At 34.7% G+C, this 71,134-nt stretch overlaps 8 protein-coding genes across 12 annotated transcripts in view; 3 read left to right on the top strand and 5 right to left on the bottom strand.

Moving 5' to 3' along the window:
- LOC145572273 (COP9 signalosome complex subunit 3-like) overlaps window positions 1-3,769 on the top strand; it is an 11,023-nt gene extending 7,254 nt beyond the window's left edge. The window contains exons 8-12 of the mRNA XM_081631271.1: window positions 2,232-2,321; window positions 2,424-2,582; window positions 2,793-2,914; window positions 3,283-3,355; window positions 3,442-3,769. Coding sequence (XP_081487397.1) covers window positions 2,232-2,321; window positions 2,424-2,582; window positions 2,793-2,914; window positions 3,283-3,355; window positions 3,442-3,510 — 513 coding nt within the window. The 3' untranslated portion in view covers window positions 3,511-3,769. The remainder of the gene's footprint in view (window positions 1-2,231; window positions 2,322-2,423; window positions 2,583-2,792; window positions 2,915-3,282; window positions 3,356-3,441) is intronic.
- A 5,187-nt stretch (window positions 3,770-8,956) lies between these two features.
- On the top strand, window positions 8,957-10,353 carry LOC145571092 (protein FAR-RED ELONGATED HYPOCOTYL 3-like). The gene is made up of 3 exons (XM_081630180.1): window positions 8,957-9,091; window positions 9,503-9,644; window positions 9,935-10,353. The coding sequence occupies exons 1-3, from the start codon at window positions 8,957-8,959 to the stop codon at window positions 10,351-10,353; spliced, it is 696 nt and encodes a 231-aa protein (XP_081486306.1).
- Window positions 10,354-37,243: 26,890 nt separating this feature from the next.
- Window positions 37,244-46,410, top strand: LOC145570469 (uncharacterized). 2 transcript variants are annotated; one of them, XM_081629565.1, is made up of 9 exons: window positions 37,244-37,641; window positions 38,057-38,189; window positions 38,483-39,180; window positions 39,247-39,381; window positions 41,640-41,813; window positions 41,942-42,058; window positions 43,369-43,548; window positions 45,116-45,162; window positions 45,908-46,410. In XM_081629565.1, exons 1-9 carry the CDS (start codon window positions 37,594-37,596, stop codon window positions 46,221-46,223), a joined length of 1,848 nt encoding a protein of 615 aa, XP_081485691.1. In that variant the 5' UTR covers window positions 37,244-37,593; the 3' UTR covers window positions 46,224-46,410. The 2 variants fall into 2 exon arrangements, with proteins under 2 accessions (XP_081485691.1, XP_081485690.1); XM_081629564.1 differs by having other exon boundaries at window positions 37,246-37,641; window positions 38,483-39,381.
- Window positions 46,411-46,961: 551 nt separating this feature from the next.
- LOC145572272 (uncharacterized) lies at window positions 46,962-48,310 on the bottom strand. Its single transcript, XM_081631269.1, has one exon. It carries the CDS (start codon window positions 48,021-48,023, stop codon window positions 47,097-47,099), a length of 927 nt encoding a protein of 308 aa, XP_081487395.1. The 5' UTR covers window positions 48,024-48,310; the 3' UTR covers window positions 46,962-47,096.
- Window positions 48,311-50,280: 1,970 nt separating this feature from the next.
- LOC145572270 (uncharacterized) lies at window positions 50,281-54,225 on the bottom strand. Of its 4 annotated transcripts, none has more exons than XM_081631267.1 (13): window positions 53,867-54,225; window positions 53,194-53,272; window positions 53,060-53,107; window positions 52,905-52,982; window positions 52,081-52,767; window positions 51,864-52,004; window positions 51,716-51,790; window positions 51,421-51,638; window positions 51,275-51,323; window positions 51,140-51,193; window positions 50,945-51,055; window positions 50,733-50,873; window positions 50,501-50,640 (listed from the first exon to the last, which is right to left on the bottom strand). In XM_081631267.1, exons 5-12 carry the CDS (start codon window positions 52,612-52,614, stop codon window positions 50,781-50,783), a joined length of 1,275 nt encoding a protein of 424 aa, XP_081487393.1. In that variant the 5' UTR covers window positions 52,615-52,767; window positions 52,905-52,982; window positions 53,060-53,107; window positions 53,194-53,272; window positions 53,867-54,225; the 3' UTR covers window positions 50,501-50,640; window positions 50,733-50,780. The 4 variants fall into 4 exon arrangements, with proteins under 4 accessions (XP_081487391.1, XP_081487392.1, XP_081487393.1 ...); XM_081631268.1 differs by having other exon boundaries at window positions 50,530-50,636; XM_081631265.1 differs by lacking the exon at window positions 50,733-50,873 and having other exon boundaries at window positions 50,281-50,640.
- Window positions 54,226-55,391: 1,166 nt separating this feature from the next.
- Window positions 55,392-59,362, bottom strand: LOC145572269 (protein FAR-RED ELONGATED HYPOCOTYL 3-like). The gene is made up of 3 exons (XM_081631264.1): window positions 59,138-59,362; window positions 57,201-58,635; window positions 55,392-56,610 (listed from the first exon to the last, which is right to left on the bottom strand). The coding sequence occupies exon 3, from the start codon at window positions 56,523-56,525 to the stop codon at window positions 55,476-55,478; it is 1,050 nt and encodes a 349-aa protein (XP_081487390.1). The 5' UTR covers window positions 56,526-56,610; window positions 57,201-58,635; window positions 59,138-59,362; the 3' UTR covers window positions 55,392-55,475.
- LOC145571091 (protein FAR-RED IMPAIRED RESPONSE 1-like) lies at window positions 56,945-58,093 on the bottom strand. Its single transcript, XM_081630179.1, has 3 exons — window positions 57,586-58,093; window positions 57,255-57,525; window positions 56,945-56,999 (listed from the first exon to the last, which is right to left on the bottom strand). The coding sequence occupies exons 1-3, from the start codon at window positions 58,091-58,093 to the stop codon at window positions 56,945-56,947; spliced, it is 834 nt and encodes a 277-aa protein (XP_081486305.1).
- A 5,311-nt stretch (window positions 59,363-64,673) lies between the features above and the next one.
- Window positions 64,674-69,947, bottom strand: LOC145570468 (DUF21 domain-containing protein At4g14240-like). The gene is made up of 13 exons (XM_081629563.1): window positions 69,562-69,947; window positions 68,421-68,497; window positions 68,257-68,340; window positions 68,042-68,155; window positions 67,602-67,685; window positions 67,418-67,489; window positions 67,242-67,309; window positions 66,900-66,987; window positions 66,717-66,790; window positions 66,267-66,636; window positions 65,945-65,991; window positions 65,795-65,873; window positions 64,674-65,225 (listed from the first exon to the last, which is right to left on the bottom strand). Exons 1-13 carry the CDS (start codon window positions 69,797-69,799, stop codon window positions 65,163-65,165), a joined length of 1,458 nt encoding a protein of 485 aa, XP_081485689.1. The 5' UTR covers window positions 69,800-69,947; the 3' UTR covers window positions 64,674-65,162.
- Window positions 69,948-71,134: the final 1,187 nt, after the last annotated feature.

The following is a 71,134-nucleotide window of genomic DNA, read 5'->3' as shown; positions in this document are numbered from 1 at the left end:
GGCGAGTAATTTGAAATATAATCTTTAACCAATCTTTTATTATTATTATTATTATTATTATTATTATTATTATTATTATTATTATTATTATTATTATTATTATTATTATTATTATTATTATTATTATTATTATTATTATTATTATTATTATTATTATTATTATTATTATTATTATTATTATTATTATTATTATTATTATTATTATTATTATTATTATTATTATTATTATTATTATTATTATTATTATTATTATTATTATTATTATTATTATTATTATTATTATTATTATTATTATTATTATTATTATTATTATTATTATTATTATTATTATTATTATTATTATTATTATTATTATTATTATTATTATTATTATTATTATTATTATTATTATTATTATTATTATTATTATTATTATTATTATTATTATTATTATTATTATTATTATTATTATTATTATTATTATTATTATTATTATTATTATTATTATTATTATTATTATTATTATTATTATTATTATTATTATTATTATTATTATTATTATTATTATTATTATTATTATTATTATTATTATTATTATTATTATTATTATTATTATTATTATTATTATTATTATTATTATTATTATTATTATTATTATTATTATTATTATTATTATTATTATTATTATTATTATTATTATTATTATTATTATTATTATTATTATTATTATTATTATTATTATTATTATTATTATTATTATTATTATTATTATTATTATTATTATTATTATTATTATTATTATTATTATTATTATTATTATTATTATTATTATTATTATTATTATTATTATTATTATTATTATTATTATTATTATTATTATTATTATTATTATTATTATTATTATTATTATTATTATTATTATTATTATTATTATTATTATTATTATTATTATTATTATTATTATTATTATTATTATTATTATTATTATTATTATTATTATTATTATTATTATTATTATTATTATTATTATTATTATTATTATTATTATTATTATTATTATTATTATTATTATTATTATTATTATTATTATTATTATTATTATTATTATTATTATTATTATTATTATTATTATTATTATTATTATTATTATTATTATTATTATTATTATTTTTTTTTTTTTTTTTTTTATAAATCTTCAATATTTGTTTCCAAGTCATATCCCCTCTCTCTCACATATGAACAAAAGACAGCCTAGGTGCTTTGCCTTGGGAAAGGAAGCTTAGAAGCACGAGCTGTCTAGCTTTTTGCATGATACCCCTGACCATGCCTTGGTTTGCCTGGTGCCTGGACATGTTTTTTAAACCTAACAGCGAGAGGGTGATAATGAATTTGTTCTCCACCTGAAATAACTAGTGTTCAGATTTGATTTTATTGAAGTCTGGTATTTCATAGTCTGAGCTGATGTAATTATCTGACTAAGCTTTGACCGTATTTTTATACTAATGTATTAGAAGAATTATTAAGTGAGATCTTGTTACATTCTTCACTCTGCATACTTTCCAAATATGCAATTATCATAATTATTATGAGTGTGCAGATAAGATGTTTAGTATTAAGTACTAGAAGTTTTTATCGAACTCTGAGAAGAATAAAGTAAAAAGTTTTAAAATAAGTTGAAGTGAAGAAGCGCAACATTTTAGTATTTAAGTATGATTGATGAACTAGAACATGGAATTTAAGAGTTCATTCGGTATCACTGTAGTATGATTGATGTGCCATATGATATGATTTTGTGAAAAAATGAAAATTAGTCAAATTTATATCACAATTTTGAAAACTGACAACAAATACAAACTACTTTTTCTTGTTTCTTATTTTTAGTTTTCAGAAAAACAGAATAAAAAAAGAATACGAATGAGCCCTGAATTTAACTTGTTATAATACATTTTTGAGCTGATTTATTATGTTGTATCAAATTTTGCTATCATTGATTTGATAGCCTACATATTCTGTCACAAAGCTCCTGATTGGAGTGTCATGAGTCAGTTATCTTTTGTCTATAACACTAGTCCTTGTGTGCATCATTGGCCCTTTTTTGTTTAAAGTTTGCTTTCATATACAGTATTGCTTTTGTACTCTTTGGCTTAGGAAGCGTGCTCCTTTTTTCTAATGTTAAATGCATTTGATAATCTTGAAATATAGTGTTGCACAATATTACATCAGTGAAATTCGTCGCGTTTACCTGAATGCAGGTGTACCTTGAACTAGTAAATAGTTACAGCAATGGGAATACCGCTGAGCTAGAGACATTTGTTCAGGTGAACAAGGACAGGTTTGAAGGGGTGAGTTATTAATATTGTGACTTGTGGGCTAGTCTTCATTATATACTTGATCAGTGGGAAGCGGGCTAAACTTTACAAACCTTTTCTCTATCTGTTTTCCAGGATAACAACCTTGGATTGGTGAAGCAGGTTGTTTCATCCATATATAAGAGAAATATCCAGAGATTGACTCAAACATACTTGACTTTATCTCTTCAAGATATAGCCAATACAGTGCAATTGAACAGTCCCAAGGAAGCAGAGATTCATGTACTTCAAATGGTAAATTAGACTATTTATCCAATTCTGGAGCCTTAATGGCTGTGGACATTATAGACATTGCTACTCTATTATGCTGTTATCATTTGTGATGCTTGGCTTGTCAGTTATCACCAACATCTTTAGTTTTTGTAGGTCATCAAAAATAAATTATCTATTGTAAGCTTTCTTATGTATTTATTCATTCAAACACTAGTAATCTCTTTTTATCAGATTCAAGACGGTCATATTTATGCTACAATCAACCAGAAAGATGGAATGGTTCGATTCCTCGAGGACCCAGAACAGTATAAAACATGTGAGATGATTGAACACATAGATAGCTCCATTCAGAGGTATTTTCTTCAAATTATGTATATTTTTGTGATTTTGTCCAATGTCACAGTTGTTTGAGTTGGTATCAGTAGATCATTGCTGGTCGTTACATGTTATTGCCTCTATAGTTTTGTTTTTGGTATTATGCCTCTATAGTTTTGGTTGGCTGAAATTTTACACTATGAAATGATGAAGGGGAGTAGCTGAACTGCTGAAATTTGTAGTTGCTATCGTGCTGGCACTGCACAGTTCTGGTGTCTATTAGTTTATGCTAAGATATTATTTGTTTTTCAGGCTTATCTCCCTAGGTTACTGTTGTAATGTAGGGATTTGAACTGTCATTTAGTTCATAAAATGCTTGTCAATAACTCCTGAAATTCTTTTGAAGGATAATGGCTCTATCAAAGAAACTAGCTTCTGTAGATGAACAGATTTCGTGTGATCCACTGTACTTGGCAAAGGTAAATTTGATGTCTTAGTCTGTGTGAATATGCTGGTCTAACCTTAGTCCATCACTGCAACTAAATGATATGGATGACTGGCCTAGGTTGGGAAAGAACGGCAACGCTTTGACTTCGACGATTTTGACAGTGTGCCTCAAAGATTTAACATTTGAGTCGAAGAATCTACTATACATGGTGGAAGCTACATCCTGCTAAAGTCTGTGCATTTCTTGTAGGACAAAGAACAGATCAACTATTTAGATAGGACCTTTATGATGCCAACTGAGTAAATAATATCCTTGTTTCAAATTCTGATGAACATTTTTGTTGAATAGTCTCTTGCGTTTGCTTCCGTACAGTCAGTTACTACTGTGAAAATTCTATGTTGTTGATGTGCCGTTTAATGTTTTGCAATTAGGGGCCATTGATGTACTTTTGAGTTTTCAAGATTATGTAACGAAAATTGGTGGCGTCTGAGTAGTAAGTCAACATGACTGTACCGGTTAGATAATTAGAATTGTCTAACAAAATTCAATTTTTGTTGGAAATTTTGTAAATAATCACCCCTCAAAATGCCCTGATTAGAAGCAATTGCCCTTTTTTGAATACTTTACATAATAACCATTTCTTTAAAAAAAAATAATAAAAAAAAAAAATAGATGTCATCACCCATTGTTCAAGTCCAGCTATTTTGCCGACCTAGGGGTTCACATAACAATTGGTCTAAGCAGCTATTCTAGCTCCCATTAAGAAGCCTAATTTCCCTGCCCAATTACAAATGCGTTCCAAACAAAAATGCAGCTCACACACACAAAGTTTACGAAAAACCGTCACTTTCCAACCACCATATTTTTTTAAATATAATTTTTCAAAAAAATCGTTTAGTCATTTTAAAATCTAATTTCTAAATTCAATTTATCCTTACTGTAATTTTCTCTCTTTGACAATCAAATAAAGTTCATTCTCTCTCCTCTATGATTTTATCTCACTTAAAATCTAAGAAAACACTATGGATATTCGAGAAGAGATGAAAAATCAAACGGAATCTCCCAATAAAAGGTTGTGAATATCACTATTTTTTTTTTTGAATTTATGTGAATATCACTTATTTTTGTTTGAATATTGTTCGATACTTTGTTGTTCGAAATTTTATTGAAATTGTTAAAAAATTTAGTGAAATCAAACGGATATCTTATTTTATAAAATGTTTTGAAATGTTCATAATATTACTATTTGTTGTTCATATGATAAATACTCTTAGAGAAAGTATTGCGTGCGTACGGATTCACGAACAGTTTGGTGCGAGAGGTTTGGCTGATATATTTTACTCGTTGGCTGATATGTTTTATGTGTTGGCTGATATGGTTTTTGTGTTGGCTAATATTTTGCTTTTGTTGACTAATATTTTTTTTTCCTTTTGTTGGCTAATATCAGACATAATTTAGCTTATATGTTTTTTAGTTGGGTGATATATTTATTTTGTTAGCTGATATGTATATTTTAATTGTTGGCTTATATGTTTATTTTGTTTGCTTAACTGTTGCTTTTGTTTGCTAATTTCATCCTTTTGTTGGCTGATATGCATCCTTTGTTGGTTGATATATATTCCTTTTGTTAGCTGATAAGTACCTTTTGTTGGCTGATATACTCCTCTTGTTAGCAAATAAATATCTTTTGTTGGCTCATAGATTTCTTTTGTTAGGTGATACGTTTATTAATATCTGATATTATTAGATATCAATCGGCTTATATGTTATTTTTATTGGCTAATATGGGTCATTTGTTGTCTTATATAGGAGTAATTAACAACATAATATAACAGTGTTGGCTGATATAATGTTGTCTTCTTCACAAAATGGCCATTTCTCTCTTCCCCATGCATTCTTTCTCTTTCTGCTAATCCTACGCAGCCCCTACCCACCACCAACACAACCACAACCACATTCTCACTCCTTTCTCCGCCCCTGCCGCCACCCCTTACCACCATCTCAACAAAGTTCACTCTTACTCCTTCCTCCGCACTTGCTGCCACCACAATCCACCACCACTAAGCGAACTCCCCTATTCCCCCAATTCACCAACACCAAATCGCACCACCAATAGCAACCGCAAATCCCACCGGGCCACCTCATACACTCCCTCATAGCCCGCAATTGAGCCACCACCAAACTCCAACAACAGCAGCACACAACCACCATCAAACCATCACCTGCACCGAATCGCCACCAGAAGCAAATTCCACAATCAGTCACAACATCTTCACTGCATCAATTCCCACAACCACCAGCAGCAGCTTCACACATCATGAATTTCAAATTGCAAATCGTGAATTTCAAATAGCAATTTGCATGCGAAATTAGTAGTGCAAAATTGCAAGCCCATAATTGCTTCCAAGTAAATTGCAAATTGGTAGAAGAAAGAGGAGAGAGAAAGGTTCAATTTTCCGATTTTCAAGGAGAAGAAAAGTGAAAAGGCGAAAAATGAAGATTGGCCGCACCAAACATTGGGTGTGGGTGGACGCACCCAATAGTTTGTGATATTCTTAATGTTCATAAAATGTTCTCATTCTGTCTGTTTATGCTTATGTTCATATTTTGAATGTTTATGTTCACTTTTTTGAAATGTATATGTTCATATTTTTTTACGTATATGTTCGCTTTCTTAAATGCATATGTTCACTTTTTTGAAATCCATAAGTTCATATTTTTTAAGTATATGTTCACCTTCTAAAATGCTTATGTTCATACGCATTCAAAAATTGAACTAATGCATATGTTTATATTTTGAATACGTATGCTCATTTTCTGAAATGCATATATTCATAATTTTTTTTTTTAAAAAGGGCTATTTATATTTCAACTTTCAACCTAATAAAATGAACATTTAAAAAAAATGAACATTTAGTATAAAAAATTGAACATTTCAAAAAAAAGTTATGAACATTTATGATATTAAAAATGAACATGATTTTTATATAGGTTCAAATTCATTGAATATAATTATTAACGAAAAATAAATATATAACAAATTGTTGAAATATGTTCATTTTTACTAAATATTCATATTTGGTGTACTAAATGTTCATTTTGTACTAGATGTTCATTTTTATATCACTACGTGTTCATTTTCTTTTTTTTTTTACAGAAATTGTACTCAATTTCAATTGTAATTATTCAAACTCTAAAAAATTGAATATAATCTAATTAATCTTGATTCATCATAGAAAAAATAATTATTGATTTATTATAGAGAAAATAATTATTGATTTGTAACACGATTGACAATCTAGAGAGAGAGAGAGAGAGGGGGGGGGGGAGACAAAATGATTACAAATTAAACAATTCAATTAATATTTGCATCAAAATCAGAATACAAATGAATCAAAATTATAAAATCAGAAAACCAATTTATCAAGAGAAAATCGAAACTCATCAAATAATTCATCAAATTATAAATTCAGAAACAATTACAAGCTCAACCAAAATCTAACTTAATTAAAACTAGTTATAAACAACGCAAAAAATAACCTTCATTGATGATCTCATAGGATTAATAATGCAAAGAATAGAGGAGATAGAAAATGTCAAATGAAGAGAAGAAAGAGGAGAGAGAACATACTAATGAAATAGGAGAGAGAAAATTGAGAGCAAAATTATTATTATTATGAAGGAGATGAAAGAGAATCATAAAAAAGGATGGAAAAAACAAAGAAAAAGCAAAGTGAAAAACTGCAAGAAGATCATTAAGAAATTTCAAGGAAGAAAGCTGCTACTGCGTTTCATTAAGTAATAACTGCGTTTGAGGGGTGATGCAACTAGCTTAGCTGCATAAGCATGTACCTAAGAATTTACATTCGTGTAATGGCTAATTTCTTCTTTTTAATAAACCCGTTTCGTCGATTTTTTTACTCACTTCAATTTTAACGACCAACAGTCCTAAAAAAATTCTCTAAACATTCTCCAAATTCTCTTACTTTTGCAGCAAATAAATGAAATAGTGGCAAAGGGAAATATTAAAAGAAGAAACTAACCATTATGTGGGCCCCCAAGTCGAAAAAGTGGCTTCACTCAGACAGGAAATATAAATCCAGGGTTGTGAGACAAATGGGAAGTGTCTCTCAATGGCAATTTTGCAAATAAGTGGAAAAAAAGTAAAACGGTGGTGGTTTCTGGAGGAAAAAGAAAACGGTATAATAAAAATTAGAATGGTGTGGTCCCAAAAGAAGGAAAGTGACATCTGATTAAAATACTTTAAGAATTTTTGGAATAGCAAAAAACTCAGCCTTCTCCCATCTTCCCCTAAAAGGCGAAATTTGATAACACCATGGGAGAGGCTGGGAAAAACTCGTGAGCTCAAAAAAAAAAAATCTGTTAATTGTGTCGAATTTAGGCGAATCCAATGGATGGTGTTACTAACGACGTAGCTGTCGTTAGTAACACCGACGATGATGATGTTCTGGTGCTGGATCTGGTGAAGGGTGGAGGAGAAGGAGTAGGCGCCGGAGGAGGAGGTCAGGCCGAAGAGGCGTGTGACAGTGCTGCTTTAAGGGAGTTGTTGAAAGGGGTAATCAACACTATCTGGAAGTAGATAAATTGCTGAAATTTTAGGGTTTAATGAGTGGAGTCGAAAAATTGAAATTGAGCTAAGAATGTGTGATAACAATGTGAGTTATTGTTAAGACTGTGTTAATCTGTAAATTAGGCAATAAGTGGAGTCGAAAATTGAAATTGAAATTGAAATTAAATATAGGGTTCAATTGGAGTCGAAAATTAAAATTGAAATTGAAATCATTGGAATTGAAAATTGAAATGGAAAATTGAAATTGGTAGTGGTAGCATTTCATTTTGTATTAGCATTTTGTATGTAGTTAATGTTATTATGTTGTGGTGAAGATTGGTATGTTGTGGGTAATGAATTGGTAAAGAAGATTGAATAGTTGTTGGTTTTGGTGTTTGTTTATGTTTTTATTTGTTATAGTTCCCTGGAATATGTTTATGGTTATCAATTATTTTTGTTTAAATAAAGGTTGTGGTTGGTGAAGAGTCTTATAAGACTCCAAAGAAAGGATTTAGTAGTGTTGCAATATCACTTGAGATAGAAGAGTATATTGAAGTGGATGTTGGTCTTCCTCCTCCTGCAATTGGGATGGTTTTCCAGTCATGGCAGGAACTTGATGAATATTTTAGGGAATATGGGAAGCAAAATGGATTTGGGGTAGTTCGTACCAGTGCGTGTAAAGTAGGCAAAGGGCCTAATGCAAAATTGAGAAGGAATTGTTTGTGGACGTGTGAATGCTTTGGGTTTCCTGATAGGAAGCGGAAGAAGGTGGAGGTTAGTTTAGTGGCTGATGCTCAGTCAGTTGAGGATGAAGATGTGGGTGTGAAGAGGAGGAGTAAGAATGTTCAATGTCCCGTGAATGTGTATGCAAATGTTAATGAACGTGGGGAATGGGTTATTCAGAGGGCAGAACTTAAGCATGGTGGACACACCCCCACTCCAGGGAAGGCTAAGAATATCAGTAGGTTGAGGAAAAAGTTTCTGGTGTAGAATCCACATGTTGTGAGGCAGCTGTTCAATGAACGGAGATCTGGGGTTCCCGTGGCAAAAATCTATAACAAAATGGCGAGGGAGCGCAATGGGGTGGAGAACATGCCCTTTGCCCAGCAAGATCTTCATGAAGAAGTGGCTAAGCAGAAGAAAAAAATATTCGATGAAGGTGACGCTAAAGCAATGTTTACTTATTTCGAGACTATGGTTTAAGACAACTCAAATTTTTTCTACACATATCGAGTAGATGAAGAGGGTAGGTCGAAGGATGTACTTTGGGTATATGCAAGGTGTCTCATGGCATATGAGGAGTTTGGCGATGTAGTTTGTTTTGACTCAACCTACTTGACCAATGAATACAAGTTACCGTTTTGCAACTTTGTGGGAGTCAACCATCATGGTCAAACTATTCTATTTGGGTGCGCGCTTGTTAGTAGAGAGACTGTTGAAACCTTTAAGTGGGTATATAGCAATTGGTTGCAGTGTATGCAGAACAAAACCCCGGTTGCAATACTTATAGATCAGGACCCTGCAATGAGGAAAGCTCTGAAGAGTACAATGAAAGGGGCTACACACAAATGGTGTATTTGACATATTTTGCAAAAATTTTCTGCAAAGCTTGGAAAGCATCCTAATTATCCTGATTTGAAGGAAGAGTTAGAGGGTGTTGTTTATGATAGTTTGGACTGTGAAGAGTTCGAAAGACGGTGGACAGAAGTGATCAAGAAATACAACTGTGAAATGGACGAGGGGCTGGAAGGTGTGATGGTTTTAAATATAATTTTTTTTGTTTTGTTAGTATGTGACATAATAAGAACCTGTGTTTTATTGTATTTATGGCCTTAAAAATCTGATATAAAATCTGATACAAGTGTGAACTTGTTTGTTGTTTGAAAGGTTATGTATTTATTTTGTAATTTTGGCCTTGAAATTCTAATATAAATTGTCAATAAATATGGACATGATTTTTATACATTGTATACCTTTGTTCATAGTGTTTACCTTTGTTGTTAGCCGTTACCTTTGTTAAATGTCTGGGTTTGTTCACAGGGTTGTATGTTGAACGTGATATGTGGGTACATGCGTTCGTGAAGCATCTTTTTTGGGCCGGCATGAAGACAACCCAGAGGGTTGAGAGTATACATAGTTTTTTAGATGGTTATTTGAGCAAGTATACATTGCTTTGTGAATTTGTGGAGAGATATTGTGAAGCTCTAGAAGTTAGAGCTGTTTGTGAGAAAAGAGCTGATGACAACAATTCCAGATATGTTAGGCAACCCATGACAGCCTTCCCAACTGAGTCTGCGTTTCGAAAAATCTATACCGATGCCAAATTTAAAGAAGTCCAAAGGCAGTGCACTAGGCTGCTATATGTGACAGGTCTTGAGAAGAGGCAGAAATTTGATACAGTCATAGAACACGTTCTTGAGGATATTGTTTGGTGGAAACCAAAGAATTCAAGGAAGTAAGTACCCTCACAGAGGAAACGGGTGTACAAGGTTACATACAATAGCAACACCAAAGAAGCAGAATGCGAATGCAGGTACTTTCACTGCCATGGTATGATCTGTCGCCATATGATTATGGTCTATCAAATGAACGACTGTAGAGAAATTCCTGAGAAGTACATCCTACGTCGTTGGAGGAAAGATGTTATTAGGAAGCACACTAGAGTGAAAGTGAAGTACCATGATTCGAGTAAGACGGAGGCGGTGTGTAGATTTGATAAGATGATGGTGAAGTTCTCTCCCATTTGTTCTAAGGCATCAATTTGCAAGAGTGCGTCGGATGTTGTCTTGAACGGTCTGCAGTTGCTTGATATCCAAGTAGAAGAGAAATTGTCCATGCTGACCCAGAATAGATCTGACCTTTTAGGGTGTAATGGGACACCTTCCTCTATGTGTTTGGAAAAGGAGGCTACACCACCTACTACTGAAAAGCAAGGCAGTTGTGCGAAGGACCTATCACTACAACTTGCTACCATAAAGGACCCACCAATTCCGAAGAAACCTCCTCACTGTACAACCGATTCGCGGTACAAGTCATGTGTTGAAAAATCGAACAAACCGGGTAAGAGGAGTGGGAAAAAGGACACAGGTGCTGCTACTGGGGGGAGTCAAAACAACCCATAATCCTTTTATTCTCAGGTAGGAAGTTCATAGTTCTTGCTATGAAGTGATTTATTTATTTATTTATTTATTTTTTTTTTTATGTTTGAATTTGAAGGTCTTTGGTTATTAATTGATGTTTTTCTTTATTCACATAGGAACAACATCTACCATTTCCTATGATGGGTTATAGTCCCCATTGTGTAGGAGGCATACAAATGACAGATGGTGATGGTTCTTTGGGTTATTTCACCTCTTTGTCTGGAGTGCAGCATCCTCCTTCTTTTGGGGCGACAAATTCTCTATCACAGAGGCCCTTTTATCCCCCATATTTTGTAACGTACCAACAGTATTGTCAAATGCAAGGAATGGCGATGCAAATGGGTGGATACATGTCTCCTAATACGGTTGTATCTCAGTCCCCGTTCCTGGTGAGGCCTGCAACGCCGGGAAGTATGACTCAAACTCCGAACTGTGCTCAGTTTAACAAAAGAATACAATAGCTTAGCAATGCCCCACCCTTTTTGTGTAGTTATTCTAGGATGTAGGTTGTGATAGTGTGCTTAACACTTAACAGGCACCTAAAGAAGTGAAGAGAGTGGGGCTTTAAAGTTGTAGAGAAAAGTGGGTCTTCAGGTCAATTTTTTGTAAAGAAATTCTAACTTTACTCTTTTGGGAACATGTAATTATGATGGTGGGTATATGGTATATCACATGGTGGGTTTATGTGGTGAATTTTTTGTAAAGAAATAACTTAAATCTTTTAGAAAATCATGGATGTGCTATGTAGGTAGACTGCTTGAACTTAAATGAGATATGCATGTGCTATTGTCAAATGCAAGGAATGTTAGTTTTTCCATGTTTTGTTTAATATGATGTAGGTAGACTGCTTGAACTTAAATGAAACAAACCCTTGTTCCACTGAACTAGTTAATGGTTCAAGTGTGGATAAGTAACATATTTCAGTGGTACCCAAGGGTTACACAGACTTAGTCATGAGTAAAGGTAGTACCCTGTGGTGAGATTGAAAATTTTCCCTTTTAGGAGGGTGCTACTGTATTCATGGAAGATACCACTGTACTAGTGACTTGTGTATTTAATTTAGGGTAGCACTGTATTTTAATAGGGTACCACTGTAATTTACTAGGGTACCACTTGGTACTACATATTACTGAAGTAGGTAACTGTAGACACCCAAATGTGTCTCCCCAAAACCAAACCCAGTGATGAATGCCTTTCGCGTCGAATCATAATCGAATAAGGTGAAAGTGTGGAAAGTCTAATGTTATGGTTAGTTTTTATTAAAAAATCTTTCTTTCTGTTTTCAAAAACCTGCTCTATTTTATGAAAATAGCCAATCCAGTTTAATTTGGTCCATGAAAAGGGTCCAATAATGGTGTAGTTGGATTGGGCTCAAAAAGACCTTTCCAACGATATATTATAAGCCCAATTCCAATGAGTAATGAGGAAGTTATGGCCAAAATACTAATCTAGGCCCGGTTTGGTTCTTATATGCGGCCCAATGATCTGAAGAGGGTCTATTATGAATTATCATTCCTAATGCAATTAGGATTGATTATAGTCTTCTAGAATCTTCTAGGAGGTTCTTTTTAATCCTAAAGGGATTAGGATTGATAATTATGTTTTATGAGTTTTATTTGGAATAAAAGAAGTGTTTTAAACGAAATTACGATTTTACTCTTCGTACGGATTTTACGACTTGATTTTATCGAAAGATAGATTCCGAGTTGAAAACGCGTGGAAAACCTTATGCATCGCCAAACGACAGTTTCGTCGCCTGGCAACGAAGCCTGTCGCCTGGCGACGATTTTGTCGCCTGGCGACAAGTCCTGTCATTGGCGACAGAAGCGTGTAATCGTCGCCCGGCGACAAGTCCTGTCATTGGCGACAGAAGCGTGTTTTATTCCTTTTCGAACTCTGGTTCGTTTCTATCAATTCCGGACTTTTTTCTTATAAATAGGGTCCCTGGACCTTCGTTTTCAATCATCTACTCTCAACAACAATCATCATCTCTCTCTTTCTCTCTCTAAAAGCTAGAAGCTTTTCTTCTCTCTCTTCTTTTTCTAAACCTTCCCTCTTACACAATTCCTCATACATTAGCACTAGACACACCTAGCCAAGTTCGAAGCCCTAGATGTGAAAGGTTATAATTTCTGAGAGTTTGGTCCCTAATCTCTATTTCAATTATTTAATTTAATTGTTTTTTTTATATTTTCCTTGAAGTTACTAACGTGTATATTTTGTTATTCGAAAGAGATACGAGGCATCCAAGTAAGTACTTTAATTGTTTTATTGATATTTTGATATAGAAATCATGTTTAGGTTGTTATTTTGATTCCTAGTATCATGTTAGGATGCTTTTCCTAAGCTAGTATCATGTTTAGGGTAATTTCTAATATCAATTATGATTTCTATGATTCTTCCTATTTTCTTTCCTAATATCATGTTAGTATCATATAAGGAATAAAGCTTTGATTTTTATTGTTTAGTGACATGGTAGGGTTTGTTATTAATCTTGTTAGTATCATGCCTAGAATCTTGCTATTAATATTATGCTTTATTTTTAACATGATTATTTAATTATTATTATTATGATTGTCATGATTATTTTAATTATGATTATTATTATGTTGCTTGATTTTGTATATTAGTGTTATTGCTTGATCACGCCTTTTATGCATGTTTAAAGGGAATTGGTACTTGTAATCACGCTTAATAAGACAACTAATAATCTTGTTTAGGCCAATATGATTATAATTCAAGTGATCGCCAATAATAGTTTTGCTTGTGCATTAAATTCAACCAAAATAGATAAACAGGTTCAGGGTTAACCTAATAGTTGCATTTAGTTAGAAAGCGCACACGAATACGAGAAGAATAAAGTAGAGGCCTATTATTAGGGAAGGTTCAATCTCTTTTAGATTGGATTCGTACCTTCATCCCTGAACTTCCAGTCTTGGTTCCAGACCTATTGGAGTTAACGATCTCCTGGATCGTTAAGGGGTGTAACCTTCACCCTGTGAACGGTTTACAAGTTCCTAAAACTTGTTGGCGACTCTTTTACTCTAGCTTCATTCCCTTTGGACGCCACCATGCTTAAGTGTATGGTCACAGTGGGGTTCAAGTTTGGGATAATGCTTGAAATATTCCCTACAGTTTTTTGGCAACTCCGCTGGGGAGGATTTCTATTTGAATTCCTAAAATTTATTTTGGCAATGATTTAGAATGAGTGGATGAGACTCGAAAAGTTCTAAGTATTTCATGTGCGTAATTTTGATTAACATTATTGTCATATGCATAAAAAAGGTTCTCATTGGAAAGACCATCCGTAATGAGTCAAAAAACATAGGATTTTTACACGTAGGAAATTTGAGAAATATCTTTCACAACTAGAATCAAAATAATACTGCGAAAACTGGAAAATTCTAAGAACACGGAAAGCTGCTGAGGCATGTAGGAACTAGCGTCTAGAAAACAGAGTGCATCGCCTGAAAAATGGCCTCGTCGCCTGGTGACAATTTTTTCGTCTGGTGACGGAGTTATTTTCTGGCGACAGACTCTGTTGTTTGGCGCCAAGTTCTTCCAATACCGAGCCAGTATTCTGCCTTCTTGTTTTAACTGGTTCTAGCACTGTTGGCTCGATTCTACTTCCTGATTGAGTTTTTCTCTCTTTTCTGAAACCCATATGTGTTCTACATATGGACATAACTCTCTGGGAATTCATGCTCCATCTACCCAATCGAACGCTCTGAGCAACGAAGGGTACATCCGAGAATGTTGAATTCACCAAACCGTGGAAGCGAGTTTAACTCGCGGGCGTCCACACGCGCCAACCCTTCCAAAGGTAAGGCTTTCGTGCGGTGCATCCGGACTCATAACCATGGACCCTCTTTGACTAACCCATATCTTGAACTTTAGAGAACTAGAGCCATGGTTAGGTTGCAAACTCATTGCATCATATCGTGCCTACTTGACTACTTGTGCATTATTTGCTGTGCATACATACATGTGATTAAACTAACCATTTGGTTTGACTTGTAATCATGAATATGCTTAAATAAACTAACCAAGGACTAAAAGACTTTGCTTAATTAATTGATTAACTAATTTGGCTAATAAATATGTCTAAAATCGAGTCATAGTTCCTTTGAGTCAACCCGGGTTTTTATTCCGATATACTGCACAAACGTCAACTTGTTTTGGTCATAGCCGGAGTTCTAGGAAGAGTTACGAGTCGTACAATCTATGGATCTGTAGCCCAGAGTTTTATCTTTCATTTTCCGTTGGTTTTGTCCAATTCGAATTCACAGATCAAAAGTTATTACTAAAATACCACAGCCTATCCAGTTTAATGCATATACGTGAAGTCTTAGCTTAGTCTTTGCTTGAGTCTAGTCACATAGTCTAGCCACATGGTCATGACACAAGTCTTAACATGTCACCTAAACTCACTAGTCTTAGCACACACTTTGTACATACTCTTTGTACACCATGACCATGTCTTAGGTTCATGCATGAGTCGGTTTTTTCCGTCATTTGAGTTGGGGGTACATTCTATTCCTAATTTTTTCATATCTCTCCATCTACATCATCTTTCCATTCTCTACATGCTTTCTCCATATCACAACCTTCATTCTTCCTACCTTCTTCCATCCATGCATGTTGAATCGAGTTTGAGTCATGTTATTGACAAACAAAAAAATGAGGGTAATGATGAAACAAATGCACAAGGCAAGCTTCTCACAAAGATTTCATGCTTTCTTCTTCTTCCTTTTTTTAAACCCTTCCCCAATAAGTCTAGCATAGGCACCCTTCATACTCCTTGAATTTATTTCTTAGAGTTTGATTTTTACCCTTCACTTTTTAAATAAAATGAGCATTTATTTCCTTGCATATGATCAGTGCATTTCCAAACCAAAAAAAAAAAAAAAAAAAAAAAAAAAAAAAAAAAAAAAAAACATCGAGCTAAGCACAAGGTATACCCATGATTAGAGGCACCTCTTGTAGCCATATCATACCTCTCATCTTTCAAGTAATTCCTTTCTTGGTAAACCACTTTGAGCCTCGTCTAACGATAGACCTTTCTTTCTTCAACCCACATCTACCTAACCTTGGGATGGGACAGTGTGCAATTTATGAAATTTTAAAAAGCTTGAGTGATTTCAAAAGATAAAAAACAATTAAAGTGTACAAAAGGGCAAGTGTTCCAATGTCTTTGATATGAAAATGTCTTTGATATGAACACGTCTCAGATTGCGTTTCTTATCGAGTGCTCGGTACCGTGCCTGAGAAACATGAATGCCAAGTGAGTGATAGACCGCATGATCGGAATTTCCCACACTTATCAAAAAGGTTCAAAATAAAAAATGCAAAAGCGAAGAAAAAAAAAGAGCAAAAATATAAAAGAGAATTCAAAAATGAGAAAACTCAAGCATAAAAATAAGGATCCAAATGCAAGGTTGCACACCTTGGGGGCTTATCTAGGGTCTTGAGCCTATATCCCTTTCTTCTATAACCTTTAGCCTAACCACGTTACAACCCTCAAAAGACCTCTTTGAGGAATACACATACTTGTGCGAGGATCAGCTAGAGCTACGTTCGGCCTGATTCCTAACGGATACATAGGCAACCTCACAACGGGGTGCGGCCGTAATAAACATGCATTCATATTCACATTCACACACTCACACCATAATCATATCAAGGAATTTCCAATGCTCATCCCTATTCATTTAGAGCTAGACCTGGGGGCTTGATCCTTACATTATTAGCCTACCCAGCCTAAGAGTCACCACCATTTGACTCTTTTCAATATATTTTTCCACACACTTAGCCCTTGCAGCCTAACTTTAGTGTCACTGTCACACACATCACAGATACATGACCAAATATACTTCCCTTAGGAATCCTTTGTCATGAAATCTTAACACAACGCTGAAGCATGCCTTGTCTCATCAATCATCATTGCATCACAAAGTATGAAGTACTTAGCCTCCGCGTCTAAGTTACCTAAATACTTTCATTATCAAGTCAACTAAGATAGTCTAAGATGTTACAATCCTTGTACTAAGAGAGACAACGTTAACAGATTAAGCTCATTCAACATGCACCATCAAACACTTCTTCTTTTTGCGTCTTTCTTTTTCAGGAGAAAGTCGGTACCCTCCACAAAAATGACGGAAAATTTTTGCTTTTTTTTTTTTGCATTTTCGAGTCGCACGATCACATTATAATGCACACACGTGTCATGTACCTTGAGTCATGTCAAGTCACATGTGTCAAACACTTTGAGTCAAGTCATGGCAAGTCATACATGTTTGAAACACATTAAGTCTTAATGAGTTAAGCAACACTAAGCCTTAGGTCAACCACTAAGATAATTAAAAGATGAGCAAAGTCCTATAGTCCAAAATATAAATGCAGGTACATTCCAGCGAACAAGAACATTCTCGGATTTTTTTTGGAAAAACCGCGAATATAAAACCTGACTCCAGCGTCAGACGACAAAACTATCGCCTGGCGACAAAATATGTCGCCTGGCGACAGAGAGAGAACGCGGCGACAATATGTTCTGGCGAACGTCGGTGCAGTGACGAGATGCGTGATCCCATATTGGATTATGCGGACCTCATACAGCAATTTCGGGTTCCTTGGTACGCTAGTTAGCCCCTATAAGCAAATTGACATGATTAGTAGTTGGCTCGATTACAATCACAGTAAGTGATTGACCTGACGACGATCGTCTCACTTAGCTTAAGCACCTAAGCATTGGCTCATTACAAGCACCAAGGCATCGGTTCAAAAGCAAGCACTTATACGACAATTTTTCCAAGATTGGATTGTCATCCCCAACTGACAATATTTCCAAAAGTGGATTGTCGCGCATTATTCTTAAATGACAATTTTTCCAAGATTGGATTGTCATCTCTGGCAAAGTTTCCAAGCGTGGATTGTCGTGCTCCTGCTCTGTTTGGCAATTTTTCCAAGATTGGATTGTCATACACATAGTTTTCTACGGCAAAATTTCCCAAAGAATTGTCGTAGGTCTCTACTCATCATGAATTTCGGCAAAGGTTCCTCAACATGTATTGTCATTCATTTCAGTAAGTGGCAAATTTTCCCGAAGTGGATTGTCGGCGACTCTTTTTTGCAAATGTTCCAAGACGCGGATTGTCAATAGTGGCAATATTTTCCTAAAAAGATTGTCGCATAGTGTTGGCAAATTTCCAAGGTGGATTGCTTTCAAGAGTTATATTCCAAGATGTGGATTGTCGATCGTAGCAAAGTTCTTATGACAGATTGTTACGAAGCATTGGCAACTTTTCCCAAAATTGGATTTTGGCAAATTTTCCGAGATACGGATTGTCGCTTCATCGTAGCAACATTTCCAAGGATGGATTGTTACGTGGCATTGATAACTTTCCCTAAATCGGATTGTCATACATCATACAAGAGTCGTGTTAACAACTATTCCTGAAGAAAAGAGGATTGTCATCACCCAAAGCATCAATAGCAAAATTTAAGCAGCATTAAGGATCGACAGGCGTTGATCTTCGGTAATTTTCTTCGGAATATTATCGTAACAACTGAGGATGGCTTCAGGCGGAGCAATCTTCGATCATATTCCTTGGCTTGCGGAAGATGGTCACAAGGCGGTGGAAGGTCGTTTCAGGCGAAGTAATCTTCGATAGTATTCTCTGGCTTGCAGAAGACTATCACAGCGAAAATTGGAGGCGGTTACAAGCGTAGCATTCTTTAGGCGGTATCCCCTAGCTTGAGGAAGATCGTCAAACAAAAAAGAAGCTCATTGTTCAGAGGCGAGTGAACATCAAAACAGCAAGATGGCGTTCCCTAGCTTATGGAAGATCGTCACAACAAAAATCGGTTACTCCAGAGACGTGTGCTCGACGGTGCAAGATACGCGTTTCTTAACTCTTTTATTTGTTTTAACTAACGCTAGTTTGCAGGTATCGACGTTACAAGAATGATTTAGGATCGCAGAACGTCCTGAAACTTGCGTTTCTCATAACTCAGTCAAAGTGGGGGTTTCTGTAGACACCCAAATGTGTCTCCCCAAAACCAAACCCAGTTATGAATGCCTTTCGCGTCGAATCATAATCGAATGAAGTGAAAGTGTGGAAAGTCTAATGTTGTGGTTAGTTTTTATTAAAAAGTCTTTCTTTCTGTTTTCAAAAACCTGCTCTATTTTATGAAAATAGCCAATTCAGTTTAATTTGGTCCATGAAAAGGGTCCAATAATGGTGTAGTTGGATTAGGCTCAAAAAGACCTTTCCAACGATATATTATAAACCCAATTCCGATGAGTAATGAGGAAGTTATGGCCAAAATACTAAACTGGGCCCGGTTTGGTTCTTATATGCGGCCCAATGATCTAGAGGAGGGTCTATTATGAATTATCATTCCTAATACAACTAGGATTGATTATAGTCTTCTAGAATCTTCTAGGAGGTTCTTTTTAATCCTAAAGGGATTAGGATTGATAATTATGTTTTATGAGTTTTATTTGGAATAAAAGAAGTGTTTTAAATGAAATTACGATTTTACTCTTCGTACGGATTTTACGACTTGATTTTATCGAAAGATAGATTCCGCGTTGAAAACGCGTGGAAAACCTTCTGCATCGCCAAACGACAGTTTTGTCGCCTGGTGTAGACACCCATTTGTGTCTCCCCAAAACCAAACCCAGTGATGTATACCTTTCATGTCATTTGATTATCGAATAAGGTGAAAGTGTGAAAGGTCAGGTGTTGCGGTTAGTTTTTATTAAAAATTCTTTCTTTCTAATTTCGAAAAACAACTCTATTTTATGAAAATAGCCAATCCAGTTTAGTTTGGTTCACGACAAGGGTCCAATAATGGTTTAGTTGGATGGGTCTTGCAAAGAGCTTTCCAACGATATATTATAAGCTCAATTTCGATGAATAATAAGGAAGTTATGGCCAAAATACTAAATTGGGCCCGGTTAATCTTTACATGCGGCCCGATGATCCAGGGGAGGGCCCAATGTTAATTATTACTCCTAAAGTTATTAGAATTAATTATAGTCTTCTAGAATTCTCTAGAAGGTTTTTTTAAGTCCTAATAACATTAGAATTAATAATTAGATTTTGATAAGTTTTACTTGGAATAAAATATTCTTTTATGAAAATACGATTTCAGTTTTCATACGGACTTTACAAGTCAATTTTGATTGATAAGTGGACTCCGTGTTTGAAAGCGCGTAGGAATCTAGGCTGTCGCCAAACGACAGGCCTGTCGCTACGCGACAAGGTTGGTTTTGCGGCGACAGCGTGGAGTTTTATTCCTTATCAAATTCTACCTATTTCCGAACTGTTTTCTTATAAATAGGGTCCTGAACCTTCGTTTTTATCAATCAACAATCAATAATCAACGATCGTCAATTCTCATCATCAATTATTCTCATCTACAAATTCTTTCTAAATTCTCTCTCTAGCTTTTCACAAACACAATTCCGCATACACGAGATCTAGAAACACCAAGCCAAGTTCAAAGTTGCCTTCGCCCTAGACGTGAAAGGTTATAATTTCTGAGGGTTTGGTCCCAAATCTCTATTTCCATTATTTAATTTAATTGTTTGATTTTATTATTTTCCTTGAAGTTACTAACACGTGTATTTTGTTATTAGAAAGAGGCACGAGGCATCAAAGTATGTAGTCTTATTGCTTTATTCTTGTAGAAAGCATGTTTACTATTTATTAATTCTTAGCATCATGTTAGGATGTTATTATTGCTTTCTAGTATCATGTTTAGGATGCCTTTTACTCTTTTCTAATATCTTGTTAGTATCATGTTAGGGCTAAAGCTTTGATCTTTATTGCTTAGTGACATGCTAGGGTTTGTTATTAATATCTTGTTAGTATCATGCCTGGGATCTTGCTATTATTATGCTTTATTTTTAACAGATTATTTTAATCATGATTATTATTGTTATTGTGATTATGATGATTATTATTATGATTATTATCGTTGCTTGATATATTATTATTGTTGTTGCTTGATCACGCCTTTTATGCATGTTTAAAGGGAATTTGTACTTGTAATCACGCTTAATAAGATAATTAATAATCTTGTTTAGGCTAATTTGATTATAATTCAAGTGATCGCCAATAATAGTTTTATTTGTGCATTAATATTCTACCAACATAGATAAACAGGTTTAGGGTTAATCTAATGTTTGCATGTTAGTTAGAAAGCGCACATGAATACGAGTAGAATGAAGTAGAGGCCTATTTAGGGAAGGTTCAATCTCTTTTAGGTTGGATTTGTACCTTCATCCCCGAACCCTATTTGGTTCAAGACCTTTTGGAGTTGACGATCTCCTGGATCGTTAAGGGGTGTAATCTTCACCTTGTGAACGGTTTACCAGTTCCTAAAACTTGTTGGCGACTCTTTTGCTCTAGCTTCCTTCCCTTAGGACGCCACCATGCTTAAGTGTATGATCACAGTGGGGTTCAAGTTTGGGGTGATGCTTGAAATATTCCCTACACCTGGCGACGAAGCTTGTCGCCTGGCGACAAGTCATGTCGTTGGCGATAGAAGCGTGTTTTATTCCTTTTCGAACTCTGATTCGTTTCTATCAATTCCGGACTTTTTTCTTATAAATAGGGTCCCTGGACCTTCGTTTTCAATCATCTACTCTCAACAACAATCATCATCTCTCTCTTTCTCTCTCTAAAAGCTAGAAGCTTTTCTTCTTTCTCTTCTTTTTCTAAACCTTCCCTCTTACACAATTCCTCATAAATTAGCACTAGACACACCTAGCCAAGTTCGAAGTTGCCTTCGCCCTAGACTTGAAAGGTTATAATTTCTGAGAGTTTGGTCCCTAATCTCTATTTCAATTATTTAATTTAATTTTTTGTTTTATATTTTCCTTGAAGTTACTAACGTGTATATTTTGTTATTAGAAAGAGATACGAGGCATCCAAGTAAGTACTTTAATTGTTTTATTGATATTTTGATATAGAAATCATGTTTAGGTTGTTATTTTGATTCCTAGTATCATGTTAGGATGATTTTCCTAAGCTAGTATCATGTTTAGGGTAATTTCTAATATCAATTATGATTTCTATGATTCTTCCTATTTTCTTTCCTAATATCATGTTAGTATCATACTAGGAATAAAGCTTTGATTTTTATTGTTTAGTGACATGCTAGGGTTTTGTTATTAATCTTGTTAGTATCATGCCTAGGATCTTGCTATTAATATTATGCTTTATTTTTAACATGATTATTTTAATTATAATTATTATGATTGTCATGATTATTTTAATTATGATTATTATTATGTTGCTTGATTTTGTATATTATTGTTATTGCTTGATCACGCCTTTTATGCATGTTTAAAGGGAATTGGTACTTGTAATCACGCTTAATAAGATAATTAATAATCTTGTTTAGGCTAATATGATTATAATTCAAGTGATCGCCAATAATAGTTTTGCTTATGCATTAAATTCAACCAACATAGATAAACAGGTTCAGGGTTAACCTAATGGTTGCATGTTAGTCAGAAAGCGCACATGAATACGAGAAGAATAAAGTAGAGGTCTATTATTAGGGCAGGTTCAATCTCTTTTAGATTGGATTCATACATTCATCCCCGAACTTCCAGTCTTGGTTCCAGACCTATTCGAGTTAACGATCTCCTGGATCGTTAAGGGGTGTAACTTTCACCCTGTGAACGGTTTACAAGTTCCTAAAACTTGTTGGTGACTCTTTTACTCTAGCTTCCTCCCCTTTGGACGCCACCATGCTTAAGTGTATGATCACAATGGGGTTCAAGTTTAGGATAATGCTTGAAATATTCCCTACAGTAACCCATGTGCTGGAATCAGCACATGGTCAACTGATGTTACCTACTATTGAGGAAGGGTTACCTTTAAGTCAAACTAGTCTACCTTTAAGATAAGTTAGGGTATCTCTAAGTCAACCTAGGGTACCATCAATTATATAAGAGGAAATCAACATATGAAACATGCATTTTTGCAATTTAATAAGTGTTTATTGACGGTGAAAGTGTATTGTTGAGCTAACCAAAGGTCCTTTAACACTACAATGAGATATGCATGTGCTATGTATGTTGGACCTGAATTGAATGAAGAGTACACGAACTTGTTATTTGGATAAACCTTTTTCTTTCTACATAACTACATTGATGTCTTCAGTATTATCATGAGTAGACGAGTAATGATAGCACTTTTGTTTTGTTCATAGTTGAGTGTTTGCTTTGATATATTTTAATAAAACTTCTTAGGAGGGGTTTCACTCACTTACAACTTGTGCCATTGTGTGGTAATTGTCCTAAATGAAATTTGATTTTGATTTTAGTTGCTATTTACAAACGTCCATTTACGTTTCCTTTTTATACCATTGAAATTAAACCATTTACAGGTGAAATTAGATGTTGCACCACTGACCGTAGTCAGTTGCACATTTCTAATAAACAGTTGTCACTTTGTAATATCTAGATGTCCCTTTAGGAATTTGATTTGTACCACTGAAACTGAACAATTCACAGGTAAACTAAGTTGTTGTACTAGTACATTCTTAATCAAGAATGATCTTATATTGAAAAATCTCCCTTACTAGGATTCCACTGTACTATATTAGGGTACCATTGTAATTTATTAGGGTACCATTTGGTACTGACTATTACTGAAGTAGGTAACCGTTTTTCTGAAATCACCACATGGTCAACTGATGTTACCTACTATTAAGGAAGGGTTACCTTTAAGTCAAAAAGTTGTACCTTCAAGATGACTTAGGGTACCAACAGTTACATAAGAGGAAACCAATATAAGTAACTTGCATTTTTGCAACCATAATAAGTGTTTATTGATGGTGTAAGTGTATTGTTGAGCTAATAATGATAGGTATGTAACACTACAATGAGATATGCATCTATGTATGTTGGACTTGAAAGAAGAGTACACGAACTTGTTATTTGTTGTTTATACACAACTACATTGATGTAATCAGTACAACCATGTTTACCATGATTAATTCACAATTACAAGTGTCAGATTTGATATATTTTTTGCAAAACTTCTTTGGGGGGATAGTCACTTACAAATTGTGTGATTGTTTGGTAATTCCTTGTAGGGGATATATGATTACCATGATTAATTCACAATTTCTATATGGAATATGATTCAACTTGCTTTTTTGCAGTCGTCCATGTACGTTTCCATTTTATACCATTGAAATTAGACTTTTACCAAATGAAACTAGATGTTGTACCACTGAGTTTTGTACCATTGTACCATTGAAATTAGACGAATTCCACATGAAACAAGATGTTGTACCACTGATTTTATACATGTCCTTTTATGAAATAGAATTGTACCACTGAGTTAGTACATGTCCCTTTATGAAAGTGAATTATACCACTGAGTTTGTACATGTCCCTTTGTGAAACTGAAAAGTACTGTTGAAGTAAGTTGTTGAACCAACTGCATAACTTTTTGTTGTTTATAAGCCTATATAAGCCCAGACCCATTCATAACAACAGAATTTAAAATAGTCTAATATTAATAATTAAGGACTTCTAAAACATAACATATAGTCATTAGCATCAAGGACTTCTAAAACATAACACTTAACTACGGCTCACTGTTGTTCCTTCTACATGGACAAGTGATCAATTTCTGAATTGGCAGATCCATCTTCATTCCCCCTTCTATCTTCGTACCAAGTTCAAGCCGGATAAAGTCGCTCGGGACTTGATTGGAATTTCGCTCCTGGCTGGGACATTTAGATTAAAAAACAAGTGTTATGTACATAAAAATTGGACATTTATTCCCCAAGTCACATAATGTAATAATTAGACATGGACATAAGATGAACAAGAAATGAACAAGAAATGTACATAAAAATTAATTAACAATACAATTACACTACCTGAACATCGACCCTCATTTGTTGGCCATAGGCATGGTCACCCCTGTAAGTCACCCAAGGGTAAACATCGGACTTCTACCAAATAAGCAGGACACCGTAGTACCCATTCACCATCCCGAAACCATCAACCCAGTACACCCCCTGAAGGACTTCTCTCACGTAACCAAGCAGAACAGCGTCACCTCTGGCCTCTGTCACCACCAGAACTTTTGGGGAGAAAGCATTGTAAAGCTTGTTAAACGTTTCCTTGAAAGATGGACGGTTCACGTTCCTTGCATTCCACACAATAAAATTAGCACCTTTTGGAAAATTGGGAGCGCCCGGAATGTCCTTGGTGGAGCCACATATAGAGAAACGGTAGTACCGAATCCCTCTTAGGGATATTTTACAAGTAAAAACATTTAAACTAACCAATTTAATGTTGACGTTCACTTCTATCACATGAATAGCAGCAATTTTAGACCCAATGAAGATGTGCTTTTCATTCAGAGGAAGGGTGTAGATTAGAAGGTGGTCGGTCATCACAATTGGCTTACGATCGAACACTGGGATCAAATCCATGGGTATAAAAGGAGCACCAACCACATCTATGGATTTTTTACACAACCACCTTGCGAATAGCAGGACACCCTTGTGGAGGTATCCTTCTAGATCGGGCAGAGTAGGATAGTAAGCAGCCCTTACATTGAAGTTACCCACCTCCATAATGCTGTCGGGGATGAAAGTGGTGGTGTCATCTTCAAGGGAATTAATTAGTTGCTCGCGAACGACGCTCACCGGTATTGGCTCCATGTTAAGGAAGTAATCTTCCCCAGCATAATAACTTATGTTATTGAAATTGAGCTCTGGCTCAAGAGTGGTTAAGAAAGGGCTGAAATACATCAGGGGTTGAGTTGGGTGTGGCTGCATTAGCTGACCCTAAATGTTGCGCATACTATTGAGTCGAGTGGACATGGCTAAATAGAGTTCAGTGAGGTTGGTTATGGTGTGGATAGTGTTCTCAAGGGGAGTTAATGCGGTGGACTGAACAAAAGAAAAAGACAACTTAATACTAAATAATCCCACCACAAGCAACCCACTTTGTTTAAGTCAACAAGCAATCTGTCCAATCTGACAACAAAAGTAGTTCTCCATAAGACAATTCATCACTCTAGCAGACTTGCTTTAAATATGAATTTTTTTGTTGTTGTTGTTGTTGTTGTTGTTGTTGTTGTTGTTGTTGTTGTTATATTCATCAGATTATGTGTTTTTGAGTATAGTTAAGACAAGGATAAAGACAAAACAAAAAAATTTTATAAGTTGAGCAATTACAAAGAAAGGAAATAAGTGAAACAAATATATAAAATACAGATAAATACGGTAATGCTTTTTCCAAAAAGCATTTACCCCTTCTGTGTTACTGCCTAGTCCAATTGAAATTGCAAAAGGTTTCTCTGACATGACTATGTAGTTCACTAGGCTCAAGGCGAAAGTGACAAAGAGTGGTACAAACTTTACATTTTTATTGATAACAAAGAGGAGTAGTACATACTTTAATTTAGGACATTAAAAAGAGTAATGGTGGGGATATGGTGGTTGGGGGAGTAAATCATAACATGTGTGGAGTACTAGTTGATAATGTGATCCAAAGAAATTTAACAAATGTGGTTTTCAAATTTTCTAAAGTTATCCGAACTTTATTATATATACATGAACTCTGTGCAATATTCATAAATTTCATACATCCTTTTTAAAATGAAACCAAAATTCAAAACCAAATGCGAAATAATTGATTTTATTTTAGATGGTCGCATACAAACGGGTGAATTAACTGAAATATACGGGGAAAGTGGAGTGGGAAAAACACAAATATGTTTGCAACTACTTCTGACTGGCATGCTCAAGCCTCCAGATGGTTTGTATGGGTCATCAATTTATATTCAAGCATGCCCGGTGTTTCCTTCAAACAGATTAAGTGATCTGAGCAATAGTATTTGTGGTTCAATAGTTGGCGAAAATCCTTTGTCCTCGGTCCTTGTTAAAAAAATTGACAACTCGGATCAAATCTTTTTGGTTTTGAACCAAGTTGAACAAATTGTGTTGAGCTCACTTGAAGGATGCCGACACACGAGGGTTGTTATACTTGATTCTATTGCGTACTTGTTCAGGCATGCACATGACAACACTACAAGAGGGTTTATGGAGAGGAATCAAGTATTAGTGTTAGTAGCAAGAAAGATGAAACACATAGCAAGTACCTACAACATTGCATTCGTTGTGGTTAATGAGGTAACCAATGTATTCGAAAACAATACAGGAATGTTGAAGACATTCACTTCTGACCGAGAAGTGAAGACATCACTAGGCGAAAAATGGGAACAACAAGTCTCGAATAAGATGTTTATTTCGAACCAGTACAACAACAATTCCAAGTCATGGTTCTGCGAATGGCTGGTAGTAAAAAACACAAACACCTCCATACAAGGGCGGCGATGTACTTTCCGCATCACAAACGGAGGTTTGGCATGCTAACTAAAGTTTGAGGTTAAGAAAGACCTTCAATTTATCTAGGATTCCATTTAGGTGACATAGGGTACCATTGAGATTCATAATGGTTCCATTTACGGCCACTAGGTAGCAGTTTGGTTCACTAGTAGTGTACCACTTAACTTATCTAGGGTACCATTTAGATTACCTAGGGTACCTTTTCAATACACTAGGGTACCATTTAAGAAGAGTATTTCCCCTATGTCGTTCCGGTAATAATATTGGTAACCCTGACTATTGTGAGTTGTAACTTCAATAAGGGGTGTTACAGTTTCAATGTAATAGTTATCGTTCTATCTTTTTACTATTATTCATCGTATATGAAATATGTATATGAACCAACTCTACTTTTACTACATGTAAAGCTCTCACCATTTAAGATGGAGTACAATTTGGTACAGCTGTGACACTGACAAGGTAAACTGATGTATTAAATCATCTAATTGAATACAAGTCGCATCACGTTGGGCTCAATGCAACACTAAAAAATCTTACTAAATGTATCCCAAAGGTAGTTGGATGTATTCAATTGAAAACCATTTCATTCTTCTATATATTTACTAACCACGAATTGATTTCATAACATACAACAACCCCTAAATGTAAACAGAAGTTCTACTTTCATATCATGGGAAACAAAGGTACTGCTTCTAGGACTATTTTCCTTCAGTTGAATTCTTTAAGTGGTCCTGTTATGCTTTCTAATAGGCCTTATTGTCAATTGTACATGCATATGTTTAGAATTGATGTTTCAGTGGTATTAATCCATATGTCAAATGTACACCCGTAGTCATGCGTGTAACAAATGCTATCTATAGTATTAGTTTCTGTAGTATTAGTTATATACTAATTAAGTTTCAGTGGTACTAATACATCTGTCAGCTAATTCTCATAGGAAAGAAATCGTAAGAAGCTGTTACGAAGGGTGGCGAAGATCAAGAAAACCAGGGTACACGATCCGAAGGCTATGATTAGGGATATTTACATGCCTAAGCACAGCCACCGTTTGATGTTATGTCATCAACTAGCCACGATTGCAAGGGGTGGCTTAGAAGAACCAATCAAAGGGATTGATTTTCATCCTGACTATCCATTCTTGACTTTGTTCAAGGGTGGTAGGGCACGTTACTTTTGTAAGGAGGCTTTCTGTTTCATGTGGTACTTGGTGGATGTTGCGAAGATAGCCGTTTGTTTCAACTTAAGGACATTAAGGAGATCTCTAGTTGAGTGTTACGCCTATCCAGATTACCACACCTACCTCAAATGTTTCTTTGAGTTTTTTCAATACCTTGAGGATTGGTGGTTAGATGTGGACGAGCAAATTGGCAAGGGGAATGAGTGGGGAGTTATCCTTGTTGGTAAGAGGTTCACTACACCTAATGAACAAGGAATCAAAGTCACATGTGAATGACTTCAATTCACACAAGAGGATCCAACCCAGGCTATTACTACCAACACCGATGAGCGCATTTCTTTCCGACGTAAAATGTTAGCTGAAAATGGTTACGATCAGATGGCTAACTTTTCTCTTGTTACTGTAGAGCCATTCACCTACAATGACTACCCACAAAGACAAAAACTGACTAGGCTGAGGGGTATGGGTGGACATCGGAGTCTAGTTTCGAGTTTTGTTGATCGTTCTCCACGGGTCGTTGCCTGCCTTCTACATGGCTATTTAACGGTGGTCAGGGCTGGTGTTTTTTAAATATTTTTTAGTGCATGTGCACTAAAGATGTGTTCTAGTACTTTAGTCATTAACATGTTTTTTAGTAATGTAGTAATCAATCTAAGAACTGTCTTTACTAAGGTATTTGTATTATCAGACTCTAGTAATTTGTTCGAGTTATCTGATTGTATTCAATTTGTTTGTGTTATTTGACTCTATTGTCACACTCAATCGCTTGTTAGAACCAAAATATCACCATCAAGTATGCTTGTTAGAACCAAAGTATCACCATAACCTAAGCATAACTTAGTTTGACCGGATTGAAAGAAATCCAAATATCAACAATCCCCAAAACATTTTGTAAGTCCTACTGCTGCATGAAGGCTAATACAAAAACTTGACTACCAAATATTCACAAAAACTTGACAACCATGCACTAGACTTCTGTCCAATTCCCCCCAAATCAAAATCTGAACCATAACAGACCTAAAAAGTATTTTAAGAAGATCTTGTTGTTCTTTTTGGCCGCACTCATTCCTTGGGCAAGATGTCATCAAATTGTCTCTGAGTTCATTGAAGGAATTGTTCGTATCCTCCAAAAATAGCCTCTTCTTCAAGTTCTTCTCCTGCATCATAGTTTTACAACAAAAGAATTATTATACATGGTGTAGACCTTCCATGTATAAAACCAAAGCACCCATAATTCACAGCAAACTTACCAGAGGGTAACTAGTATCAAAAGAACTACGTGCACAATGTTTAATGCAACCAAGTACTAGCACACCACAGGAGAAACTAAACATCAATAGAAGGAGTGGTTAGTGGGAACAAATTCATGTATAGCCATTTGAAATCAAAAGCTTAAAGTACACACTACATATAATTTATTACATAAACTTGTTTAAACCATAGCAAGAAGAGGCAAGGATCAAGGTTCTTATGTATCTGTTTGCTTCACCATGCCCACCACATGCCTAGGCCATTGCTCAAGACTACTTAACTCCCACAAAGGATCCTTTAATTGGAATACAACATCAACTCCCTTCACCTAAATGCCATTATGAAACAATTCCAAGCCATTAAACAACTCACGGATTTCAAAGTTTATAAAAACAGTAAAACACCCAATTATGGGTGCCCAACTTACTAACCAGTTCTGTAACAAGCTCCGCATGCTTTTCAAATGGGTTATCCAAATACCAAGAGTCAATCATCCACAACTGCCTCTTTACCATATCAATGCAAAGGCACCACCAGTGTTCATCAGACTTTTCAGCAGACCAATCAAGCATAGGGAAGAAAACCTGTTTCATCATTTCAAATACATACACACATTACAATATATCATACAATAAAAATACACAGTCACATAAAAGAAAATTAGAAAATTTTCTGTAGAATAGGTGCCTACTAGTCGAATTTCATCATTTGGAATCGTTAACAACGGCTTGCAGTACTTCCTTGCAAGGTTCTCATGATCCCTGTCCTTTGCCTTAATCATCATCTACACAAAATCAATCATTCACCAAAATCAATCATCATCTACACAAAATCAATCAATCATCACAACTAATACAACTCATACATCATACACCACTTATTGCGAAGGAGGGATCAATCAAAATCCTTTTCCTCCTATTCTGAAACTCCATTTTCTGCCAATACTTTGTGTACATAACCAATGCCATTCACACATATTGATGCCCAAGACGGGCTCTAGGGCCCAGAACACCATAACAGTCCCTCTGTGTAGCATTCATTCCGTCACATTCAATGATCGACGGTCCTTCCCTGCCAATAAAACAACACCATAATCATATTAATTGCTTTTACTTTGCCATTTTCAGTACACCTAAATAACAAAATAGAAGCTCAACACAAAAAAAAAAAAAAAAAAAAAAAAAAAACTTACTGTCTTTCATCCTTCAAATCCTTCCAACCTTTCACAAACGTCTCCAAACGCTTATCATAAGCTGTTTCCCGGGTCAACATGCCAACTGGTTCCCCATTGCTCGAATAACTTCCAAACGAAGAGTCTTTTGCTTTAGTTCGGCACTTCTCCATTGGTGCTTTGCGCTTTAAACCCTTGTTACTGTTCCCACTATGACGGGGCTGGCTCCCTTTACCAATGCTAAGGGTGTACACGTCTTCACCAGTCTTGTTCTAACCAGCCTTTGAACCACTACCTAAAGCAATCCTAATTATCCCCTCCACTAGACTCACAAGCCTAGGAGTTAACAAAGCAAGGACCTACATAAATTATTAGCCACACATTATGGTCATACTCTCATGATTCAACATTGACCCCATTGTAATATCACACAATTAGTTACCTCATCCGCCATACTATGAACTGCTGAATCATGAACAACTTTACTTTCCACTGGCTTCCTTTCCACCAACTCTACATCACCATCTCTTGGCACTACAGGATGGTCCTCCCCATAGGCAATGTCAAGCACCTGTTAAAGGGACCAAAATTAGTTCCATACACCCGCCATAATTAAATAAATGCAATTTATTTATAACTCACCGGCAACTGCCTAAACTCTTCATTAGACCTCCTATATTCATCTACAACGGCTCTCACATGTTCTGTATCCCACACCATCACCCTTGGGTATATACCCCACCGGGTTGGTACACGATGGAGGTGATCTAAATAAAAAATCTGCATATTCCATTAACATCATTAGCCAATATGTGTTAAAATCAATCTATATCCAAATAATTAAGGATAGCTTACCAAAAGAAACACAATGCTCCCACCACAACCACAACGAAATCCATCCTTCTGAAACTTTGTCTGGAATCTATCAGCAGAGTCACGAACCCAGTCAATGGTGAACTTGCACCAATCATACTCTCCAGCTTCACATGCCACTACCAATGTCGGCACTAACGATGCAGCCAAATTAGAACTGTTTGTCGTCGTGCAGACTACCATTCCAAGGGCTACAATTAAGAATGCAATCATAAAATCCTCTTTACCCATTTCTGTCTCCAACTTCACAACAGAACCATCTTCCAGCTGGGGGCACAAGGCTGCAGCTGCAAGATTAAGGGAAACCGTTTCTCCCTTCAACCCAACACCATATTGTTCAAACACCCGCACTATCTTCTGGGTATCCTCTTCGGAATCCCCGAGAACTAAAGGAACTTCCTTTTTCCCCATTGGAATACCAAGAACAGACCTAACTTGGTTTGGCCCCAAAGGAAGAATTGATCCATCTCCAAACAACATTGTACCATCAGCAAACACCCTACTCATCAGCCAATAGCAGAATTGCCTCGGGATAACCTTCATATCCAAATGCAGCAAGCCCCCAAATCCCATACTTTCAACCAACTCCCGCCTCGTATCATCAAACTTCTTCACCAGATCACAGAACTTCTCCACTCTACAAACAACATTGGGCTGTTGTAAGACAAACCACATAGTACCATTAGTCATTACCAATGCAAAATATACAACTCCATCACCAAAACCAAATCATATCTATACCTTCCCAATTTTCTCATAATGCGTCCGTAGGACAACACCATCAGCCATAACTCTATGTCCTTCTGTTTCAAATCCCTGCAAATAACAACATATATTTATCACACTTAGTACTTTTACAGGTCTTATTCAACCCTAAACATAACAACCATATTCATAAGAATTTTACTAGATTTAAAGCCCTGCAAATAACAACACAACACCACACTAAACATATACCTTCTTATTTAAGCCTTCGTGCAGCGACTTCCCTTTTCTCTTCTTACTCTTTCTCTTCATATACTCCTTAATCATCACCTTGATCAGTCCAGAACTTGAATCTGAACCACCCTTAATGCTCGAATGTTGAGATTCCTCAACCTCGTCATCATATTCTTCAAACTCATCATCAACATGTTTCGCCTTACGTTTACCAATCGCAACAACTTTCGAACGGGCCACAGTGTTGGGGTTCAATGATGGAGGCACAGGTTTTCGTACCTCCCGTTTTAATGGACCCTAAAAATCAACGATCAAAATTTAAAATTCAACACTAACTCCAGCATATCATGAAACATCAAACATTAAACACTCACCCCCCACTTTGTCCTGTTCATCGAGCGAACAATAAACTTCTTCTTCATCTCTACAGTGTCACATTGCCAATCATTAGCTCCATCATCAGGATTTATGTCATAACCAAACACACTAACACAATATATGCAATACTCACAGACTAAACAACAACAATACCTCAGTTTACCAAAAAAAATCAAGGATCATAGTATTACAACTCAAAATTCAAATACAAAATTTAACACTAAACACAAAATTATTTAACAGAATCATTGCATTCAGCTAAATACTCTCAATACCTACTTAGAAGCCCCATATGTCAGGCACTAAATATAAGGAAAATCCAGTAAAAATTCCATCTTTACTTCTCTATAACTGCTACATGAAAATTACCTCTTACTAGTGCAACTACAATACTCAACTAACTAGTTCTCTATAGCTAGTATGCAACAAACAAATTTACAATCCAACCAGAAACAGAAACTGCAACAAGATGGAGAATACTGATAGACAAAATTATCACAGCTTGTTTCAAACCTAGCTGAATATAGACAAATATTACTAGGGGCTATCCCCCCTAAAATTTGACAATTATAGAACGATTAACACCATTTCACACAAAACCCTAATACAAAGTGCTACCACTACCAAGATACACAATAACACCAAAACAATAACAATAACCACTATCCAATTCAATCCATTGCAAAAATAAACAAAATTTATTCAAATTTTACGCTTAATTAAACTCTTAACAGTACGCAACATATTCCCAAAATTAAAGTCGACAAAGAAAACCCGTAATCTTATCTCATTACTAAAATTATCAACCCCCCAACCCTCCAATACTCCAATTGCAACCCTTACTGCATCTTTTTCCCAATTTGCAAAACTATTGCGCCCTTCTTCAAAATTGGGACTATCACATCTTACCCCAAATTGCAACCCCAAATCAAATCATGAAACAAAGTAATAAACAAATCAAACCGAAACTATAACATTGAATTCAATTACGGAATAAAACCCTAACTTTTTCAATTCAATTTACAAAACTTAAAGATATAAAAACTTATCTGTTAACACCTTCGAATTGCGACAATTGGAGAAGCTGAAGCTGAGCGCTGAGAGCAAGTTAGTCGCCGACAGAGAGAGGAACAAATTCGTCGGCGACCTGTTAACACCTTCAAATTGCGACAATTGGAGAATTTGAAGCTGAGCACAGAGAGCAAGTTCGTCGGCGAGAGAGAGGGGAGCAAATTCGTCAGCGAGAGAGAGGGGTCAAATTCGTCTGCGAGAGAGAGGGAGAGAGAAACAATGAAGGGAGAAATAGTCGAGGAGAGAGAAGCAATGAGGAGAGAGAAACTGATTCACTTTCTTTTTTGAGGAAGACAAAAGGACATAGTACAAAAACGGGATTCCTTACCTCGAAACGGAGACATAAGGTGGACAAAATTCAAATTCCTTTTTAAAAGACCATTATGCCCCTGCGAGACAATCCTAAATGGCTCACAACCCTCCGTTTATATAACCTCGGACTTAGATAATGGGTGGTGACACCTTACTTTTATTTTAAGGGATGGTAATTTAAAATATTTTTTTAAAAAAGGGGTGATTACTTCTAAATATATTAAGGGGTTTTACTTAATTTTTTTTATAAGGGATATGTTCTTTAGTAGCTTCGGCCTGACTTTTATTATGGTATCCTTTTTTATTTGAATTATCATTGGTGGCCATGTACTCTAAAAAAAAATTTAATTTTTAATAAAAATTACGTTAGAAGGCTGTAAATATTAATTAATCTTGATTAAAAATTACAAACCCCTTTTACATTTAATTTCCTTAGATGTATTGTTACTAGGCAAATAATTGTGTTCCCTAAAAATACTCTATGATTGAACAAGTATAATTATCCGTTTTGGTTTGAATTTTGATAGATTAAAGAGATATTGATGAACTTTTCAGATTGAGCCTTAATAAAAGTTAATTCAATTCAAAATCAATTGAAAACCCATTGCAAACCCCAATAAGTAATAGTTAGTACAGTCTTGAAACTAGCTATGTAACTATCTTAAGTCTTGTGCAATGTATGCACGATCTTTAATGAAATCTGTACCAAGCAAAACTTTTTTTTTCCTTCCAAAATAATTTCTTATCCGTCCCAAATGTTTCTAAGTGTTTTTTTCTAAAATTAGTTTAAAATAAAAACTATACTACGTTTACTCTTAAACATTGTATTTTGTTTTATTGATTCAAATTATGTATTTGTTAAATTTGATTATATTTATAGATGTCGTATGACTTTTTATTAATAAATTAATTTTACTATTATAAAAAATAAAAGATCAATAATTCAATACATCGTATTATTATTATTAAAACTAGTTTTGTGCCCTGTGCGATGCTCGGGTTTTTTTTATTGAATTTTAAGATAAATTTTTAATCTATATGACAAATTTTAAAATATATCATTGATACAAAATTAGTTAGGAATTGATGTGCTTTTGTGATGATTTGCTATCTAGTAGACATGTAATGACTAATAATAATGTTGGTGGAAATGTTCGATTAATACATCAAAAAATTAAAAAAAAAATTAGTAAAACATAAATAAAATAAATGTTCAAAACCTGCTGGATTGACCCGAACCCAAAACTTTGGGCAAGGGTTGTACATTTTTTGACTCGTAACCTGAAGTGACCCAATCCGAGATGACTCATGACCCGACCTTGATTGGCATGTCTACATAGTAATAAAATTCTATTAGATTGTGAAGTACTCCCTCCGTTTTTTTCAAATGCATCACTTTGACTTTTGCGCTATTCACATACCATGGTTGACTTAATTTTTCCACCTTTATAAAATAAATAAATGTTATTATATAATGTATCATTAGATTTTTATAATGTCTAGTTTCATAATATAATTTTGTTACAGTTTTTATTAATAGATAATTAAAGATATTAATGGTCAAAATTGCGTTTTGACAAATGTGTTGGTCAAACTGATGTAAATAATAATAAAAAAAAATAGAGGAAGTATATTATTTTAACTGATTAGTATATATTGTAAATGGATGTTTTACGCTTTCAACCATTTCCTTCGCTCCAAAAAATATTATGATATAAAAATTAAATTTATATGATAATTTTTTTAGAATTATAATCTAAATTTTTTTTGAATAAAATTATAATTCAATCTTTACATCTGAAATATTGGTATTTTATCGAAAATAAAACTCTAAACTAACAACTTATCCTAAAATTCTATCCAAATAGAATTCTAAACTAACTTTTTTATCTTATAAAATCTATTTAAATTTATTCAAATCTATTCAACGTGGCGCAACACTTGGCGAAAAGTTGGAACGCCAAGGGTCGTCGCTGCCTCGTGACCTGGCTATAGTTTAGCTTTATATACTACTTTCGATTTTTTTAGTTGCAACTTTGGAATATTTTATATCTCTCAAAGAATACCCCAAAATTGCAACTAAAAAAAATCGAAGGTAGTATCAGTTGTAGATTGTATTTTTTCTTATCATAATTTTATAAAAAAGATATTGTATCATATGAATTACATAATATTTCCTATGCCTAAAAAAAAATATTAAGTATATTAAAAGACAGCATACCTTGGACAACAGATTCCAATTCCGATTCCAGCTCACCCGTCGCTATTACAGAACTTATCGTCTTTTAATAATTTCTCACACTTTTGTTTATTTATTTATTTATTTATTTAAGCTCATGTCACAAAAATAAATAAATAAATAAAATTAAAAAATTAAAAAAAAAAAAAAAATTTGCTTAACCGAGGGTACCTCAATCGGATCAACGTACCTAAGTAGACCCAATGAGGTTTTTGTTTTTACTTCCTCCTTAGGTAAAAACAGTCTATAAATCTTCCTCGCCCTTGTCCTCTTCCCTCGTAGCAATTTCCAGGTAAATGCTGCACTGATTTCTCTCTCTCTCTCTCTCTCTCTCTCTCTCTCTCTCTCCTTCGGAATTTTGATCGTTTTATCTCTCGATTTCTCTAAATTTCTCCTAATTTCCTATCTTTCATGGTTTCACTCCTGTCAAATTAAAGCATACAACTCAATTTTCCTAATTGATTTATATTCCAAGTTTTGATTTTTATCGGATTTGATTAAATTTTGCGAATTTGGGAAGATTTTGGGTTCTTGTATTTTTTAAGGGTTTTGATTTTTATTTTTTTTTTCTGAATTACTGGGATTGATTATTTAAATTAAACTAGTTTGTAACCTAAATTACACAACGTAGGAATTTACAATAGATTTTTCGTGTATATGATTAGGGTAATTCTGAATTTCTGATCATATTTTTATGATTTTCTATAATTTTTTTCTGCTATACAGGTGTAATAGTTTTGAAGAATGGGTTTCAATTCAGTATACAAGACTTTGAAGGAGCTATTTCCTCAGGTATTGATTTAATAAGTTGATTAACTTGTTTAACATTGCTTCGATTGATATACGAGTGTATGACTTGCTATTTGTATCGAATAATTGTCTCAAGAGCTAATGAATTCATAAAAGGATTTATAAAGTAGTGTAAGATTTTTTATATGCTTGACGAATTACGATTGCTGCTTTGGGTTTATCACTGATCATGTATAGCCTTTTCTGTATAGATTTGATATTTTATGGATTGTCACATTCATGCTCAGGTTACAATTTCTGTATGATTAGTAGATTTGATGCGGAAAAAATACTACCTCCGTTTCATATTATTTGCAACAATGAGACATTGTATTTTGTAGTAGTTATCAAGATACATCTTGATTCGTCTTTTGCTCGAGTGAGGTGTTCATAAGGTTTTTTTTTTTTTTTCGTGAAGGTGGATGCTCGTATATTGAAAGCCGTGGCTATAGAACATGCAAAGGATGCTGATGAAGCTGTGGAATCAATTCTGACTGATGTTCTCCCTTTTATTAGAGAAAAGTCTGATCCTGATCCCGTTGCTCCTATTGGTAAGAATCTAGGATTTTATACAACGTTTTATAGAGATTTTTTGTGGTAGAAATTGGATTTTTTTTTCCTTTCTCGTTATAAGTATTTACCTAACTTTGAGATTGTAGGCATAATTATATGAAAAACACTAATTTTTTATATTTCTGTAGTGTTCAGATGTGCTTTTTAAAATTTGAGACGAGCCTGATTTTTGGATGAGTTAGTTTGTTTTACAATGAATTGTTTATCTATACAAGCTTTAAGGTTTTTTTTTTTGCGTATTGGTTTGATTTAAATAGAATATTCCATGCAGTTGAACACAATAGGAATATGGTTGAAGTACAAGTACCAAGCTCCTCTATTCTGGAACCAGCTGCAGGAGAAGATGCTAATGATTCTCGTCTGCTGAATGATGCCCATAATATTGATGGTGATTCTTTGGCTTCATCCTTCTATGATGCAAATGACACTGATGACTTACAGAATGGAAACACCAGAAATGATGATTTGGTGTCATTAAGATGCAAAGAATTTGTTGATGATTGCATTCAGGATTTCAAGGAGGGTGAAACCTCTGTCCTTTCTCATAATTCTCTGAATGAAAGAACTGATGTACTTGTAAGATGTGAAAATACAATTGCTGAAGCTAGTCAGGCTGAAAAGGTTGTTGCATCAGGAAGTTTGATTGATGAGAGTAGCAATGATGATCGCACTCAGCAATTTGGGGATTATGAGCTTGAAACCTTTGTTCTTTCTTGTGATTATGAGGACAAAAGACCGGATGTGCATGTAGAAAAAAATGACGAGGCTTCATCATCAAAGATAGATACCGAGTCTTCCGAAGCTGATGTCAGCTTAAATAATCATTGTGATGTGAATCACGAGGATGTTAATGATGCTCCAGAATTTGACTATCAGCAGAAGCAACAATCTTTAGATTGCAACTTGTTGGGATTGAACATTTCTGCAGATCCAGGCTCAATATCTATTACTGAGCCAGAAGCTGAGAATGTAATGGCCATTGCTGATGTTGATAATAAACACATGAGTAGCTATGCTGATGCTGATTTCTCACAGGATTTTTCTTTGGCCGATGTTGGTGCTGAGGATGAGAGACATGAGATTACATTGAGCACTATAGTAACACATTCTGGCCAAATATGCAGAATTAACCTGGTGGAGGACATTATTAAAGATGCAAAAAATTACAAGGTATTTGCAGCTCGTTATATTTTCCTTTTTATTTTATTGTGCTTTATATGAAAATGAGGTATTTGATTGATGGAGTATAGCAAATAACTGTAGTAAAGAACAATGCAATACTTTCTTCTATTTTTCCGGTGAACAAAGTTGTTTTATTTTATTTTAATTTTTATGCACGTTCCTTGATTGGGAATTAGGGATTGGCAACGTTTCCAATCAGTTGGCACTGTGTAGAACCAATATGTCAATATGGTTGAGCTGTCAAAATTTTCATCAGAAGTTATTCCGGTTTGGACTTAGGAGATATCACATCACTACAAGGTCATAATGTAGGAAAACCTCAATAGTTAATACTTAATAGTGCCATGATCATGTAACTTTTAGTGCCTTTGTTTCATACTCCCATTATAGGATGAATTTGATTGTTTGCTCTAGCTCCGGAGTTTGGATGTTATTAGTATTTAATTGTGAAGAAATAGTTAAATTATAGGAAAATTTGCGAGAAATGACCTTTTAAAATGACTTGTTTGTGAGAAAGGACCTTATATAAAAAAAGTGGCAAGTTGGGACCTTACTTCAAAAAAACGTTGTGAGATGGGACCTTATTTCAAAAAAACATTGCGAGATGGGACCTTTTGATGGATTTTGGTGTGGCAGAGGTGGTTTTTGGGGGTCGGTGTGGAATTTCAGCAAGGTGGAGGTGGAGGTGGTATTCGGGGGTTTGTGTAGGATTTCGGCGAGGTGGAGGTGGTTTTCGAGGGTGAGGGTGAGATTTCATTCTAGTGGAGATGGTTTTCCGGGGTTCAGTGTGGGATTTGAGTGAGGTGGAGGTGGTTTTCAGGGGTCGGAGTGGGATTTAGGCGAGGTGGAGGTGGAGGTGGTTTTCGAGGGTCAAGGTGGGATTTCGGCGAGATGGAGGTGGTTTTCGAGGGTCAATGGCCGGATTTTTTTTTTTTTTTAAAAGGTCCTTTCTTACAAACACCTCACTATAAAAGGTCCTTTATCGCAAATTTTCCTAAATTATATGATTGTTTCTTTGTGATAAAAAACTAATTTTAGCTTTGAATTATATGGTCATTTCTTATGTATGGTGAAGTAGTGTAATCAATACTGGTAAATAACTTAATGTACACGAAACTAGTATGTTAGACTTTAAGATACAGCTTGATTAAAATATTTAGTTTTTGGAGGTTGGTTGGTAGTGTACTGCTATTGTTTTAGTTAAGTATATTATAATTTACTATGCCCTTATTGTGCTTTCTTACTCATTCTGCGTATAGAAGCATACTACGCATTATGTAACCCTAGTAATATTTGTGAAAGTAGAATGTTTAATACTCTTAACACTTTAAAGTAATACATTTTGATTCAAATGTTTACTTTGTACTACTGTACTGCAATTGCTTCAATTTCTTAGTATATTATAATTTACTGTGTCTTCATTGACTTTAAAGTAACACTTTAAAGTAACACTTTGATTCAAATGTTTACTTTGTACTACTGTACTGCAATTGCTTCAATTTCTTAGTATATTATAATTTACTGTGTCTTCATTGACTTATAATGATTGAGGTAGCAAAAAATTTGTTACAAAAAATAATTAAAAAAAAGAAAATAACAGTTCAGTAATAAAGAAAACCTCACATCTCCATCCTACCACCACCAAAAAAAAAAAAAAAAAAAAAAAAACCACCAATGTTCTTGAGATCTTGATTACGTCTCCAATTATGTATTATTCTAGTTTTGGAATTGAATCTTCCTTTTGTACTTCTCCATTGCTTTAACATGCTCCTTTATTTGTATAATTTTTTTGTTTCTACATACTACTTCTGTCCCCAATACTTCACTTACACTGTATTTCTTAGGAACTAAGTTTTAGGAACAATTTCTATTTGACTTATTTTGTTTGAATTTATACGATCTGAAGTATGAACAACTGAACTTATTTTGTCTGAGATCTTTGAGTTGACTTAACTTATTATGTCTGATAAATCAAAATAAGTTGAAATTAAGTTGAGAGCTTTGTGGAGACGTGGCCATGTGGGTAATTTAATAGAGAAGAGTGTAAAGTAGCTATGATTAGAGATAGCGTGTAATTCATATTTATGGAGAGAAGGGGGATATTTGCTCTCATCTTTCGATTCTAATTGAAGTAATATGTTTAAGCACCTGAGTAGAATGTTCTTTAGAAACTTTTTGCTTTATTTATATTGGTTGTATCAATCATCAATTGGCATATTTTGAAGTTGTTTCAAAATACAATGTAGGAGGTGTTGCTTTCAGCCACGGAATCAATACTGAGGTTGATTGAGGATGTTGAACATCAGGAAAAAGAGGCAGAAAAAGCTAAAGCTGCTGCTGCAAGGGGAGGGTTGGACATCCTAGAGAAGGTGGAAGAAATAAAAAAGATGCTTAAACATGCAAAGGAAGCAAATGAAATGGTATGCTTGTTCTCGAATATTAGAAATATGATAGGGGATATGTAATTTTTTACTTCATTATCTTTTTTTATGCTAGCGTACTCCATATTTTATAATTTTTTACTTTGGTCCTCTCATTGAACATTTAGCATGCTGGCGAAGTGTATGGGGAGAAGTCCATTTTAGCAACTGAAGTAAGGGAGCTTCAGACTCGTCTCCTTGGTCTGGCAGATGATAAAAATAAATCACTTGTTATTCTAGATGAGGTATGCTGTTATATTCTTTCTATGTGTAAGACGTGTGTGTTTTTTCTATCAATATTTATTTCTTATTTCTAACTAACCCACAACCTTTGCAATTCTTGGGCTAAAAAATAAAGTGTGAAAGGCATGTATAACATATGTTGTGCTCTTTATCCCTAAAATTCTGTATTTATGGAGTATTAGTAAATCTTATTTCTATTGGGGTTAATATTTGTGTTATAGCACTATACCATCTAGATTTTAGCATATGATGTATGAATCTTATTCTAAAGCATATTTTGAGCTCTTATAATCAGCATTTTTAGTTATATTGGTATTTTATGCAATGCTTTGTGTTTCTGAGATAATCATTTCATTCATAAGTTATGGGCAAATTTAATTTGTGCTTCTTTTCTGGGACGAGGTATATATGTTAAAACAATAGTATTAAGCATGAATATCAAGTTTGTTTTTTAGTATATGTGCTAATGAATTCTTTTACTTCCCTTAGTTTTTAATTGGTAAAATGTGCAGTTTCATGTATGATAAAATATATTTATACAACTGAGTCTTGAAGTCATCAGTGTTTTTATTACTTAAAAAATTACTAGCCTAATTATTCTCTCTCTAATTACCTCATAACTTTTATGTATGGTAATTATTATTTTCTAGCTATATATGTGACGAACTATATACTTCCATTATTTTCCTTTAAAAATTGCAATAGTTTGACTTTACACTATTCACATACTAACTTTGGATAACCACATTATTTAATTTTCTCTGTATCTTTTTTGGGCTATTTCATTTGTTTGTCTGGTTTCCAATGCACACATCGAAACCTAAATTTGATCATATACGCATTATAAAGAAGTTCATATTGTGAAACCTCACATTGAGGTGATTTAAACAAGATTCCTCATTAATATATTTTTTTTCTTTGTATATCTATCAAGAGTAATTGATTTCATTTGCGAATTCATAGAGATTCTAAATAGGATGACAAAATAAGAAACAAAGGAATTAATCAAAAAATTATATATCATGTTGGATAATTCTTAATGTTAAGTTTTCAATGCGTCTACTTTTTGTTATTTTTTGTGATGGAAAATCTAGAATATTATTGGTCAAAGTTTGGATTGTCAAATGTGATAGTCAATATTTTAATTTTAAGGAAAAGAGGTAGTATAACTTTATAATTCGCCATCTAATTGTCTTATGCATGATTAGTTGCTAGTTTGATTGTGCAGATCTTTTTTTTTTTTTAATTTATTTATTTATTTTTTTTCTAAGGCACCTTTTGATTCCCTAGTTTGTTTTATCTCTCTTTGTAGATGCGGGAAACTCTTGAAGCCAGATTAGCTGCATCTGAAGAAGAGAGGAAGGCAGCTGAAATAGAGATGCTTGAGAAGCAAGAGATAGCAAAAGGGGCTCTTGCTGAGCAAGAACTTGTTATGGAGAGAGTGGTCCAAGAGTCAAAATTGTTGCAACAAGAAGCTGAAGAGAATGCCAAGGTAGAGTTTTACTTCGGAACTTTTCTGCATGCAATGATGCATTTATAAATTATAATAGCTCATTGAAGGCGCTCCAATTATTTTTAGTATATGCTGTCCTTTAAAGAATTTAGCTCCTCCCGTAATCAGATCTCCGCACCTGCTTTAATGCAAAGTTAGAACCAGTTAGCACCCCCTTGAACCCAACCTGCTGCATGTAAGGCTTCCAAATCTAGACCTGATATGTTATTAATGGGCTGACCTGAACTCAACCTGATTTACCCTTATTTTTAATGTCTTGTTTATGGCTTTAAAAAAAAGGGTGACCCTACCTGAAGTATATCCATACAATGCAAATTATTGAAAACAAAACTCTTTAACTGTCAATATCTCACACTTATTTTCTTAGTTGACTCGTTTTGAGTTTAGCAATATTCACACACTTACCTTTGACCGTGTTTTGTGATTTATACATAATGAAAAATATAGTTATGTCATCATGTGGGATGTTGTTAGATTCGTCACGATATACTTTTTCAAAATATCAGTTTTTTATAATTTTTGCTTATTGGTTATTTAAGTTATTAATGGGTTGAATTTGTGCATTGGCAAACGTGACTAAAGAAACGGAGGAAGTATAGAATAGAATGTAAGATTTAGAACAACTTGATAATCAAATAGAATTTTGATCAATATTCCGAATTCAAACACAAATTAATATATGCCTACATTGGTGCCAAAAAAGTTCAAATTAGGATGCCTTTTCATTTCGACCAAGGCTTAAAATCAGCTTCATGGGTTTGATCTTAAATAATCAAAATTCATTCTTGCTACAAGCACAAACCAAAAAAATAATTAATTAATGTATCAAGTAATATCAATAGGAAAAGCAGACTGGAAGAGTATGATATGATTCAATAAATATCACATCAATTTACCTACAACAAAGGTCCACGTCTTCCAACTAGTACAAATAGTGTAAAAGCTGAACATTTCTAATAAACATGGTATAGCCATCTAAACAAGATATACAGGGACCTTCCTATATCACTCTTTATATTAATGTGAGTCGTGTTAGTAAAGAATATCAGTGAGGATATATTGACTTAGAATACATTTTGGCACCTACTCCAGAAAAATGATGGGTGAAGCAGTGTAAAACTGTTTTGGTTTCCTGTAAGCATTTTTAACTCTTCATGGCCAAACACCCCTATTATTAAAACTATTTTTCGAGAAAGTGTTTTTAGAAAAATTCTTCTTGGAAACAGAAAATCCAGAAGTTTGTCCTAACAGTGACTGGGTTATTAATGCCATGTAGCTATGCCAAATTTCATGAATCAAGAACTCATGTTGTAATTTATCTTAATAGACCTGTAAAATATACTTCATCCGTTCCTTTTTTTTTTTGCAAAATTGGACATTTCACACGTTTCAATGAAACCAAATAGATTGAATAGGTTGTAAGTCAAATCTTCAATAACTTATCTGGCTAAACAGCCGTTGCTGAAGAGGTTATGCTTTGTTGATTCTCTTTTATTTCATCTTTATTGAAGATAACCTAACAGCTTGCAATTTTTCTTTAATTCAGCTACGGGACTTCCTTATGGAGAAAGGCCGTGTTGTTGATGAACTGCAGTAAGTTTTACTACACTCTTTATATGTAGATTGTGGAATTCTGTAGCACTGGTGCTTCCAACTTGCTTGCCATTACCAATTTATTTTGCTTGGTTTTGCACGAGGGTGTCATCACCTGTTTCAATTAGTTTTTCATGCTCTGCTGTGGCAAGTTTAGTGATTGTTTTTTGCCTTTTAGAATAGTTTTGTTCAATTACTCCTTAAAGGGGTAGCTAAAGATGAGCCCGTTGCAGCTGGTGTGCTCGTGAAACAGGATGCATCATGCATGTATTATCTGATAAGTTAATCATTTAGATTTGCATGTACGAGGAGCTAATGGAAGATTAAATCACCCAGCTGATAATTGGTTACAGCCATTAAGGAAAAATTATGTTCAGCACCCTGTAAAATTTTCTACATGTAGAAGTCATTATAGTAACAATTTTCAGGGCTATTGGTTGGTAAAACGAACTATTACAACTCAACCACTCCATACTGCTTTTACACTAGTATTGGGGGCTTGCTTCTTTGAGTTCTGTTGGAACCCACCTCTCTGACTGAGGAGGTTAGGCTGCCTACATGATTGACCTGTTATTATCTTGCCCTTGGTGATATCTATTCCCTACCCCAACCTTTTTTTCTTTATAACTACGGAGAGGTACTGGTGTTTTTATTCTCTATCATCTGCCTGCACAGTTTTTTTTTTTTTTTTTTTGGATGAATTATAGTGGTTACTAATATGTATCAATTGATGACCTCTTTGCAGGGGAGAAATATCTGTTATTTGTCAGGATGTGAAGTCATTGAAGGAAAAATTTGACCAACGTGTATCTCTTAGCAAGTATCTTTCCATTGAGCAGACAAGCTTTCGTATGGCATCGTCGACTTCTTCAGTAAAGAGCATGGCTTCAGATCCTGCAACTGGGCATATGGAGTTACCAGAGACACCTAATAAAATGAGCCGAGCACCCTCAGTTGAGAGTCAAACACCTAAAAGCAATGTTGGGGAGGAAGTTGTTGGATCTGGAGCTACCCCTGTCAAGGAGCTTTTGGACGAGGACTGGGAACTTTTTGATTTTTAAAAAATTACCTTTGCAAATGCCAGTTTGTGAATATTTGGAATGTTAAATAAGTTCAGTCACTACAATATTTCGTATTTGAGTGGCTTAAGTTGAGCCTTTTTACTGCTGCGTAAATTTGTATATAATCCAACTGCTAACTGATTTTTCGGCAATGGTGAATTTCCAAGGAGTATCTGCTTTTGATTGCTGTGTGCTCTTCTCAATTCATTTCATATATGCACTCCCTTCCAGCGTGGTTTTTTTTTTTTTTTTTTTTTTTTTTTTTTTTTTTTGACATAAGCAAGTAGCCTCTTTGATGAACTTTGCGAGAGTGCTTACTGCTAAATTGCTAATGTTAGCATGTCATTTTTTATTTCAATCGTTTTTACTTGTAATTTTTTAAAATGAAGGTTAGAAATAAAACATTAGGAAGCATCCGAATTTAAATAAAGGGATATTGTTAGTGTGTCATAGCATCGCCCGAATACTAGACTTTGTTTTACCAACTCTATCGCAGTTGTGTTACAATCTGAATATTTGTTTCATTTTCATGCTCATAAGCTTCATACATTCATGCAATCATAGTAAGCTCGTGTCTTTAACCTTGCTCTTTTGATTTACACCCTTTCTGTATGAAATTATGAATTTTTAATACGAAGTATCATAGAACTAATATTTTCCTTTTTACATTGTACAAATGCATTCTACATAATAAACAAGACTATTTACTTATTTAGGTAGTAAAAGTCCATTTTCAGCTTGATTCAACTTAGTTCATTCATCACATTAAAGTCAAACATACTAACATAGTACAAGAAAACACCAAAAAATAAAATAAAATAAAATAAAATAAAATAAAAATAAAAATCTTATGTACATCACATATAACCTATTTTATCTCCTCAATTTATCATCTTTCTTGCTCCCACTAAAACCATAACTTCCATCACCTTGCAAGTTCATATCATATACCTCTTCACCATAAGAACTTTTCGAATTCGTCCGTCGTCTTCCATACCCTTTAATTTTATCATTCCTCGGTTTCGAATTCGCTTCCTCATTACCCTCTTCTCTCCTCACATTCATCAAATTCTTCCCAATTCCATCACCCTTCATCTTCCGAATTCCACCCTTTGAGCGGGAATTGACACTCGATTTCGAACCCGCATCGCCGCCACGAAGCTCCTTCTGCTTCCGAATTCCACCCTTTGAGCTCGAATTCCCGACACTCGATTTCCGATTTCCACTCGAATTAAACCCACTGATGCAATTACTATAAGGCTTAACACTATGAACAACCCCCTTAGGAAAAAACCTAGCAGAGGGCAAATTCTCATGAGTATGAAAAATCTGAGGGCCATCATTTTCAGACCACAAATCAAAACCCCCAGGTTTCTGAAACCTATCAGCTAAAACCTTAACCTGTTCATCAGCCGAAACAGAGAAAATCGAAGATGAGCTTTTAGGAGCACCCTTCTGAACAACCTCCCAAGGGCGTTCAAGATCGGATACAGCGGCCTTTAGTTCAGCACGCTTACGCATCTCGTAGATCTGACGCTCGCGAGAGAGGCGGGCTTTGAGGAGTTGCTTGGCTTTCTTTGCCTGCATTCGTTTCCATTCCCATTTCGAGACGCCGCCCGGGTAGGTTCTTGGGCCTCCGCCCATGCGGATGAGAGTGGTTGGTGGACGGCGGTGATGAAGGGAGAGGGTGGAGAGGTGAGGGAGGAGAGAGAGTGGGGAGATTGAATTGGAGGAGGATAGTTGAGTGTGGGGAAATTGGGGTTGTTTTGGAAGGGTGAATGTTGTTTGGAGGATTTGCATTTTGTGTTTTTGGTTGAGTGGTTGAAGGTGAAAAAGTGGAGAAAATACTCGTTAATATGCGATATTAACGAGCTGTGTTAATATGGGGTTACAACGGTCTTTTCCAGACTTTCACTAAGGGTACGATGGTCTATTAATTTGCTGGAGCCGACGACCCTCCAAGACTTTGCTGGAAATTGAGCCTCAAACCTTGAATTCCGACTCACCCACGAAGGTCCCCTCAAATTTTCTGTAGATTGCAGAGCATTTCGAAAATAACGGATGCGGAGATGTAAAAATGAAAGTCAAAACGGGAAGCAAAAATAAGGTTAACCTTTGACTAACGTGGGAGTTAAATGCCAGCACACCACCAATTGGATAAAATATTAAAATAATCAGCGAACTCCAAGTATTTGCGAATTTGCCACTATATTGACATTCATTGTCAATATCGCATATTAACTGGGCAAAGCTCGAAGTCAATTACACATTATTTCCAGTTTTTTGATATTAATCTACCACTCTGTGCATTCATAAAACTCTGTTGGCAGCGAACCAAATGGAGCAACTGTTAATCAGATTGCTAGGAACTAGGTTGACAGGGTCCTCCAAATAACACACAATATCTCGAATTTTCCCACCAAATTTTGATGTCCCGCCCCCGCCAAAATTTCTTTTCACTCATACTATTTTAAGAGAACTATTTCTATTATTTATATACATGTACCACTACATCTAAGCTTCAACATTACCTATTGAACACTACTTCTTGTCCTCCAATTTATAATTGCCCATTCACTATTACCTCTTTTCCATTACCTCTTGTCCTCCAATTTGCAATTGTCTAAAAAGTATAATGACAAAGAAGAAATTATCCATACCAGCAACTTCCATTAAGCCTTTGCACAAAAAAATATCAACAAACGACTTATCAGTACTACCAAGCTCCAAAATTATTAAAACACATTCTCTCAAGATGGTAAACCCTTGTACTCCGAATCATTGTGTGAAAGTGAATTTCCGTAAGGGCGTCCTAGGGGTGATAAAAAGCCCTGTTATGTCCTCCGACGGCCATATAAGGGTGTTGTTACTAGACGCAGCTTCAGCCGCACAAATAATAGCCGGGAATAGGAAGAAGGTAGGAGACATCGTCGTCATCACACCATCAAATAAGGTGAGACCTGCTCACTTACCGGACTTATCTAATCTTGCTTTACTACCAAAAACCGTAAAGTACTTTGTCAGGTGGGTAATATCTACCCAAGGAGGAAAACACGGGTATGGTTACCAACACGTGTTGTCGGCCGCTATTAACAACATCGTTGATCCTTCGTCGGACATACCAACTACTGTCGAAAGTTGTGCGTTGTCAGTCGGGAAACACCTCATGACAATCCCGAGTTACCAAAATGATCTTAAGCTAGTTACTCTTGAGTATCCAAAGGTTGTATCCAAGTTAATTATGCGTAGCACCACTAAGTCTTCAAACAAGTTTGATGGAAGGGAAATTGAGGTTGAAGTTGAAGTTGTCGCTAATAAAAACCTTAGTTGGTGGAGCGGAGCTTTCACGAAGGGTTTAAGGTATATGATCTAGAATTGTCGTGACATGGGAAGGGACTCTTTCCTCCCACTTCTTAGCTTTGCAATTCAGATGCATATGCCTCACATGATAATTTTAACAGAAACACGCGTCTTTGTTCACATGGCCCGCCTGATCTATGCATCTTTAAAGCCTTATGCAGTGTATGGAATTTCCACAAATGAAAGTGAAGGAGGATATGCATTGCTATCCTTTTCAAGGGAAATGACCATGAAGTTGCTAAGCGCATTTTCTAATCAATACTGCTGGTATTTCAATCTCGTTCAAGAGGGTAACCAAATCTAGCTAACCTGATCTAGCTAATGGATACGCTTTAGTAGCTAATTAAGTATCTGTAATATATAATCTTATGTTAGTAGCTAATTAAGTATGTTCCCATGTTTGTATCACTTTTCCTAGCAAAACTAATTACAGTCAGCCTTTGTATATGAAGAATTAGCCACGCCACATCTGATCCTATTTCGGCCCAAACTTGGGTGTTACATACTATTCATGCAAAGGCCCAAAACAATAAGGGCCCAAAACAGTAATCCATACACTTTAACCCTAGAACATTAAGGGGCCTCTAGGCCCACACTAACACTACAGTACAACACTGAATAAAATTTGCTAATAATTCCAAAGCTACAAACATACTCAAAGTAAAGGGCTTCAAGGCCCACTCAAACAGGCCTTAAGTGCAGTAAATCAATAAAACCAATAAACTTTAACCCACACTCACACCCAAGTCGTTTTACACTAGTACACTAAACCTACGAGAGGTGATTATAAAACGCCAATTATAGTACATGTAACAAATTTCCTCTTCAAATTTTCTACAGCTCCGACTAAACATCATTATTTGATTCTCATTATTTGTCTCCACGACAACAAATGTGTCACTACTATGGATTCATGTTATCTTATTTGCTTTGAGATGAACAACTTGTGACGCACTTGAAGTCCTTCGTGATGATCACATTCCTGATGTTGGCGACTGAAACCCCCTTCATTACAGTATGGAATGCTTGGAATAAGAGCTCTACATTTGCTACCTACCTGAATAAAGTCATCTCTTGTAATTAATTAATGGAAATCCTGACTTCTAACTTCTAAATCAATAACAAGTAACCTTTGTGATCAACACTTACCCGCTTGTTCACCTTGTGTAAGGTTGATGAGGAAGTCAACGAGTTTGTTTATATTACCGAAATATCTTGTACATTACCATATTTTACAAATACACAAACAGAAGAAAACGAGGGATAGCAATGTGCTGAAGCTTTATCAACCTAATCATGCACAAATATTCTGTAAATACATTTATGATTTCACTGCTAAGAAAATAAGGAGTACGAATTACCTCCGATACAATAGCCATGTAAGCACAACAGGAACTACCCACGAAGCAGTCTACGCACCCTCTTGACATAGGATCTGCGCCAATTGAGCCAGGAAACATCACGAACTCTCCCTGGATTCAGATAAAGTCAGTGACAACTACTATGCACAAGGGCCATATACATTCAACACATAATATACGAATGTAACAACTAACCAACAATGACGACCAGAAGCAGGGACCTGGTGCGTCAGGAGATTGCCTGGCCACCTATTGTGTGACATGGTAACAAATTTAGCCATTATACGAGTACACAAGTAAAACACCCATGATACTAATTTGTATACTAACCCATGATGTAATTCGTAGCAATGTGTTCAAAGCATCATCCGATAAGCACCTATTACCACCCAAAACTTCAGTCTATCTATTCAAACTCAACCAAAAATTGCAAAAGCAAAAAATTAATAACAATTACTCAACAAAAAACCAAGTACCTTTTCATCACATCCATGCAAAACCATATCAAATCAAATTTTGAATTTCCACCCGTATTGTTGTTACCAGATAAGATAATTGTCTTGTTGTCATGACAATCTCCCTGGTCACTCATATCAGCAGTTGAGTTACCATAAACTTTCTTCGTTTTCGACTTCCGCAATCGTGTTGCCTTACTTCTAAAACACACACTCACACAGCAGCTTCTGCAGCTTTTCTGCACAGTTACATGTATTCAACAAGAATTTCAACAGATACAAATGCATACCCCATACTAAAGAGTTCAAAGATAACCTCAGTTGTCCCCCCGGGTCCATTTGTATCCCTAGCTTCGGTAGGATGACTTTCACCATAAGCCACATCCAAAGTCTACATAATACAACACACTATCAGTATCATAAACACTATTACCAATTAGCTGTGGTGTAAGTCAAAAACATACCCCAAGCTGTCCAAAATCTCCCCCATTTGGGAGTCGATCTTCACTAATAGCCATCCGAATCTCTTCCATGTTCCACACCTCCAACCTAGGGAAATAGCCCCAATTAACAGGATGTCTATTAAGACGATCCAAGTACAAAACCTGTATCAAAGATTTTAGGGGGTCAGTATCAAATGGTGACACCATAATATCAACAATGGTGAAAACACACACATACCACAATGAATATGAGGCAACCGGCACAGCCACTAGCAAATCCAACAGAATAAAACCGACGTGCAAACATCGCCACACTATACATGAGTTTTTGTAACACTAAGCTGCACCAGTCATAGTCAGCAGCTCTTGCAGCACACGTTAGGGAAGGAACAAGATCAGTAGCCAATCTTGAAGATTGATTAGGGCATAACAACATTTCCAGAGACAACAACAAGAAAACAGTCTTGAACTCCTCAGCCTGATATTCCTCCCATTCCCCCTCCACTCGAGCAATCAAATCAACATTAACTTGAATACCCTCGAATGTGTACTCACGATTAGTTCTACTGCACTTGCTATTCCATGTTTTGCCATATCTCTCCATAATCCTATTCACCTTTTGCCAAGTATCATTATCCATTGTTTGGTATGTGGGAACAGGTAACCCTCCATTGGGAATACCAAGGACCCAATGAACCTGGTTTTGAGAAAGCCTGTACACTCTGCCATCTTGGGCTGTAAGAGTACAATTGAAGGGATCTATACGAGTCATCAACCAATAAGCCAACTACCTTGGAAGGTTCATATCACCTCCGAATTTTAATAGACCACCAAAACCCATCTCCCCAACCCACCGTTTACGTCTCTCGTCAAAAGTTTTGCATATTCTACCAAACGACTCTAGCCGACAGCTAGTATTAGCCGGCTGCATAGATTAAAAATCGAATATCAACATACTCTATATTCAAGGTATATATACGTATGTCATCAAAACATTTTGGCAATTGGCCATTTTTTATTACTTGCAAACAAGCCTAAAACATAATAAATACAAGCACTTACCCTACATCTACTCTTCAAATGCTGCAACAACACTTCACCTTTCCTTTTCACTTCCCCTCCAACAGTTAAGGAATCATCCTACAAGATAATGCACCTAGGTAAGTCCAATCACTTTATACAATTACACTTAACCAACATAAATTGTTTAAATTTACCTTGAATATGGCCGGAGAAAGCTTCTTCATGTGAGGTGCAATTGAATCCTAAGTAGAGTAACAAATGATGAAATTGTATGTAGAGTAACAAAAGCTTCTTCAGCATTTTAGTTTTGAATTTAAAAAAAGCCTACCTCAGACTCAGTTCGATTAATGTTGACTTTACGCTTCCTGCTACTGCTTCCCATTGATTACAAATACTGGCAAATGAAGCTGACAAACGCAAATTAAGCTGGGAATCGACTCCCTAGTAGCTCCTTTACACAGTCATCATAGAATGACTGGTATATATACAACTCCAATGTTATAGTAATATGTGCATCCAGTAAATGCATACACATGAACAGAAAAAAAATATCCCAGTAAATGCATAAACATGAACATAGCAGTATGGCTAGTAATATGTACATCTAGAGTATCCACAATTTCAAGTTATATTTCTAATAAAACAAGTCCTCAATCAAAACATTGCTGAAATTTAGCATTTATTAACAACTAATTTGATGATTCTAACATCATAATCTGATGATTGTCTCTGACAGAAAAATCCCAGTAAATGCATAAACATGCACATATAGCAAAAAATTACTACTTTAGTGTATTGCTAGTAATATGTACATCTAGGGTTTCCCCAATTTGAAGTTATAATCCTAATAAACCAATTCCTCAATAAAAACCCAAATATTGCTGAAATTTAGCATTTCAAACAACTAATTTAGCATTAAAACACAAATATTGCTGAAATTTAGCATTCTACACATCATAATCTGATGATTCTAACCTCATAGTAAAGATGAGCTAACATACCTTTAGTGCAGTTAGATGAACTCCCCAAATTCAACCCGTAACCTAGAATTGAACCGATCTTAAATGACCTACCAACTTCAATTGACCACCGCTGTCGGAATTAGCATTTGATTCTAAGCTCATGCATTGGTGAAAGGGAGTGTTGCTGGTACATGAAATTCCCGACTTCAACCCATAACCACCGATTGAACCAATTAATTGGGAAATCTCCACCAATTTCGGATTTCAATTTGGGAAGGAAGTAATTGAGAAATCGCCACCAATTTCACATTTCAATTTGGGAAGAAGGAAGTTACTGGAAAATCGCCACCAAGAGCTTTGCCCAACTCCGCCGCAAGCTCCAGGTGAATCCAATTCAATTTGTTGCGAATCGAAACGAGATTGTTTACAAAACGGGAATTTTTTTCAAATAACCACGTGACTGATTTAAGAGAAAACGGACGTTTGCTGCAGTTAACGTCTATAAATTAATAGACCATCGTACCCTTAGTGAAAGTCTGGAAAAGACCGTTGTAACCCCATATTAACACAGCTCGTTAATATCGCATATTAACGAGTATTTTCTCATTGACTTCTCGGCCAAACTATCTTTGCAATAACATTCGATTTTGATATTCTTTTAAATTAAGATTTTATTTTTTAAAAAAAAAACAAAAGATTTGTTTATATTTTATGTATATTATATATTATTTACGCATTAAAATAAAAATACCTACTTACATTCGTTTTATAAAAGTTAAAACATAATATGAATTCAAATATTCAAATCTAATTATATTTCACGAATTCTAACATGTTTAATTAATAAAATCTATGTAATAAGTAACATTGTTTTCACATAGGAATGTAAGACCGCGCTCGACGTATAACAATGTTTTTATAATTTTTTTAAATGTTAAATTTTTTAAATATAGGGTTTAAGGGTCAGTTCTAACTTACCAAATATAGAATTTAATACCTAGATTTATGGTTACTTTATAGCAAACATCCTAATTTGGTGTAATTGACTTCTCGGCCAAACTATCACTTGTTACACAGTAATGCTGGTTTGAGCTGAATTGAACAAAACTCAACTGATTGGAGTTGAATTGATTATAAACTGAGATGTATTGATGATTTTATGATTTTATGAACAAAACTCAACTGATTGGAGTTGAATTCTTATATTATTTGGGAACATGTGCAGTTGTTGAGATTTTGTTTATCAGTTTGTGTTATGATTATTTGATCTATGTAAGAGATCCAAATGATAAGAATTATTACATTGTTATGGGCATGCGGCTCACCGTTTTATACCTTAGCCCTTGCCATGTTTGGTAAGAAGATGACAATCATTAGTCAAGATTGAGTTATAATCAAATTTATTTATTTTGCTTTGGTCCCCCAGAGTGGGAATTGACCCGTTTTTTGGTGTGGTTCCATGTGTTTGCTGGGTATTGGTAGTATTCGAGTTTTTAATACTTGTTGATTTGTCGTTCGAATTACTCTTGTGCAAGGCTAGGTATACAATAAAGAGCATGGCAGAGTAATTGGTTATGAGTTTATTCAGTGACGGATTATATTATTGTTTGAGGTTGAATTACACAACGTAAAGAGCTAGGAGGTTGAATTACTCTTGTACAAGGCTAGGTCGCCCTCGAGGCTTCTTCTTGGATATAGGATCCTTCACTGCTGAAAGTGCATTGGTGTTCCCTTCTTCTAAAGGCTTAGACACAGACTCGGGAGTGTCATTTGCCTGAGGGATGTTTGATCCAATTTCTGAGGACGGTAAGAGGTTCCTTGGCATGGTGGGCAGACTTGGTTGACTTGCAAGAAATTTGTCTCTACTTGCCAGAACTTCTTCGCGTAGTTTTTGGAGAGATTGCACAACTAGATCCACTGTTTCCTTGTCCTGAACTGCAGAAGCAAGGTCACAAATGGGCAGGAACTCCGCCATCAACGTATTGTACGTCTGTACAGCCATATTCTCCGTGGGATCATGGTAAGCCACCTTAACCCGAGTATGCTTCCTACTGACATCTTTTCGCCAACGCTTAAGTACATATTTCGATGGAATATCAAACACCAAATTTTGATCATACACTCGGATGACATGCCTACATAGAATCCCGAAAGTTTCAAACTTCCTACAGTCACAAGAGACCTCCTTTGTAACTGTGTTAAAAAGTACGCAATAGAATCTCCTCCTATCAGTGATCACCTCTTCACTCTTCCCTTCGGGAATGATCCAAACACGGTCCTCAAGTAGATATTGAATCAAGTTCCCTCCCAAAGAACGCTCTTCCCTCCCAGAGCAATGCATGAGTCGACAACACTCGATTTGAATCTCCTGGAACTTTGCATCAGTGTAAATCTCATGGAAGAACTTCTCAACATAAAAACCACTTACAAGACGTCTACGATATTTGCCACACCTAGCATCTGCCTCATTCTCAGCTTTCACACGTCTCGCCATGGCCCTTTTGTACTTCTCTGGAAATTCGTAAAGCCTTGTTTTCCGATTAACAAACCCATCAAAGAAACTATTTATGCTTTCCACCCTTTGCATTGTCTTCATCCCAGCCCAAAAGTGTTCTTTCATAAAAGCTGGGACCCACATATGCCTTTCCTCGTACAAGTCAGATAACCATTCATTCTCTTCTAACTCATACGTGGTCATTAATTCTCCCCATCTACGCTCAAATTCAGCGACTGTGAAACTTTCATATATGAGGGTCTTAAGTGGACTCTTGAAATCTGCATAACTGTGGATGATGATATTCTTATGAGAAATGGTGTGCAATGTTGAATTATCAAAATATACTAACCATGCATTCACATAAATTTAAACACATCAACAACAAATAGATTTAAAGACTACAACAGGACAGATTTTAAATTGAAATGGAATGACTCTAAAATTTCTTTTAAAAGGTCAGAGCATTCAAACATCAGAAACACATTGACAATATGCTCCATGTAGCCTTCAGACATAAATATTAGACATATATAGGACCCATTTGAATTGTTTACTAAGACCAGCACAACACATGTATGTTCTGCCATGGCCTGCAGCAAGGCTTCTCATTAAAAGGATGATTACCAACTATAAGGAAGTCTAATGTCAAAGAATACAGAGTTATAATAGTACCAACTACCAACAAACAGCAAGCACTTAAGACAATAATAGAACACCAACTGTTTTCAGCCAAAACAAACAAAAAAATAAATTCTGAAAACTGATTATACAGCAGCCAGAGGGTTCTAATTACCAAATAACCAAAACTATTAATGAAATAGGCAGTTTTTAAGTACAAATAAGTTGACATCTAAGCATAAGGAAATTTATACTTACTGTTCGCAACTCCCCAGCTTGTTTGGGAATTTCTTCAATATGTGTCAAATGCACCAACGATGCCGTGCATTAGGCATCACTTCTGCCAGAGGCTTCCGCATTGCCGCTGCTTGGTCTGTCAAAATTGCACCCGGTTGTTTGTCACCCATGCATGACAGCCATTTCCTAAAAACCCAAGCAAATGTGTCTGAATCCTCGTGTGAAACAAGGGCACACCCCAACAATATTGATTGGCCATGGTGATTTACGCCTACGAAGTTGGCAAACGGCAGCTCATACTCGTTGGTCAGGTAAGTGGTATCAAAACAAACCACATCGCCAAATTCTTCATAAGCAACCCTGCTACGAGCGTCAACCTACATTACATCCTTCAGCCGGCCCTCACCATCTAATCTTTGTGCATGATAGAAATTCTGATTATCGGCTTGCATTTTATCAAAGTAGGCCATCATTGCAGCTGCGTCACCACCTTCCATTTTCAACCGCTTCTTCTTGTAAACTTCATGTTGTAGGTCCTTAACACTTGGAAGGTTATCCACCCCAGTCTCAGTAGCCATACATGCATGTGCTTGCCTTACAGGGATACCTTCATCAAAGAAATTCATTAGTCTCCTTCTTACATTGGATGTGTACTTCTTCATTCGATATTCCTTCACCAACTTAGCATCACTTGGTTTTGGGGTATGGTTATCATGTTCATTTTTCACCTTCCTGATAACCCACAACCCATCATCATCAACACCAGCATATAACTTGGCACCACCATAACATTTCTTAGATGTCCTTTTGGCCCGCTGCAATATATCTTCTCCAATTTCACCGTTCACAACACCACCAGTGCCACACAACTCCATTGCCTTGGCCCTTTTCTTGGCATCCCTCCTTGCCCTCATATCAGGTGGGCCCCAACACTCACACTTTCATGTTGCACCTCTCCTCTCAACACTCGTCTTGGAAAATGCAGAAGAAACTCTAGTTACCCCAAAGCCTTTTTGCTCAGCATATTCTTTGTAGTAGGTTTCTACATCTTCAAAGGATTTAAATACCATTCCTAACTTAGGAGACTCAACAAAGGAGTACATGCTGACTTGATTGGTTGACACAATGGTCTCCACAATCTCAATGGTTTTAATTGGAGATAAGGCAACTAGTCTCTGCTCAACAGAGTTTGGTACAGTCAGGGGCATACATTCCATATAAGGAAGTTCCTCACCAGCAACACCACTATAAGATATCACTTGGCCCCCCTCAATATCACCCCAGACGACTCTTCGACATGATCACACATTATGCCTTTGCCTTTGTCCACAACAGAATCAAACATTATCGGTGTGTCCTCAACAGAATCAAGCATTATGCCTTTCCCAGGATCACACTAAATCCCCATGGCAAATCAGTTACCCAATTTCACTCCCAATATATCACAGAAATCAATCTAATTTCAAACAAAAATTATGACATTTATCGATCAGTCAAATATCATACACATAATATAAAACAGATAAAATACTAGAATTACTGCTTTATAATACCTGTTAATCAAACAAGCAATAGATTCAAATTCCATAAGTAGAAAAACAACAGATACAATAGATCACCGCCTTCTTATAAGAAGAACAGTTACACTACATCACCACCTTCTTACTGAGTCACCCTCCGACCGATGACAAAGCAACATTCACTAAATTAATGAACAATATATACTACTACACAAATTCCAACAACATTCGATGAACAACAACAAAGCAGACTACACAAAATTGCTTACACATTCAATTCAATCGAGTTTAAATTTTGGATTTACTGGGACTACTCACATTTTGATTCATATAACACCAAATTAATAAGCCCCCAACCCTATATCCTCAACATTGACTAAATCTAATCAACGGTATAAAAAAAACTAGGGTTTTCGAAATCTAACAAAAAAAAATTACCTCTTTTTGCTAGAGATTTGGGGTTCCAAACCTTGAACTTCCTCACCGACGGAGCTCCATCACTTTACTGGAGCCGGCGACCCTCCAAGACTTTGCTGGAAATTGAGCCTCAAACCTTGAATTCCGACTCACCCACGAAGGTCCCCTCAAATTTTCTGTAGATTGCAGAGCATTTCGAAAATAACGGATGCGGAGATGTAAAAATGAAAGTCAAAACGGGAAGCAAAAATAAGGTTAACCTTTGACTAACGTGGGAGTTAAATGCCAACACACCACCAATTGGATAAAATATTAAAATAATCAGCGAACTCCATGTATTTATGAATTTGCCACTATATTGACATTCATTGTCAATATCGCATATTAACTGGGCAAAGCTCGAAAAAGTGAAAGACAAGTGGGTTTTTGAGAGATTTTGGGACTTTGAATGTATTTGTAATTTTGTATTGGTATTTATACGTTCTTTTTTGTTACTTCTTCCGTTTTTTAATACTCCCTCTATATTTAAATACTTGCTCCACTTTTCTTTTACAATCGTTTTTAAATATTACTCCATTTTCTTATTTGAAAATATTTTATAATATTAATTCATTTATCTCAACTAGTGGAACCCAATTTTATTACTTTTAGATTCTCTCCAATTTACCTTCTACCAACCCCACTATCTCTATATTTTATTACTTTCTTCCATTTCTCCTAAAATTCCGCGCATAGAGAAATTGATCAAGTATTTAAAAACGGAGGGAATACTTGCAAGTTGCAACACACCCTTTTTCACGGTATTTAAGAAAAGTGAGCCTCATGTAATTTAAAACAATAAAATGGAGAGAGATAGTTAAAAGTATAATTTAGTGGGTCATGAGATTATAATAAGGATAATATTACAACTTTTGACATAAAATACTTCCAATTTATAGTGTGTTGCAACTATTGTGACATTCCATTTTAGGAAAGTATTGCAATTATAAAGAAATGGAGGAAGTATGTAAAAGGAGAAGGTGATGGACTCGTGGGATTAGGGATGAAAACAATCTGTTATGGAGTAGGGAGAAGTGTCTAATTGTGATGGATCTATAAAATTTGATTTTGGTATAAAATTGTCTTTTTTTTTTTTTTTTTTTTTTTTTTTTTTTTTTTAAAGGTAAAATGAAAGACCCTATTAAACGAATCTCTCATATGTCAATTCAGTCTATGTTATAAAAATGTGTTTATTTGATACTGAGTATACTGTGAGTTTGTGATATACTTCCTTCGTTTTTAAATACCTGCTCTATTTTCCTTTTTCGACCGTTTTTAAATACTTGCTCCATTTCCTTATTTAGAAAGCTTTTACAATATTAAATTATTTTCATATTATCTCTCCTTCAATTCTCTCTACTACTTTTGCTTTTTTCAATTTTTTATTCTTCCACCTACCCCACTACCTCCATATTTTATTACTTTGTCTAATTTCTCCTAAAACTCCGCACATGGAGAAATGGAGCAAGTATTTAAAAAAGAAGGGAGTAGTTTTATACCTTTAGTACTTTATTCCAATAGTCTCTAATTTCCATAATTTATGTAAACATTTCTAAATAAGACTAACATTATGAAACTGGTGGAATAAAATATTTAATCAAAGTGGATTAGGTAAATAGTGTAAAAAATTGTAACATTTCACTTATAAAAATATGGAAAGAGTAGGCTTATAATAAGGGCATATTTTGTTCACCTTATTTTTAATTATTTCAAGTCGAATAAGTTTATATAAATTTAGATGGATTCACTTAAGTAAAAACTAGGTTAGAACCCGTGCGATGCACGATTTATATAAAACCTATTTTAAATTTTTAAATTTTGAAAATAAATCGCTATTATACTGAATATAAATAAGAATTACATATATTTTGTAATTTTAAATTTTTTTATTTTCATTAAAATTATGATATAGTATCTGTTCAACGTTGTCTAATTCATAGTTCTGTAGGAGGTCATTTATTAGTGTGCTATTTAAAATTATTTCAATTTCCTACGATAAATTGATAGGTTTTAGTAGTAATGTCGTAGAAGCTTCCAATATTTAAATTTTAAAAATGTTAAATATGATAGCTCAAAAAAAAAAAATAGACATCATCATTGCATTTAGGCGGAATTTTTTTTTTATTGAGAAAGCGACACGTGGGCAATGGTGACGTCACCAACTTCTATTTTAGTAATAGTTAATAGATTAAGTTTTGTAAGGGTTACCCAAGTTTAAATTACAACTAAAATAAATTTTGATAAAATCTTTTAATTTCAAATAAGTGAAAAATCAGGTTCATAAATCACCCTTAAGTTGATTTCTCTATTGAGTTTGATTAGATTAAATATGGTGTATTCTTTTTCTATCCGGAAGACCATTCTTAATTAGGTAATGTGATACTAAAAACATGAGATTATATCATATCATATTACTAATAAATAAAGTTGGTCTCGCAGCAAGGCCACGGGACAACAACACTTCATATTATAGTTTTTCCGCCAAGTGTCGCGCCATGTTGGTGACATATAAGGATTATTTTGACACACATGATTTTATTTTTTATTTTTTTTTTCTATAAAACAAGTTGAATAGATTTAGATAAATTTTGTAGGATAAAAGTTAGTTTAGAATTTTAGGATAAGATTGTTAGTTTAAAGTTTTAATTTATATTTCATATGTACAGATTATATTACTACGTATAATTTTATTAAAAAAAAAAATCAGATTATAACTTTCAATAATCATCATATCATATTATAACTAATACTACGAGACATCGACACTTGGCATTCCAATTTTTCGCCAAGTGTCACGCCACGTAAACGGCAATTAATTATTAATGTGACACGTAGGATCTATTTGAATATATTTTTTTTTGTTGAATAGGATAAAAAAGTTATTTTAGAGTTTTATTTTTAATAAAATTTGAATAGATTTAATAGGATAAAAAAGTTCTTTCAGAGTTTTATTTTCAATAAAATTTTGATTTTTATTTTCAAAAAAATATCAATATTTTTCTTGTAAAAAGAAACCAATATTTTTATACAAAATGGCGGATTTAGAGAGGTACAAAAGGAAAAAAAAATAAAAAATCAAAGAGACATATCATATAACTAATATATAAAGCTATGATTGTCAAGTAATTATTAATCCATGAGTAGAAAATTCAAATAAACTTATATGGTTTCAAAAAAAAAAAAAAAAAAAAAAAAAAAAAAAAAACTTATATAATTTAGATAATAAGTTTTATTTTAAATTCAATAAACATAACCCCAGACGTAACATAGGACACAAAACTAGTTATTATATAAGTTTAATTTAATTTTTTATATCATACTTTTTTGGAGCGATGAAAGTAGTTCAAAACGTACAACATCCATTTATAATATATTCTAAACGATTGAATAAAATATTTCACAATCTAATATGATTTTATTACTGTATATAGACCTGTCAATCAGGTCGAGTGACGACTCATATCGGGTTGGGTCACTTCAAGTCACGGGTTAAAAAATGTACAACCCGAGACCAAAGTTTTGGGTTCAAGTTAACCCAACGAACTTTAAACAATTATTTTATTCAATTTATTTTTCATTTACTTTTAGAAATTTCTAATATTTCAAACTTACTTTGCTTATTTTTTTTAATAATTTTTTTACTCGAATATTTTCACCAATATTTTTATTAGTCATTACATACCTACTACATCATTTAAATTGTCACGGAAGCACGTCAATTCTTAACTACTTTTTTTTTATCAATATATATTTTAAAATTTGACATTTAGATTAAAAATTTATCTTTTATTAAACAATCTGGGCATTGCAGGGGGCATAATACTAGTTGATTATAGAGGATCACATAATAAACTAAGTATAAGGATTTCTTTTTTCTTTTTTTTTTTTAAAAAAATAACAAAGAATTGAACACAAACAATGAAAAATATATTGATTAGATTATACAAATATTTTGCAAAATATATTATGGAAAAATTGTCAGGAATATTATGACCTTTGCCCGATCTTTCAAAAATAAAATGACCTTTTAATTATTCCCTAATAAAACAACCTTTGACACTGATCTTTCATAAATAGGATAAATGACCGGTTACCTATTTCCTAGGTTAAGAAAGGACATGCGTTGCATTGTAATTTGTTGAAATATTTTATTTTAATTTTTACATTTATTCTTTTTAAAAAAATGATTTTAGATATAAAAAAAACCATAATTAAAAATAAATAAAAATCCCCCCACCCTTCCCCCTCCCCTGTCATCCCGTACCCTTCCCCAGCCCCAGCTCCCCTTCCCCTTCTTCTTCCCACAACACCATGAAATAAAGTGCTTCACTAAAAACAAGACTAGAACATAATCCTGATGAACTCCCTAATAATTTCACAAATTGGTATGCAATTCGATTGCCAAGTCCATGTTTGATGAACACACGAACGAAGAAGAAAGCAAGAGTGATTAACCATGAAATTGGGTCACCAAAAGCGGAAAATGCGGCGGAAATGGGTTGGGATGAATCATGGTTCAGGAAACCACGAGCCAAGCATTTCTGGAAACACCTTTTGGGGTTGGGATGAACCACCTTATAACTCCAAAATTGATGTGATTAAGGGGTTGATTGAAGGTCTTTACCATGGTTGCGGTTGAATTTGAGGTGGCCTGGGTTTGAATTTGATAGTGTTGGTGACGGTGGAGGTTGTTGGTGGGGGCTTTTTGGGCGACAGTGGGGGTATTTGTGGGGGGTTTTTGGCAACAGTGAGGGTGTTGGCTGGGGTTTTTGGCGACAGTGGAAGCTAGGGCGAGGGTTTTCGGCGACGGTGATGGTGTTGGTTGAGGCTGAAGGGTGGCCATGGTGGTGAAGTTGGGGGCTTCGGTTGTTGATGGCCATGGTGGGGGTGAAGGTGGAGGCGTCGGTTGTGGTGGTGGTTGAGGGTGGGGCAGTTGGTTTTTTTTTTTTTAAATCATATCATTTAATTAATATAAAATTGTAATTAAAAAAAACAATCTATCAATCGCTAAGTGACACATGTCCCACTAACTTATTAAGTAGGTCACCAAGCTGTTTCATCCTATTTATAGAAGATGAATGTCAAACATCGTTTTATTAAGAAATAATTAAAAGGTCGTTTTATTTTCGGAAGACCGAGCAAAGATCATAATATTCTTGACAATTTTTCCTTACATTATTGTATTAAGTTTGTTTCAAAAAAAAAAAAAAATAAATAAATAAAAAATTGCAGTAAGTTAAACCCAAACATCACAAAACTTTAAAATTCTACTCTGTACTCTCCTTGTTAAAAGTTCTCCTTATTTGAATAGTTATTGTCTAATAAAAAAAAAAAAAAACACAAAGCATGCATTTTGATAGATATATAATATTATGATAATGTCTAAAAAAAAAAATATTATGATAATGTAAAGTCAATAATCCACGACCATCAGAAGTTCAGTACGAATATTCTTAGAATATATCATGTACAAACAGTACAAAAAGCTGGTAAGTAACTAAGTAGTGTAAAATAAATGTAAAAGTCAGCATCACTGATGCATTTTATTATGCATATATGGCCTATAATTCAAATTATCTGCAGCAAATCCACCTAATTGGCCATTTTTTAGTTAAAAAAAACATAGATTCGCTATCTAAGTGGTTGTCTTAACAATAACATCACGACGTAAATGGTGTATAGTGTGGTGTAATAGGGGGTCTTTTAGATCCGTGTACGTTTCCTTCAAAAAAAAAAAAAACCTATCAGTGCAGTCTTCTCCAGATTGGTCTGACTGCAAGGCCACTGACATATCACGTAACAGATACTGTTCAACCTATCACAACTCAAAACACAGTATCATCTAGCTCCTATAGTATAGAAAAAGATCAACTTTACTCTGTTCAGGCTAATTCTCGTGGGACTGTGTTACTAAGTATTAGCTACAGATTGGATCAAGGAATACACAAATAAAAATTCACAGGTCGCAAGATTAGCTCTTGTCTCTCAGCGGAAACTTATCTAGGTATCATTTGCTGCGGGTGTTTTGCTCGGACTTCTTTGCAGCTTGGACGTGCTTGTTTTGCTCTCCCTAAGCATAGGTTAGCAGAAAAGGGGTATTTAGTAAGCAAATTAAGACCATCAAGCCACTTATTTTAAAAATTAAGGCCTGCAACTCAAAGCAGCAAACATGCTATTTCAGGAATTAAAATATAATAAAAAAAAAAAGTAAGGTGTAGTTAATCACAAGCACAGTGTAGACAAGAGCTCAACAACTTAAACCAGAAAAAAAGCAAGTTAAAATGGGAATGCTACACGTGAATGCTGGAAATACATCATCCCCTTATTAGCTGGAAAAAGTTGGAAATAGCTTCCAAAATGACCACAAACCAAAACACTTAGATTCAGAAATACTTAAAGATAAAGTGTGTGTAATTAAAAAAAAAAAACTGTAAAAATCTGGTGTAGTCTGACTAATGACCTTAATGACACATGCAATAAGCACATAATTTTCGTGTGGAGGATGGACCCTAACATTACTAGGATTCTAGTAACCTCAATTCTTCTCAAGTCTCCCTTTAGCATTCATAGAGAGGATTGCCTTTAATTAAGCCACAAACATCATATAATCATAATGCGAACTAAGAAACTGTCACTCACCACCTTTTGACCGATTAGCTTACGACCTGACGGAGTTCTTACAGCAGATGAAGCTGCTGCCGCCGCCGCCACTCGTATTCTGTAGGTAACATAATATCTCAGTAATAATGAAATAACAAACATTATTCAACATAGCTGTATGATTTTTACCTTTTATGTACATCAATATACACATCTGTCTCATCAACAATCTCTTCCTGCACAAGCAATAGTGCAATTTGATAAATCTGGCTTAGAATGAAAACTAAAAATGTCTTTTATGTTGTTAACTAAATGATGGAAACAATTATGGACATCCAATTCTTAATCCTCAAACTTACTAGAAATGGAAGGTGAAACCAAATAAAAAAAAAAAAAAAAAAAAAGAAAAAAAAAATAGAATTGTAATGGACCGACTTCAAAAACGGAACGTAATAATAAGGTTAAAGGTTCATAAAACCATACTTCAACATGATAAGTCAAGCCTCCCTACCTGTAAAAGTTCCTCAAAGACATCTTCCAGGGTAATAATGCCAATTACATCACCATCTTCAGCATCTTCAGAATAATCAAGAGAGCCATAAGACGTATCATCATTTTGGCTAGCAGTTTGATTATTCTTCTTTCCTGCCTTTGGATACTGACCGATATCAAGAACAACACTATCCGATTTTCGGTCAGCTTTAGGAAGCAAAGGGGCTGATAATTCAGGAATCACTGTGCCTGCACTTTTTGTTTCAAAGCATTCTTTGTTGCTGACTTGCTCTTTGCATTTTCTTTTTACCTTCACCACAGCAGCCATATGGCTGCTTCCCTTTTGAAATTCATTTAGGATATCATACAGTGGCATGTCTCCCGGAACCCTGAAATATTTAAAGTTTGACAATCACTAGCATGAAACCCAAAAACTCAGAAAAAGTAATGAAACATGCCGTGTGCTCACCGAGGAATTCTGCGAATAGAAACAGCACTGACTGGAGTTTCTGTTTCAGGTCGTACTGTAAGTAGGCTCTTTACCTAGACGACCATGAATGTAAGAAAAGAAAAGCAAGGTTTACAAATATGAATTACTTCTTATATGCAAATTTTTTCTTGCAGGAGTTTTAATTGGAGTTTTCTCACCCACCAGCAACAATCCAATAACATTTCTTGGGTTCCCAGTATATACAGGAACACGACTGTGTCCACGTGCAAGTATTTTCCCCATAGCTTCCCTGTGTTGTAACAAATAAGAAAACATTTTTGAATAATTATCTTTCATTTGATCATTTTAAGACTTTAAACAAAATTGATTATAAGCATCAATTCTTCTTTAGGACTTTTCCAAGAAAACTAAACATTAACTATCCCCTGAAAAACAGACAACAAAAAGATGTGTATCCCTTGATCTTCAGATACAAACCAGAAGAAATTTTCCAAACAAAATGTTGATGATTAAGATATTAGTTAATTTTAGTAATGAACTAACCAATCAAGCTTGGCATTTACATCCAAGGAAAATGTTGATTCTATGGGTGTCATCGCCTCTTCAGCTGTCTGTAGAAAATTATATGCAGTCAAAGCAGTGGAGTATGAGAATTATTAAGAAGTTGTGCAAATATGAAATCATAGAAGCCATGATATTCCTTTGGGTACTAACAATACCTTCTCTGTTAAATCCAGTGCTCCACTGATTATTGTTGTCTCATCATGTGTAAGTTCTCCACCCTTACCCTCCTAAATAAGATAAAGGGAGAAAGCAGGACGTTAGACATAACAACAGTGTTTTGCAGGCAAACCATTCATAAGAATCCTTTATTCCTTGTTAAAAATAATATATCATTTATACCTCCATACTATGTATAGAGACAAGGGCTTTTAATTGAGCTCGTCTAAATAGTGCAGTATGATGTCCAAGCAATGCATCCAGGACCTGTCACATCACCATACGCAACTAATGTTAATGACATTACTGAAAATTTCTGTAGTGTCTATTTAATTATGATTCACTTCTCAGAAATCGTACAAAGGAACATTTTACATCCTTTTCTTTTAATATTCAATACAACAATGTTCCTAGAAAGATGTTCCATCTTTTGATAGGCTTTTTGACCACAATAGAAATCGTTTGAGAAGAATGTATACTAGAGTTGCTTGTTTTAACATTAGGGAACCTATATATCAACCCTCAAAATTAGGATTATTCTCACTTAAACGTGAAATTGTGTTAAGAAAACCGGGTAAAGTGGTTTTATTAGAAACAATTTTCCTAAAAATACTTAATTTTACCTTTGAAATAGGATAAGCTATGGGATAGCAAATTATCATAAGTACACGCACAAGCCAAATGAAATTTGCACCAACAGCAAGTCCATATTTTGTGCAAATGGCTTGCGGAATAACCTGACACATCAAAACATGGAGAATGATTAGTACTGCAACAGAAAAATATGTAAAAACAATAAGTCAGTTGATAAAAGGGGAAAAATGTGAAAATGACAGACCTCTCCAAAAGCTAGAACAAAGGTAACAGACAGCACAACAGCTACAAAAGGATGGAAAATCTTATCCAAGTAAATAGGCAGTGCCTGCAATGAAACATATACAAGAGCAGAACAATGTAAAGTCCGCAATATGACTCCAAGGAAAGTTGCTAGTATTCACTTACTTCCATCGCACAAGCATTACATAAAAGCAAGGTCACAAGAAGTTGATGCTGCTTCTGGACAACTGGTAGAATAACAGCTGGAATGTAGGGAAAGATAAAATGGATATCAAAATATAATTACCAAGATCAGCGGCAGAACATTCAATATTTTACAAAAATCAAGAAGCTACTTTGTATATCCCATCACATCTATGAAATGCAAGTAAAGATGCTAACAGCTACAATGTTGGTAACAATAACTGAAATCAGATAAAAAATAATACAATGAAACCATAGTCTTGACTTTATAATCGAGTATCATTATAAATTTTTGATGTTACATTGGATCATTAGCTTCAATTAATCAACATATTCATATGCCAACGCCAAGCCATTAACATAAGTCCATAACACCACTTTAAAACATGTACTAAATCACTAATAATTAATAATCCATCCAAAAATATATCCAAAATGGAAAGAATTGACTACAATCTCACAGAAAAACTAATAATGACCACTACTATTGGCAGAAATTACAGATTTTCAGAAGCAACTATATAATATATATATCTACTTAATTCGAACCCGATCACTTCAAATCATCCAAAGTAAGTAAGTAAACAGTTAAGCATATAACAATGTCATATAATGATTACTTGCATGTAAACATGATCAGTATCAACTCTAGACAACCAACATAGAATACTAACATTACAATTAAGACATTTTAATATACAGAAATTCATAATCAGTCTCAAGTGAAACAACATTCAAAATCAACACCAAAATTTGCATTTGACCATAACATATTGAGCTTTCTTGATAGTAACCAGAAAAAATGTGAAATTTTCACTTATGTCAGTCAAATAATAGTAATCAAAACAAGCCCCCAAAATTATAAATTGACCCTTTATAATCAATCCTTAAATTTCAAAACTAATATAAATTCATAATGTGAGAATAAAACTATATAAATTTAGTTAATTAAAACAAACCCAAATAAACCCACAATTTCATAATGTTCAATAACAATCAAAAGAATAAATTAATCGACACAAACCCAGATAAACCCACAATTCATTTGCTGATTTGACCTCCAATATATAAAAATTATGCCAAAAATACCAAACAGAAAATATTATAAGCCCAGAAAATTAACCTGCTTGTTTCTTCTCAGTCAAAGAACCACTTCTCTGAAGAATTTCAAGCTCAACAAGGCCAAGAGACATCAAACCAAGAGTAAGACCAGACATAATCCCAGCAAATATTACAAGAAAACATGAGATACCCGCATACAAAAACCATTCAAAAGTCCCAAATTCATAATCTTCGGCTTCAATTATAATATTTTGCATTGATAACAATGATATTCCTGCAATTGCTAAACTCTTCAACATACTTAATTTTTATTTCACTCGTTTTTACGCCTTGTTTTTCAGTAGCTCTACTATTGAAGACAAAACTGAGGAACCCCAAATGAAATCTTATTGAGTAGTGGGTGTTGAATTTTTAGGTGAGTTTGACATCAGCTAGTTACATGGTAGTAGTATTAAAAAAAATTAACTATTTTGGGAGTTTCGGCAATCGGCATGTTAAATGCAATTGCATTGAAAAGAGAGTGATGGAGAAAACGTTCGGTTACCGTAAGGGCCTGAATTGTGTGGGTCTAGGAGACCATTAGAGTACTAAACTGGCAAACTATGTTGGTTTTGGTTTGGTCCAAACTCGGGTAGTGATGTAGAGCGGTAAAAAATAGACTTGATATATGAGAACAACATTAAAATCGAATTTAAACCGTATTCATGGATAAGGAGAGTTGAACCCTCAACCTCTTATAATTAAATTGGCTATTTAACCATCTAAGACAAATATCAACTATGTTATGAAAATGTAAAGAAAATTATATACGTGCAAACCACAAGGTTCAATTAAAAAAAAAAAAAAACCTTCTAAGAATAACTCAATTTTGGTTTAATAATGACAATTTCAATTTTGAAAAACCTTTTTTAAAAATTACCTATTGCATGTCTACAACCAGGGCAAACTGGGGCAATGCCCGAACTACTCATTAGTTGGTATAATTATAATATGTATGGATACAATGACCTTATTGAATTTTTTAATAATATGTGATCTGAACATTTAGGTTGAAGGCTTCACTGGTAATCCAAGCCAAGGTCAACTTAGAGCATGTGCAAACAAACCTTTAACACAAAGCCCCAAAATTTTAAGGGTCCATATATATTTGATGGCTGAAGCCCAATTCTTTAACCAAAAAAAACCTTTTATTTGTCTTTTAATTGCTCACTAAATAAGCCATTTAAAAATTCCTTCCAAATTATCCCTCTAAATTCAATTCATCTGCTCCATAATTACTCCCAGCAATTTACAATTCCCATAAATAATACTACCTACGTTAATTGTTATGTGCAACTTTGGGGTATTATTTGTGAAATATAAAATATTCTAAATTTGCACATAACATTTAACGGAGGTAGTATAAAACTTTCCATCTTTCTCCCTTCATTTCTATCAATAATTTTCAAGTTTTAACAAAAAAAAAATATTACGATTCAGCTTTCCCACCTTCCTCTCTCAATCATGGCTAAGTAGTACGTTCAGTAGTATATTTCTCTCAATCTTTGTGGCTAGATTTTGGTGCTACTACTCACATAAGTGTGTCTATGCAGGGTTGTCTGAATTGTCGAAATTGAGTGATGGTGAAAGATACA

The sequence above is a fragment of the Chenopodium album genome, chromosome 12 (assembly GCF_948465745.1).
Source record: "Chenopodium album chromosome 12, dcCheAlbu1.1, whole genome shotgun sequence".
In the NCBI taxonomy this organism is placed as follows: Eukaryota; Viridiplantae; Streptophyta; class Magnoliopsida; order Caryophyllales; family Amaranthaceae; genus Chenopodium; species Chenopodium album.
The sequence above is the reverse complement of the archived record's forward strand: the minus strand, read 5'-3'. Positions and strand labels throughout refer to the sequence as shown.

Bases quoted from the DNA above. Each gene is read 5' to 3' on its own strand.
- LOC145572272 (XM_081631269.1), bottom strand. From the start codon at position 48,023: ATGCAAATCCTCCAAACAACATTCACCCTTCCAAAACAACCCCAATTT.
- LOC145571092 (XM_081630180.1), top strand. From the start codon at position 8,957: ATGGCGAGGGAGCGCAATGGGGTGGAGAACATGCCCTTTGCCCAGCAA. The intron at 9,092-9,502 runs GTTTAAGACAAC...TTTTCTGCAAAG, and splicing joins TTACTTATTTCGAGACTATG to CTTGGAAAGCATCCTAATTA. The intron at 9,645-9,934 runs GTGTGATGGTTT...GTTTGTTCACAG, and splicing joins AATGGACGAGGGGCTGGAAG to GGTTGTATGTTGAACGTGAT.
- LOC145570469 (XM_081629564.1), top strand. From the start codon at position 37,594: ATGGGTTTCAATTCAGTATACAAGACTTTGAAGGAGCTATTTCCTCAG. The intron at 39,382-41,639 runs GTATTTGCAGCT...AATACAATGTAG, and splicing joins AAGATGCAAAAAATTACAAG to GAGGTGTTGCTTTCAGCCAC. The intron at 45,163-45,907 runs GTAAGTTTTACT...ACCTCTTTGCAG, and splicing joins CGTGTTGTTGATGAACTGCA to GGGAGAAATATCTGTTATTT.
- LOC145571091 (XM_081630179.1), bottom strand. From the start codon at position 58,093: ATGAGGGCAAGGAGGGATGCCAAGAAAAGGGCCAAGGCAATGGAGTTG. The intron at 57,526-57,585 runs GTGAGGGCCGGC...TTGCTTATGAAG, and splicing joins TCATGCACAAAGATTAGATG to AATTTGGCGATGTGGTTTGT. The intron at 57,000-57,254 runs GTGCATTTGACA...GTTTGTTGGTAG, and splicing joins CCTAATGCACGGCATCGTTG to TTGGTACTATTATAACTCTG.
- LOC145572270 (XM_081631265.1), bottom strand. From the start codon at position 52,614: ATGACTCGTATAGATCCCTTCAATTGTACTCTTACAGCCCAAGATGGC. The intron at 51,791-51,863 runs GTATGTTTTTGA...TGTATTATGTAG, and splicing joins GAGATTTTGGACAGCTTGGG to ACTTTGGATGTGGCTTATGG. The intron at 50,641-50,944 runs GTAATTCGTACT...GACTTTATTCAG, and splicing joins ACATGGCTATTGTATCGGAG to GTAGGTAGCAAATGTAGAGC.
- LOC145572269 (XM_081631264.1), bottom strand. From the start codon at position 56,525: ATGACCACGTATGAGTTAGAAGAGAATGAATGGTTATCTGACTTGTAC.
- LOC145570468 (XM_081629563.1), bottom strand. From the start codon at position 69,799: ATGTTGAAGAGTTTAGCAATTGCAGGAATATCATTGTTATCAATGCAA. The intron at 67,310-67,417 runs GTATTGTTAGTA...AATTTTCTACAG, and splicing joins CACTGGATTTAACAGAGAAG to ACAGCTGAAGAGGCGATGAC. The intron at 65,874-65,944 runs GTAAAAATCATA...TGTTACCTACAG, and splicing joins TATATTGATGTACATAAAAG to AATACGAGTGGCGGCGGCGG.